This window comes from Poecilia mexicana, unplaced genomic scaffold (genome assembly GCF_051168715.1).
Source record: "Poecilia mexicana isolate PSO_F unplaced genomic scaffold, ASM5116871v1 scaffold_21, whole genome shotgun sequence".
NCBI classification, from domain to species: Eukaryota; Metazoa; Chordata; class Actinopteri; order Cyprinodontiformes; family Poeciliidae; genus Poecilia; species Poecilia mexicana.
In genome coordinates, this window is record NW_028263390.1 from 346,250 (window position 1) to 409,556 (window position 63,307).

At 45.3% G+C, this 63,307-nt stretch overlaps 7 protein-coding genes and 1 long non-coding RNA gene across 10 annotated transcripts in view; 4 read left to right on the forward strand and 4 right to left on the reverse strand.

Annotated features, from left to right (window-relative positions):
* LOC106907912 (connector enhancer of kinase suppressor of ras 3-like) overlaps positions 1-2,260 on the forward strand; it is a 10,386-nt gene extending 8,126 nt beyond the window's left edge. For both annotated transcript variants that reach the window (XM_014973817.2, XM_088001947.1), the window contains 4 exons: positions 488-612; positions 688-827; positions 1,092-1,178; positions 1,265-2,260. In XM_014973817.2, the coding sequence (XP_014829303.2) occupies positions 488-612; positions 688-827; positions 1,092-1,178; positions 1,265-1,554 (642 nt within the window). In that variant the 3' untranslated portion in view covers positions 1,555-2,260. The remainder of the gene's footprint in view (positions 1-487; positions 613-687; positions 828-1,091; positions 1,179-1,264) is intronic.
* A 532-nt stretch (positions 2,261-2,792) lies between these two features.
* LOC148152877 (uncharacterized) lies at positions 2,793-5,797 on the reverse strand. Its single transcript, XR_015761779.1, has 3 exons — positions 4,684-5,797; positions 3,392-3,623; positions 2,793-2,992 (listed from the first exon to the last, which is right to left on the reverse strand). It is a non-coding gene; the product is annotated as an uncharacterized LOC148152877 (long non-coding RNA).
* A 1-nt stretch (position 5,798) lies between these two features.
* cebpz (CCAAT enhancer binding protein zeta) lies at positions 5,799-12,080 on the forward strand. Of its 2 annotated transcripts, XM_014973814.2 has the most exons (17): positions 5,799-5,934; positions 6,932-8,397; positions 8,682-8,913; positions 9,018-9,180; positions 9,277-9,365; positions 9,434-9,487; positions 9,554-9,656; positions 9,735-9,794; positions 9,866-9,932; positions 10,013-10,119; positions 10,203-10,257; positions 10,576-10,733; positions 10,803-10,844; positions 10,920-11,006; positions 11,085-11,143; positions 11,259-11,340; positions 11,751-12,080. In XM_014973814.2, exons 1-17 carry the CDS (start codon positions 5,818-5,820, stop codon positions 11,888-11,890), a joined length of 3,081 nt encoding a protein of 1,026 aa, XP_014829300.2. In that variant the 5' UTR covers positions 5,799-5,817; the 3' UTR covers positions 11,891-12,080. The 2 variants fall into 2 exon arrangements, with proteins under 2 accessions (XP_014829300.2, XP_014829297.2); XM_014973811.2 differs by having other exon boundaries at positions 9,554-9,794.
* Positions 11,411-15,379, reverse strand: LOC106907911 (protein CEBPZOS-like). Its single transcript, XM_014973815.2, has 4 exons — positions 15,222-15,379; positions 12,428-12,545; positions 12,303-12,347; positions 11,411-11,974 (listed from the first exon to the last, which is right to left on the reverse strand). Exons 2-4 carry the CDS (start codon positions 12,543-12,545, stop codon positions 11,892-11,894), a joined length of 246 nt encoding a protein of 81 aa, XP_014829301.2. The 5' UTR covers positions 15,222-15,379; the 3' UTR covers positions 11,411-11,891.
* A 3,041-nt stretch (positions 15,380-18,420) lies between these two features.
* nkx2.2b (NK2 homeobox 2b) lies at positions 18,421-20,044 on the forward strand. The gene is made up of 2 exons (XM_014973810.2): positions 18,421-19,265; positions 19,462-20,044. Exons 1-2 carry the CDS (start codon positions 19,094-19,096, stop codon positions 19,914-19,916), a joined length of 627 nt encoding a protein of 208 aa, XP_014829296.1. The 5' UTR covers positions 18,421-19,093; the 3' UTR covers positions 19,917-20,044.
* Positions 20,045-29,024: 8,980 nt separating this feature from the next.
* nkx2.4b (NK2 homeobox 4b) lies at positions 29,025-30,697 on the forward strand. Its single transcript, XM_088001853.1, has 2 exons — positions 29,025-29,489; positions 30,078-30,697. Exons 1-2 carry the CDS (start codon positions 29,135-29,137, stop codon positions 30,695-30,697), a joined length of 975 nt encoding a protein of 324 aa, XP_087857979.1. The 5' UTR covers positions 29,025-29,134.
* Positions 30,698-31,092: 395 nt separating this feature from the next.
* Positions 31,093-48,623, reverse strand: xrn2 (5'-3' exoribonuclease 2). The gene is made up of 31 exons (XM_088001851.1): positions 48,408-48,623; positions 47,905-48,032; positions 47,696-47,807; positions 47,513-47,624; positions 46,932-46,990; positions 46,778-46,867; positions 46,634-46,706; positions 46,066-46,116; positions 45,835-45,992; positions 45,448-45,522; positions 45,134-45,267; positions 43,572-43,629; positions 43,392-43,499; positions 43,277-43,321; positions 43,063-43,206; positions 42,257-42,301; positions 41,874-41,965; positions 41,304-41,439; positions 38,077-38,184; positions 37,907-37,996; positions 37,770-37,842; positions 37,580-37,663; positions 36,903-37,000; positions 36,750-36,829; positions 36,613-36,669; positions 36,205-36,273; positions 35,908-36,036; positions 35,132-35,253; positions 33,423-33,489; positions 31,908-32,085; positions 31,093-31,293 (listed from the first exon to the last, which is right to left on the reverse strand). Exons 1-31 carry the CDS (start codon positions 48,480-48,482, stop codon positions 31,240-31,242), a joined length of 2,904 nt encoding a protein of 967 aa, XP_087857977.1. The 5' UTR covers positions 48,483-48,623; the 3' UTR covers positions 31,093-31,239.
* An 8,264-nt stretch (positions 48,624-56,887) lies between these two features.
* On the reverse strand, positions 56,888-60,730 carry LOC106905893 (uncharacterized). The gene is made up of 3 exons (XM_014970935.2): positions 60,680-60,730; positions 57,524-57,706; positions 56,888-57,421 (listed from the first exon to the last, which is right to left on the reverse strand). The coding sequence occupies exons 1-3, from the start codon at positions 60,680-60,682 to the stop codon at positions 57,161-57,163; spliced, it is 447 nt and encodes a 148-aa protein (XP_014826421.1). The 5' UTR covers positions 60,683-60,730; the 3' UTR covers positions 56,888-57,160.
* Positions 60,731-63,307: the final 2,577 nt, after the last annotated feature.

The following is a 63,307-nucleotide window of genomic DNA, read 5'->3' on the forward strand; positions in this document are numbered from 1 at the left end:
TGAGCCAGACCTGAGATCAGCTGCAGTTAGACCTGAAGATGCTCCAGCTCCTTCAGTCTGTTTGTGTTTGCAGAACAATGGAGTCGTTTTTTCTGCTCTTCCCTGAAAGTATCGGAGCAGGAAAAGCTCCGGACTCCTAGCAGGAAGACTCCCAGCGGGCCGGGCCGGGCCAAACAGGATGTGACTGTTCAGAGGAGAAACTTTCTCACAGGTCAGGGTTCAGTTCTGACTCAGCGACCCGCTCCAGAACCTCAGCCTGTGTTCCTGTTATCAAACCCTGGTTCTGGCTTATCTGGGCCACATGGTGGCACCCATGGGCTAACAGGAAGTCACAGAAGAGCAGGACTTTCAAAATAAAACAGAACACTAAAGCATGGTTGACCTGTGGAGCTCCACCAGAAGCCGGAGCAGCTTCTCTGTTCGGGAACGTTTGAACGTCCAGGCAGACATCAGCAGTAAGCTGTGGGTTCGGTTGCGTCTCTTGCAGACGTCTCGGGGCGCTCCGGATGTCTACGGATCTCCTCAACCCTCCTACGCTGCAGGCAGGAGAGGGAAGACCTCCATCCTGGATCTGTACATCCCTCCACCTCCAGCAGCTCCGTACGCTCCTCTGTGAGTTGCTGTCCTCCGTTGGTTTTCCTCCTGCCTTTCCATCTGTGACTCTGACCCTCGTCCTCCTTCCTGCAGGGAGCTCAGCGTCTCCTCACATCCCACGTCTCCAAACTCGTCTCTGGACGCAGACGTCCGCCAGCGCCTCGCCGATGATCCTCCTCCTGAATTCAAGCAGCTGGTCCCGATCCGCCTGAGACAGCGATCCGCTTCCCGTGGTGCGTGAAACCGGAGCCTTAGTGCTTTTGGAGCAGCAGACGGTCTCTGGATCCAACTGGACCATTAACCTGGTTCTGGTGGTCCAGCTGGGTCCTCGTTTGCGCTAGATGTTTATCCAGTTTGTTTGCCAAAGTTCTGACCTGGTCCACTAAGATCTGAACTGAAAACATCCTCCCCACATGGTTCAGTAAGAACCGGATCAGAACAGTGTTCTGAGCGGTTCTGGTCTGGTTCTAAAGGATTCCGTTTGCCAACCTGTTCAGGTAAACCCCGACCCGTCTCCATGCCAGTCGACTCTGTCCTGGGCGTCTCCGGGTCTTCGTCCAAACGCAAAACTCAGGGAAGGAAAGGTAAGTCCGCCCGTCCTGTTGGTTCTGGTCGGCCCAGACCGCCTGAGAACATCCATTCACTGCTTCTTGCTCTCCATTCTGAACAGGTCGAGATGAGCTGCACCGGTACCTGAGCAACGAGCGGATCAGCGCCATCGCCGAGGAGGAGCCGGCCTTCGGTATGTCGTCCCGCGGATCGCCGTCGGTCCGCGGCGTCGACCACATCAGAGGCAGCCGCTGTCTGGTCGGCGCCGACCTGCACAGCAGCGCCACCATGCCGTACCAGGAGGCCGCCGCCACCAAGAAGCTTCCTGCTGCCGCACAGACCAGAGCCAAGACCGGGTCAACGTCTGTCCTGGGCGGCTGGCTGGCCCGGCTCAGACTGCTCAGTCACTGAGGAGGAACGTCAGGAACGCCGGGAGGTTCCTGCTGAAAGACCCGCTTCTTTCAGCGACACTAACACAGAGACTCGTCTGAACGTTGAGCTCTTAACGGGGTCAGAAGACGTCATGTTCCTCTGGTCCAGGTTCCTACGGAAACGCAGAGGTTGGATCCGCTCGTCATGCTGAAGATGTGATGCACTCCGGTCCTTCAGAGGCCTGATCCAGTAACTGGTCATGGACCAGAACCTGCTTCATCCATGACCCAGCCAGAGGATTCTGAACAGCCTCCGTTCTGCTGAAGAGGAGCAGAGACATGAAGAAGATCATTGGCGATGTCCTGAACTTTGACATTGTTTCTGTTCCTTCTGGATCTGCTGCAAGTTAAGCTTCAGGCCCAACCAGAACCAGGGTTCTACTGACTGACTTCAGATTCCTGGAGCTCCAAGTCAGGAGCCCTGCAGAACCCTCTGGGTGTTCCTCAGGGAAGTGTGTTTTTGTTTGTTTGGGAAGAACAGATGTTTAACTCACAGGAAGTTTATTTTTATAAATCTGGATCCTGTTGGACTCTCAGGAGTCTCGACCTGCTGGTGAACGGACAGCTTTTCCTCCGATGTTTCAGGAAGCTGCTGATCTGCTCAGGTCACATGATTACATTTAACCGTTTCTACTTCATGCTGTCTGACTGGTCCATCAGCTCAATAAAGTGGAATTTAATAAATATTCCTGCTTTGCTCTTTGTCCTGGTTTTACTTTCATGTTTCATCACTGACAGGGTTAACTCATGAACCAGGTCGCGTTCTGAATGTTAAACCTGTTCTGGAGGAGAATCCTGCTTTTGTAACCGTCTGACAGAAGTTGCTGAGGAAACGCTGCCCCCTGCGGGGCGGCTGCAGGAACTGCATGTTTCCTGCAGGGTGGAGTCCTATTGTAGCTCTGAGTCTTCACCCAAACATAAGCGGTTTATTATCACTGATGTACAGCCTGCTAATGAAGTTCAACATTAGCAGGATGTTAAACTACTAAACAGTTAAATCTGGTGGTAAAAATGAAGTCAGGCTCCATCAGCGGAGGATCAGGAGCCAGGAGGAACACCGGCTGGTCCAGATCCTCCCCACCATCTACATCAGGGGGTCCAAAGTGAGCCACATGGTTGATGAGCTCTGATAAACCTGTTTGTAAATTTCTTATTGTATTAGTTCCTTCAACTGAGAGTGATTCTGATGTATGGTTTGAGCTAAGGAACGTAAAATAATTCCAACAGAGTAAATTATTTTTATTTCATTACATAAGCTACATTAATACACTAATACTTCAGATTGAGATATTTAAAAATACACAAAAAGTGAAAGAATAAAACATTTATTTATTATACTGGGAACACTGGTCACAGGCTTCAGTCTGCTGGTCTCACTGGGAGAACTCAATGACTTCTGAGACGTCCTGGTTCTCAGGCTGAAGCCGAGGATAAAAGAGAAATTATCAAAAAGTGAAAATACATATATGTTTCCTTGACATTCATAACAAGCCATTTTCAGCATGTTGGGCTCTGACTCGTAGCATCTTTATAGCTAAATACCGACATGGAGAAGCTGAGCTGGAAACAGACTGAAGAGCAGCAGCTCCAGCTCTGATCCTGACTGATCTTTCCTCACTAAATCCTCTGGTTTCTAATGAACTTCTCCTCTAACAGCGGTTTCTCATCAGCTCTCATTAGAACACAGTATGAAAACGTTAGCTGCTATGCTAACAATCAGCGGTTATTTCGGGCCAATTTAGCTACATAGGAAATATTTCTCGGTTGTTTAGAAGCGAGTTTCTGGCTGCAAAGTAATTCTGATCTTTCATCCTTACCTGTGGAAGGTAAAGCCAATGAATCCAGTTTGTTTCGTAAAACGGTTGAAACACAGAACAGGACTGAAGGAGCTCCGATCCTCTGCTGCCACATACAAGATGGCGGACGCAGTTCCGTACGGCTCAGCGCTCCATGAGGGGTCTACGTATTGATGTCTATGGCTGCAGCGAGGTCCTTCTCGTTCTTCCAGCCATATCAGGCACAGCCGATAGTGACACCGTGTGGCATTATCTGAAATGACACCAGTCAAACTTTACAACTACTGGGGTAAAGTTAACATTCCTGTGTTTACTCTGTAGACTTCAGTACAGAATGGACCATTATGCGTCATCAAAATGGTGAAAAAATGGTGACCTCCATGGGTGAAAAATATAACAAAAGACGTACATTTTTGAAGTAATTATGAGTTTTCGTGTATCAAAGACAGCATTTTTTTAAGTAATAGGAAAATTGCAATATATTTAGGCCAACATGTTCAGCTAGTCGTGGATCCTTTTAATGACCAATTCAAATTCTTTTTGAGAATTTGAATTGGTAATTAAGAAATTACTGTCGAGTAATCAATAAAAAATACTCAACCATTACTGTCGAGTTTATCAAATTAATATTTTTAATCATCTATGTAGATATGATGATTTGTATTTATGTATGATGTAAGCATAGTTCCATATGATGAGAGTAGCTGTATTAAAATATATAGACTCCAATGTAACAGAACCTGCTAATGAAACTTTGCTAATTTGAATAGAAGTTTTCCAACTGAGAAAGAACAATGCAACAAAAAAAATGGGGTTTCAGTTGATCACCTTATTTTAACAAATGATCTTTATAATATTCCACATGGAATTTTGATTTTTTTAGAACTCAATTAAATTAATTTTAAATATTTGATTAAAGACAATAAATGTCAAAACATTTAAACCTCGCTCAGCGAAAGAATTTGAGAAGATTTCTTTACTGCATGTGCCTTATTTTTCCAATGAAAATTTAAGAAATGTATCTAAATCAGAACAAAAGCGCTTTACTGACATCTAGTAATGAAAAAAGATATGTCAGTCAACAGCGTTAGCATCCTGAGCATCGTTAGCATCCCGAGCATCGTTAGCATCCCGAGCATCGTTAGCATCCTGAGCATCGTTAGCATCCCGAGCATCGTTAGCATCCCGAGCATCGTTAGCATCCCGAGCATCGTTAGCATCCCGAGCATCGTTAGCATCCTGAGCATCGTCCCTTGAGACGTCTTCTCGCTCCACCACTCCTGATGGATTATAACCGGAGTTTCTTTGCCTACCTTAATGAGTCCAGCAGATCCTCACTTGATTGTAGTGATTCCTCTTAATGTCCATCCTCGATCTGCTGCTGATTCCTGTCGCCATTTTTGTTTCTCAGATGTTTTAGGAGTCCAGCAGCCAAACAAAACGTCGCTGAGTTCGAAGTCAGGCGGTTTCTTATCTGCCGCGCTGCTTAATACGAAAAATGATTTCAATAACTTTGTCAGAAAAACAATAAATAACTTAGAATAGTGTTTCCGAATTATAATTTACCTGAAAAGAATCGCAGCAATCTCAAACCATGACATTAGACCAAACATCCTGCGGGCTGATCTTCCAGCAGGTGGATTAAAGCGCGAAATTACTTTGTTTTAATGGCGGTTGGCAAATAACTGTAGAAAGCATTCCTGCCCCAGGAGCACTGGAGAGGGGACAGGAAATTAACGGGGAAAGGACTAAAATAACTCAGATAAATTACTAATGATGCATAAGTAAACTAATAGTAGTAATAGAAATTCTCCCTATTAGATTTATATTTTTCAAAAATAGCATAATTTAACATTTTATTTTACTTGCATCACTTCCAAAAATATTTTCAACAGTAAATTTGTTGCTCATTAATCTAAATTGGTTCTTTGAATTGTCTCCTTTCTGATTCATTTGCAGTGCATTCGATAAACGCATACCGTAGCGTTTCGGGCAGACTGCAATCACCATATAGTGTTGTCGCACTTCAGCAATTACTTTAAATTATTTATTTAAGCCCTAGTCTGATATGTATAAATATTTATTCCAAGTTTTCCACTTTCTTCCTGTTTTTCTTTTATCTCCGATATTTTTCTGAATGTTATATAAATGCGTCTTCCTGTATCATTTGTGCCGTTTTCATGAATAAATACTATTTTTTTAAAAAGCTTAAGTGATGATAAAAGTATCAATAATAGAACTGACATGTCTGCTTTAAGGACGGCTATGGTTTCTACAGATAATTTTGTCATTTCTTACTTTAGAATAACATTTACGAAAGAAATCATTTCTGTCTGCAGTGTGCAGTCTGGGATGCAGTTCCCCCTCCGACCTATGGTGGCGCTGGCGCTCTCTCGCTGCCTCTCTCTGTACCCATCCGGCGCTGCTCTCCACGCCGCAGAGACAGCATGGCGGACAGCAGGAGCTCCGATGAGTCCCAGCAGGAGGAGAACAGCGAGGAGGAGGAGACTCCAGGCGGAGAGGAGCTCAACCTGGAGGAGGTGCTGCGGCTCGGAGGGACCCAGGTCAGTCGGGGTTCGGTTCGCGATGACGGGACTTCCGTTACAAAAGAACCCTGGGTGTGAGTTGAGGTCCAGATGTTTCCCACCAGTGGAACTCCTGGTCCGGTTCGACACATGTTGAAACGGGTCCTAAATATCAGCGAGACCCAGCGAACAGACCCATGGTTCGGTTCGGAAGCTTCAGCAGTTCGGGCTTACTAACAGAACCCTGTTGGAGTTCTGACCCGATGAAACTGAACGGAACCAGTGGGGAATGGTCAGGTCCGCTCTTTAGGATGAGATGACGTCACAGAAGTGATTTGTGTCAACAGCTGCGATTAATCATGTTTAGATTTTTATTGAGTCCTTGAAAAACAGGAGAAAAATCTATTATTCAGATAAATATCTGAACATTCTGCAGATTTGCCATTTACCCACTTAAGCTGCTTTTATACAATATTAGAAATACAACATAAATGCAAATAATTCAATTTTTAAATAAGAAAAAGATTTTCTTGCCTTAAATGTAATAACAGGGAAAAAAATCCTTCTAGCATCACCATGTGAAAAGCTTGGTTCTTTCTGCTGGACTGAACAACGATACAGTTTAGGGATTAAATTGGATTAAAGGATAATCGGACAGCAAAATATGATTAAGACATTTACTCACAGAATGTGAAGCTAAAAACTGAAGAGAGGTGAAGGGTACAACAGTTTTTTCATTTTTAATGCAATATGTTTAAAGTTTTGGTTTAATTCCTGTTCTGAGGATGTTCTTTCAGCAAATTCCCTTTTTCAAACTCACCATGATCCCTAAAGATCTGGATCCTCTGGGTGTAGTACCTCCACCCTGCCAACAGGTGGTGGTAACAGCCCGAGCTTCATCTGCATGGTGTTGGTTTATGACATAAAAATGTTGTTTTGGACTGGAGGTGCAGTTTAACTGAAATGTTAACTTTGTAAAACATTACAAGTGAAACCAGACCGTGTGGGATCTCTGGTCCCTGCTCTCCGTCTGCAGGCGGACTACATCCTGCTGGCGGCCATCAATGACTCCACCGAGCTCGTTGATGGAGGGATGAAGGGAGCCATCGACGACCTGGAGGAGGGAGAGCTGGAGGGATTCATATCCAAACTGGGGATCCGGGCCCACACCGGGTCCCAAAGCGTACCGGACCAGCCGGAGGGCGGCGCCGCTGCAGACCACAGGAAGGGAAAAAAGGCTGTGGAAGCATCGGCTGCGGATCAAGTGTCCAGCTCTCAGAGTAAAAAACAGAAGAAGAAGGAAGTTGTTCCGGTTCCACCTGGGAAAAAGCCGAAGCAGAACCCGGCCCAGTTTGAGTTCCAGCCGCGGCAGGTTCTGCTCATCAAGCCGGGCAGGAAGTGGTTCGAGCTCGAGTACGCCTCGGAAGGGTCGGATACGCCACAGGACGCGGCGGTGGTGTCCCGCTACAAGGCGCTGGCGCAGCGGCTGTTTGAGTCCGAGGTGGAGCTGTACCGCACCAAGAAGAACCTGCAGAGAGGAGCCAACTCCGCCTGGATGAAGACGGTGGTCTCCTCAGGCGCGCTGGCCGACCGGATGGCCGCCATGACGCTGTTGGTGCAGGACGCGCCGGTGCACATGCTGGAGCATGTGGAGACGCTGGTTTCCATGGTGAAGAGGAAGGGCAGCCGACGGATGGGCCTGATGGCGCTGGACACAATGCGGGAGCTGCTGCTGTCCGACCTGCTGCCCGAGCACCGGAAGCTCCGCCCCTTCGCCCAGCGCCCCTTCGACCAGCTGGAGGAGCGGGCGAGCGGCAACCGCGACGCCCGCGACCGCCGCCTCATCCTCTGGTACTTCGAGCACCAGCTGAAGCAGCAGGTGGCCGAGTTCGTGGCGGCGCTGGACGAGGTGGGCCACGATACGGTGGCGGCCACCAAGGCTAAGGCGCTGGCCGCCGCCCACGAGCTGCTGAGCGGCCGGCCCGAGCAGGAGAGGGCGCTGCTGGTCCAGGTGGTCAACAAGCTGGGCGACCCCGACTACAAGATGGCGGCCAAGGCAGCGCACCTGCTGGAGACGCTGCTGCACAACCACCCTAACATGAAGGCGGTGGTGTGCTGTGAGGTGGAGCGCCTCATGTTCCGGCCCAACGTCGGCGCCAAGGCGCAGTACTATGCCGTGTGCTTCCTGAGCCAGGTGATGCTGAGCCACGACGAGGCGCCGCTGGCCGCCAAGCTCATCGCCGTCTACTTCTCCTTCTTCGGCGCCTGCGTCAAGAAGAAGGACGTGGAGTCCAAGATGCTGAGCGCTTTGCTGACCGGCGTCAACCGGGCGTATCCCTACGCCGACGCCGGAGACGAGAAGGTGCGCGAGCAGCTGGACACGCTGTTCCGGGTCGTCCACCTGGCCAAGTTCAACACGGCGGTGCAGGCGCTGATGCTGCTGTTCCAGGTCCTGGACGCGCAGCAGAGCGTGTCTGACCGCTTCTACGTGGCCCTGTACAGGTAAGAGACCCGGAAATGGACCGGACCCACCCAACCGACCAGCTGGAGAAAACCCAGTGTGCACTGGCAGGGTTAACCCTTACTTTGGGAACGACTGATTAACTAGTAACTTAGTTAGTTCACTGATTCGAAAGTAATTAAGTTACTAATTACGTTATGAGTTTCATTCATTCCGTCACTGACTTTACTGGCTGAACATTTTCATCTAACGCATTACTAACAAGTAATCTGAGTAACTTGCTGAGTAACCCAGAGCCATGCTGGCGTCCTGCCTGGTGCTACAGGAAGCTGCTGGACCCGGGGCTGGCGGCGGCGCCGCGGCAGAACCTGTTCCTCAACCTGCTGTTCAAGGCGCTGAAGGCGGACGTGGCGCCGCGGCGCGTCAAGGCCTTCGCCAAGCGGCTGCTGCAGGTCGCCGCGCAGCAGGGCGCCTGCTTCGCCGCCGGGGCGCTCTTCCTCGTCTCCGAGCTGATGAAGGCCAAGCCGGGCCTGCGGATGCTGCTGCAGCAGGGGGAGGTGAGAGAACCGGGCCTTGGGGCGGTACCGCTGGGATCGAGTTTAAATTGGACCGGTTTTCACCTCGTATTAACTCCTGTTGATGTTCTGATTGGTTCTGACAGGACGGGGCGGAGGAAGACGAGGAGTTTAAAGATGTCTGTGAGGAGAGGCGCCATGATGAAGAAGAGGAAGAGGAGGAGTCTCTGGCTGACAAACCGGAGGGAGGCGTGGCGGAACCAGAGACCCGGCCCACGGCATCATGGGTCCACCACCAGAACCTGGAAGGTACCTGGTCCCTTCTTGGTTCTGATTTGGATTAGAACAGGTGTGGTCAAGGCGGTTCTGATCCGACCCGGTTCTAACATCTGAATGTTCTGACAGGAGGGCGGAGCTCCCAGAACTACGACCCGGTCCACAGGAACCCGCTGTTCTGCGGTGCCGACCGCTCCCCGCTGTGGGAATTGCACCGGGTAAGGAACCGACCCAAACTACCCGGTTCTGGGTTCTGTTCTGACCCGGTTCTGTTCCTTCTCTGCAGCTGTCTCTGCACTTCCACCCATCGGTGTCCCTGTTTGCCAGAACCGTCCTGCAGGTAACACCAGAACCCGTCCGGGTCCTCCAGAACCCGGCCTGGGTTTCACACGTTTCCTGTCCGCAGGGAGAACCGGTCCAGTACACTGGGGATCCGCTCCAGGACTTCACACTGATCCGGTTCCTGGATCGCTTCGTCTTCAGGAATCCAAAGCAGCTCAGAGGAAAACGTGAGAATCCCGGATCCGCTCTCCAGCTCCTTCCCGACCCGGGATCGGTTCTGATCCAATTTCCTGTCTGTTTGTCAGAAAACACAGATTCTGCGGCATTGAGGCCCAAGCAGCGGTTCCCGGTCGGCTCGTTGCCAGGTGAGTTTTCCCTGCCGGTCCTTCTGGTTCTGAACGTTTCCGGGTCCAGTTCTCACTCTGGGTTCTTCCAGTGAACGGCGTCGAGTTCCTGTCCAGAGACGAGAGCCAGATCCCCGTCGACCAGGTCTTCTTCCACCGGTGAGTCCCGCCGCTCCGCCCGGCTCACCCAGAATCCGGTTCCGACCCGGCTGACCCAAAGTGTGATTCTATTTCTGCAGCTTCTTCAAGAAACGGCAGCAGGAGAAGCAGAGCCGGCGGCCGCGACCCGACGGAGACGACGAGAGCGTGGAGAGCGTGGACGACGACGAGTTCGAGGAGGCACTCAGTACTAACGAGCTTTTCCTAACGAGTCGTTAACGAGGATGTTTGAAACATTCTCATGAACCAGACTGGGTCTGATCCCAACAGATTCCTTGGAGACCGACTTCACCAACGTTCCGGACGGCGACCTGGACTTTGCAGGGTGAGTTTTCCAGAATCCATGAAAAGAAATCAAAGCTGGAAATCTAGAAAACGTCTGTAAGTTTCCAGCCTTGACTGTTCAGAAACATTTAATCATTTCATTTAGAACGCACTGGGGGCGGGGCTAACTGGCCTGAGTAGAGGGGACAGGTGTGAAGTTGACCAATCAGAAGAGAGAATCACAGGAAGCATTAATTACTCGCCCCCTGGTGGACAGATCATGTAACACCATCTGTGAATTGAGGATCAATCAGCTCAGTCAACTGACGGCCCAGTTGGTTCTGGTTGGTTCCAGTTCTGACGTTCCTGTGTTTCCCAGGAACGTCCGCAGTAAGAAAGGGAGGGACTCGGAGGACTCGGACTTGGAGGATGACCTGGACGATGAGGAGGTGTCTCTGGGCAGCATGGATGAGGAAGACTTTGGAGAGGACGAAGGCGGGACCTTCCTGGACCCTGATGAGGATGATGGTGATGATGGTAGGGAGCGTTCTTCGGGACGGTCCAGTTGGCTTCCTCCTGGTTTATCCCGGTTTGTCCCTCCTGCAGGTCCAGAGCTGGAGGATGGCGAGGATGAAGATGTTCCTGAAGGTCGGTTCTGCTCCTCCTCTTCCTCCCTGATGATCTGCTGGGATCCCAACAGGAAGTGTGTTTTCCTTCCTGCAGGTTCAGGCGAAGAGGCGGAGCTTCCTGCTATTCCTCAGACCAGGAAGAGGAAGTCCTCCAAGGAGCCGGATTTCTCCGGACCTTTAGGTTTGTGTCCTTTTTGACTCTCCAGGAAGTTCTGCAGCACCTGGAATCACTTCCTGTTTCACTTCCTGGTTCTTCCAGAGCCGGACAAGGAGAAGAAACGAAGGAAAGACAGAGGTGTGTTTGCTTCAGCAGAGGAGGTGAGTTATTTTCCTGCAGAACCGGGTCGGCTCTATTTTGGCCGCAGATCGGATGGTCCAGTTTCAGCCAGTGGGGGGCGCTGCAGGCGATTCTCATCCTCCTGTTTTCCTCCAGTTTGGATCGCTGCTGGACGAAAACACCGACTGCAAGTTGGACAACATCGGCCTGAACGCCATGGCCAACAGCGACAGAGCAGGTAGGACCAGAACCGGACCAGAACCGGCCGGAACCGGTTGGGAAAACATTTAGAAGCATTTGTCCATGAATCAGGAGACGAACTGTTTTATTTTAGTTTACTGGATTCTAGCAGGTCAGAACATTCAGAGTCCAGTTGGTCCAACAGAACCAGTTCTGCTCCTTAAAGGGACAGTTTGCTTTTATGACTGTTGGGCTGGTTCCGGTCCGGTTCTGGAGGGAACCAGATGATCCTTTCTCTGATATTATGGGATGGATGGAGGGAAGTGGTAGGCTCCACCCCTTTGGTTCCAGGATGGCTCCTGATTGGCTGGTTCAGATTCTCCTGCTTTTAAAGCCAAACTGTCCCTTTAAGATGCGAACCTGGTTGGTTCTGACCTCTGCTCTTCCTCCTCCTCTTCCTCCCTTTAGGCCTGAAGCAGCTGAAGTGGGAATCGCAGCGGGACGACTGGATCCACGGCCGGGACTCCCAGACGCTGCGCCGCAGGAAGAGCTCCTTCATCAGGAGGAAGACGAGGGGCCGCGGGGCCTTCAGGAGGAACAGGAAGTAGCTCAGTCCCGTTTGGCTGCCCAGGCTTCCTGGTCCCGCTCCCGGATTCCATAGATCCCGGCCCACTCGTTGGACTGGTAGTAAACTGAGAGCACAGGAGAGACTGTCAAAGACTGCTTCATTGTTAAAGTAATTTCATTTATTAAAGCTTCACACGAACATTTTCTTTTGTTAATAAACTGTGGAATGTTTTTCTGATCCTGATTGGTTATTGTTTGAAACTGGATCCGGTTCTGGTTCTGATATTCAGTGTTAGCGCCACTCTGCCCCCTGCTGGCCGCTTTACACATCCTAGCTCCTTTCCCAGATCTTCAGAACTGGACTTGCTCGGTTAAGGTGGAATCAGCAGATCGGCGTCTTCAGGCTCACCAGAACCTGAGCAGAACCGGCCCAGAGAGCAGAGCTGAACTCACCTTCCAGCACTGAAGGGAAGCGGCTGTTCATGGAGCTCCTGAACTCTGCAGCAGGAAGAGAAGAGAGCAGATGTTCCTGCAGATGTTTTCCCTGAGCAACATGGCCGACAGGTCGCATGTCCTACCCTGACTGTTGTTCATCCTGTGGAACAGGAAGTAGGCCCCGAACACGCCCAGCAGCTCCACCATGACCACGCCCTTCATCAGCCGCCTGGCCAGGGGCTCCAGGGGCCGCGGGGACATCTGGAGGGACAGAGGGGGACACAGAGGACAGGATGGGACAGGACAGAGGGGGACACAGGAATTCATCCCAACTTTAATCTCAGAATCCAACCTTTTCTTAAAAAGTCTGAACATTTTTGCTCCCAGTGGCCCTGAGCCCCACAACTCTGGAGTCCAGAGGGACACATAACATTTGGCAGCCCAGATTTGGCCCTCAGTCCCTGGGTTTGACACGGTAAAGAACTGATATCAGTGTATTATCAGCCTGGCGCCCACCAGGCTTTACCTGCCCCCATTGGATAAGTGTTGCTTATTTTTGCTTTTAGAACACAAAAAAGAAAAACTTTTTTTTGAAATAAGTCATACTCCAAGCATCTCTGTTGCTCTGAGCGTTTCACTGGTGGAGCAAATTTATTCCTAAAAGATGGTTTATAGTTGATGCACTGAAAGCGGGCAGAGCGGACCAATCACACTGGAGCAGCTGGATGTCTGAAGTTTAACTCGGCACAGATCGCCTCCTTTCACTCAAACTGGACACAGACTGACCAGATATTTACGTCAGTGAGGGATTATGATTCTTTAGAGAACTCCACATCAAGGTACGAGTTTAAACCCGCTGCGTTAGCTCTGGTTGAGCAGCTCTATGTGAACCGCAGGAATAACTTGTAGTCGCTTTCAGAGGAGCGTTGAGAATGATTTATATTTGGGAACAAAACATTATGTGCAGCGTTTACATCTCAACTCGCTGTCCACCGTGTGGCGCTGTGTCTGTGCTGATAAGGTTTGTGTCTGTGTCCCGGTTGGCCGCAGCGTTAGCGGTTTAACTTGTGGAGTTTTCGCGCTGACCTCGTAGTCACGCATCACAGTGGTTTTATTTTGTTTTATCATTATTTTTCCGGCTACACGATGCGTCAAACCGTACCAAATGCTTTGTCCACTTAGCTAGAGTTAATGAGCGAGGAGATCAGGAAACCTCGTCCCATAAACTTGAGCAACCAAAACAGTTTCTGTGATTCTTATTAAAACTCAACTGACAGAAATGTTAGAGCTGCTAGAGCCACATAAATTAAATCTCCTGTTTGTCCCTCTGTATTCAGCAGAGATGAGCAGTGCAGTAGATTAACTCATCCTGCAGGGCCGGTCCAAGGCTGCATGACGCCTGGGGCAGAATCTGACTGAGGGGCCCCATCAGCACCTCTAACAGCTTCTGAGTTGGATTTAATCTGGGAGAGGAGGAGGAGTTTAACTGGCCAACCGAAAAACAGTCAGTTATAATCCAGATTACTAATTTATATTTAGGAACAAACAGCTCAAACTCAAAGATTTAACTCACAGCATCAGAGTGTTGCTATGGTAACAAAGCAGTCCAGAAGATAAACACGCCGGCTCCTTAAAATCTTAAATTTAAATGTTAAACAATTTAAAATCTGTTAATTTATGTATGCTGGAACAATTAAATCAAATTTAGCACCAATGATAATCTCAATAAGCAAAATTTGAGTTAAACGGAGATGCAAATAATTTATATCTATTTTTTCGTTTGTTTTTAGTACTTTATATTTGTGGGTTTAAATATCGTTTCACTGGTGATGATCGACCGCCGGGCTGACAGGTTTACTGGGGAAACCCTCACAGTAAGTAATGCAAACAGCTAATGCTAACCGTTTGACAGCTAGCCATTTGATAGAAAGCCAAATAACACGTAGCGCACTTAGCTATCTAGCGTTAGCCTTCAAGACAACCAGACATTTAAGCAAATCTTGAGGCTATTTTATGAAACCTAGAGGCATGAAACAAAGGAAAAGACAAACACTCCCTGAAGAAGATTAAACGAGCCGCTCACTGTGGTTGTTTTATAGCACGCGCCTTAAACACCTTAAAATTACATAACACATAAGATGTTCATCCGGGTACCACACATACTGTGAACAGCATTCCAATGGAAAACAAGAAGGGCTAGCAGTTGTTGGGAACAGTAAGAAACACTTGCAATATCTCGTCGTCATTAGCTTTTAGGCTAGCCGTTTGGTCCAGGTGAGCTAGCTTAGGGCTATTGGCCCTTGTAAATCTCATCTCAGCTCTATTTATATAACATTAACAAAGCTACGCGTGGTTAGCATGGCTCGAAAGTTGGTGCTTAGCACTGACCAAGTCCCCTTATATAAACTTCCATGACGTCATAGAGTTTCCTTTGAAACTCCTTCCTCTTCCTGCAGGACTTAATGCGGTGCATTGTGGGATTAATAGCCCTTCCATGGCTGGTGTCCAACAGTGTCATAAAGCTCTTCCACTGTTATGAGAAACATGAAGCCTATTTAAAAATAATATTGTATTGAATCTATTTTTGGTAATTTGGTATCTTTCATACAGTTCTCATTTTAAAATATTGCGGGTAATTATTGTTTCTTCGTTTGGTTTTTTATTAAACTGTTTAATAAACTCCATGTACTTTCTGTCATTTTCAAGGTGTTATTCGTATAAAATATTTTACAAGTTGTCATTATATTTATCCGCTTATTTTTTATATGTTTCTGTTTCTTACATTTTGTTTTAAAAGTTTTTTAACTGTAAAAAAAATAACATTTAATAAAAACAAGTAGAAAAGGTCATTTATTAAATATAAAAAAATCAACAGTTCTGCTTCGTAAGACGCCACGTTTGAGCTAAACATTTGTCTTTATATCTAATTTCACTCACCTTCCTTCTGCTAGGCGGGTCAGAAAGCAGCAGCAGCGATCCAAAAGAACCGAACCGAGTCAGAAAAAGGTTAAACAGAACAAAATAACCAGGAGACCACAACAGGACGTCTAGATCCACTGAACGGAAGCCGAGAAGCGCCAAAAACCCTCTTCAAGCCTCATTACTGCCACCAGCTGGCCATGGTCGGGTTACAGGTAAACTAAATAATAAAGACAAAAACATTTTTAAATGTTACACCAAAATAACACTGCGGCCCTGGCAGCTGCTCGCTGATCGGCAGGAAGTTCCGCTCAGACGGAACCGGTTCGGATGGACGGGCCAGGGCCTGCGGATTGGAGCGGCGGTTTGTCCGACTTAGTGACCGAGGTTAGAGGCTCCACTGCGGCCGGAGCAGAGCGGAGGGTCCGGGGAGGGAATCCTGCCGGAACAACAACAACAATAATAATAATAATAATAATAATAATAATAATAACAATAATAATAATAATAATAATAACAGTTTTTATTATCAGAGTCTTCATAAAGGCTGCAAACAACAAACCGATCCAAAGATCAGATCTTTTAATAAATAAGTAAAAACGAAACTAAATACAATATTCAAACATTATATTGTTTGATAAAAAATTTGCTCTAAAATAAATAGTTATAAAATATCAAGTTTTTCAAACGTAAAAACTATTGTGACTTCAAGAATTTTATCAAAATTCTGACTGACGCTGTGGTGGCCTGTCAAAAGGCCACTAGAGCCACAAAACCTAAAAAAAAATTTCTGACTGATAGAAACAAATAAAATATAAGCAATAAAAAACGAAGAAATAAAATAGACACAGAAATAATTTCCTGTGACATTTATATGGCAGCTATAAATGAATGAATATGACTAACGTTACAAACTGCAGGAGTTAATGAGACTCATAAACGAATTAATGTCCATTTAATTACTTCAATAAACTTTGGGATTTCTGCAAAGCCCGACTTTATTTTGTTTATGATTTATTCTAATAAAACCTCTTTATGTGTGAAGCTGCTGCTGGTTCTGTCACTCCTGGACCAGAACCAGAACCTTCAGAGTCCAAACAGGATTTATTCCCAGTTCTCCGGTTTCCCAGTTTGAAACTCAGAACTTTTCATTTCAGAGAAAAAAACATTTATTTATTTTTTACCTTTTTTTTCAGCTTCCTGTAAAATTAACACCGGAATATAATAAAGTATTATAAAAAATTTAATATCATAAAGTCAAATCTTCCCAGTCCGGCTGAGTTTATCCATTCAAGAAATAATTAACTTGTTCAATAAAATTCATTAATGTGACACTTTCAATAAATTGTAATGAATACAAAATATAAGAAACATTAATTAAAAGTTTCAGTCATTAATGAAAAGGTAAAATCATAAATAATGAAATCATCTGATTGGTTAACCTACACAAATGTTTTACAGGTAAAACAAAAACAGTTTTGTCTCATTCACTCCGTTTTTTCTTGCTCCTTTTGTCTTAATTGATCTGGGGGGTTCAGGGTTATTTGGGTAATTTGTTTTTCTCATATTCCAGCAGTAGATCCTCTGTGATCCCACTGATCCTTCAGACCAACCGGGATTCAAACCCACAACCCTCAGGTGTCCAGGCTGAAGGTTTAGTTTATCATGTAATAATAATAATAATAATAATAATAATAATAAGAAGAAGAAGAATAAGAATAAGAATAATATGAATATGAATATGAATATGAATGAACCGAGCTAGCTGCAGTTCTTCCTACAGACAGCAGGGGGCGCTGTGCGCTAACAGATGACCGGCAGAGACTGAGAGAACCAGAATAAATCAATCAATAAATAATTTAATAATTTAATCCAGACCGACAGAAGATGATCGATGATTTATCAAACACTAAGTTCTCTCTGACCTTTGACCCCCAGCAGGATGCCCCCCGAACCTCCAATTGACCCCCAGTGACCTCACTTTAAGGTCCGACCGCAATTCAGGAAAGACGCGAATCTGATGCAGTTTGAAGAATTTTTATTTCTAATTAGAGTAAAAGTAAAACAAACTGAATCAAATCTTATAATTATCTTCAGCTGCAGTTTTATAACTGTTTTATTTTATTTTATTCATTTCATAATAAATGGGACCAAATTCAGATATCGACCTAAATCCTCCTGGTGTTTTTGTCTTTTCGCAAACAGAAAAACTGGAGCAAACACACACACACCTACACACACACACACCTACACACACACCTATACACACACACCTACACACACACCTACACACACACACACACACACCTACACACACACACACACCTACACACACACACACCTACACACACACACATACACATACACACACCTACACACACACACATACACACACACATACACCTACACACACCTACACACACCTACACACACACACACACACCTACACACACACACACCTACACACACACACACACCTACACACACACACACACACACACCTACACACACGCACACACACACACCTACACACACACACACCTACACACACACACACCTACACACACACACACACCTACACACACACACACCTACACACACACACATACACATACACACACCTACACACACACACATACACACACACATACACCTACACACACCTACACACACCTACACACACACACACACACCTACACACACACACACCTACACACACACACACACCTACACACACACACACCTACACACACACACATACACATACACACACCTACACACACACACATACACACACACATACACCTACACACACCTACACACACCTACACACACACACACACACCTACACACACACACACCTACACACACACACACACCTACACACACACACACACACACACCTACACACACGCACACACACACACACCTACACACACACACACACACCTACACACACACACACCTACACACACACACACACACACACATACACACACACACACACCTACACACACACACACACACACACACCTACACACACACACACCCTAACACACATCCTGAAAACTTTATAACTTAAATTATAACAAAGAAACGACGAGATTCAAATCTCATCAAGAAGATTTATAATAATAATAATAATAATAATAATAATAATAATAATAATATTTAGACCTTCAGAACCAATCGGACCGTGTTGTGACGTCAGCAGCACTCACTGGAACGGAACCTCTAAAAAGTATTCACACCCTTTGAAGTTTTCATCAGACCGGAAGTGGATCAGAACCAGGAAGTGGTTTCCATCATTTTCACAGGTAAAATCTGAAAAGTACGGAGTGTTTTTTTTTTTTAAATAAGAATCAGAACTCTGCAGAACTTGGTCTGCGTTCTGATTACCTCAGCTCTAGACTTTGACTAGGCCACCAACTCTGATCTCGTTCTGTCCTCCTGCTGGAAGCTGAACTTTGACCCCAGGTTCGGCTCCCCCAGCATGATGCTGTCACCACCAGGCGTGACAGGTTGAACTGTACCGTCTCTCTGAACGGTTCTGATCCGGTTCTGCACGGCTTCCTGTTGCTCTGACCCTAAATATTCATCAGAACCGAACCGAACATTCCTCCCGGTTCCCCCGGTCCAGATAAGAAGCGGACCGGTTCGGCCTCCAGCCTGACATGATGATGATGATGATGATGATGATGATGATGATGTGACCTTCCTCCTCCTCCTCTTCCTCCCTCTTAAAGCGCCGCGGCGCCGCAGCGACTCAGTCCGACCCGAACGCCGATCCCTTCATGGACCGAACCGCGCGGAGGTCCGCTGCTCTCTAACGACCCGAACTGGACCCGAACCTGAACCGAACTCGGACCAGTTCCTTCTGCGCCTGCGCCATGCCGTCCGGCTCCAGAGGGAGAACCGGATTCTCAGTGCGGGATCTTCTGGACCTTCCGAACCCCGCTGGAGGATCCGGGTCCGGAACCGAGGAGGAGAGCTCCAGGGAGGAGCCGGAACCGGAACCGGACCCAGAACCGAAGTGTTGGAGCAGGTGGAGCCGAGCAGCAGGTCAGAACTCTTTCATCTTCATCAGGAGCGGAACCAGAACCTGTTCTGAGTTCGGTTCAGGTCTTCATGGTTTTAGCCCAACCGGAACCTGATCCAAACTTTTATCGGTAACTTTTATGGTTCTGGTGTGATTCCGGTCCGGACTGCTGAACCGGGTCTCTGACAGTAATAAAAGTTATTTTCCTTCCTGCTTCAGAGTCCGGAACCGGCCGACCCGGTGAGCATCCCGGCGCTGCGGCTCTCCTCGGTTCGGCCCAGAAGAACCGGAAGAGGCGGGTTCTGTTCTCCAAGGCGCAGACCTCGGAGCTGGAGCGCCGGTTCCGACAGCAGCGGTACCTGTCGGTTCCGGAGCGGGAGCACCTGGCGGGCCGGATCCAGCTCACCCCGAACCAGGTCAAGATCTGGTTCCAGAACCACCGATACAAGATGAAGCGCGCACACGCAGAGCGCGGCCATGAGGCGCTGCCGCTGCTTCCGGCGCGCCGCATCGCGATCCCGCTGCTGGTTCGGGACGGGAAGCCGTCCGTACCGCTGGAGGTTCGGTCCGGGTTCGCCCTGCCGCTGTGCGCCTTCTCCCCGCTGCTGCGCGCCGCCTGTGGGCCGGACCGGACGGGACCGACGCCGCTCCTCTACCCCTGGAGCTGGACCTGAGCCCAACCGGACCGAACTTTCCGCTCTGACTGTTTGGGTCCGCTCTGGGGCCCGGTTCGGTTTGTTCGCTTTCCGTTTTCAGTTTATTTATTGTTTGTGGTTCTGAATAAATGTGAGGAAGATTCTGACTCGGTTCTGGTTCTTCTGAAACACAAACGGTTCGGTCCAGTTCAGAGCGGAAAAACTAAAACATGATCCAGAAAAAACTGCTGTTCGGTTCCGACCCAGATGAGCCTTTCGGTTCTGGTGACGGAACCGGAGGAGAAGTTCGGATCCAGAAACCAGGAGACTTCCTGCTGCAGGTCCAGTTCGGTACCAGAACCGGTCTGCTTCAACTCGAACTGCGGTGTCACCTGAACTCTTCCAGAACCGGTCCAATCGGAACCGACACCTCGCTCAGGAAGGGCGGGAAGCGGCAGGATCCAGAACCTTCCCGCCCGGCAGCCGGTCCAGTTGTTCCGATCCGGTTCTGGTTCCGGACTGTTTGTGTTTTTCCGCTCAGAGTCTTTCTGGTTCCCGCGGGTCAAAGGTCAGACCCAAGCGGCGGGCTTTGATCTGACCCGCTTCTGACGATATTAATAATAATCATAATTATTGATTATTAAACATTCAGGAGGCCTAGTTAAAGGACGGAAGCAGGAAATACATCCTGAGTGAAACAATAAATTCTGTTTTATTTTTCGGCAGATTAAATTTTTTCTGGTTTAGTCCAAAATAATTCAGTTTTATATTTGAAAATTATTTCAAAAATTGTATTCATTTAAAGAAACAAATTTTAAAAATCTCCAACCAGTGAAAATTAATTAATTAATTAATTAATTAATTTCTACTTTTTTGCTGATAAAATATTCAGATTTAATTTTAGGGGAAATTCTCAAATTTCCTGATTTTTATTTGAAATGTTTTAATTTTACTCTGGTGTCGTTTTCAGCGAAGCCAGCAGGGGGCAGCAGCGGCCTGCTGCAGCCGTTTTAGGTCTCCGATAATCGACGATCTTCAATCAATGGTGGAAACTTTCAGATTCCCAGTAAATCTGGGAATATTTTACCTCCCCGGATTATAATCCGGAGCAAAAAGGATTTAAGAATCGCAACGATTCATCCAGCCAACAATTTATTAACAAATATTCAGATTAAACAGATTAAATTAAATCATACAAGATTATATTAAATTACAAGAGAATCAAAAACATGAAGATTTAAATTAATGTAAATAATGTAATAATTACACAAATGAAGTGAAAAACACAAAATGCTGAATAAACAAAAAAAAAGAACAGAAATGGATATTAAAAACAAATTAAAACTGTTTATAAATTATATTTATTTTGTTTTTTGAGTTTCTCTGCAGATTCAACTGGAATTTCCTGGAGATGTTTTAGAAATATTTGATTTTTTTGATTTCAATAATCAGTTTCACCAAATGAAAATATTACTTTTATTCTTTTAAACAAACTTTTGTCTCTTAATTATTTTTAAACCTCAGAAGCAATTTAATAAATATTAATTAGATGGATGAAAATAATCTCATGTATTTATTATTATTATTATTTCACGTGAAATGTGTAGTTTATGTTGGTTTTGTAAGACTTTTCCCTCTGAATAGGGAAATATTAATCACAAGTAAAACATGTAAAGTCAGTTTTTTATTCAGAAAATATTTAATTTTATTTAATGTTACAATAATTTTTGACATTTTAGCTTTTCATGGATAATATGAAAAGCTAAAATTTCCAGTGCAATTCAGTCACTTTTGTTTCAATATTCTTTATGAGTTTAACTTCTTTTTTTATTCGCTTGTTGCTACAAATTTAGTTTTGACATAATTTAATGATCATTTATGTTTCTTTAATACTTTAATATTTAAAAGCTGCTCCGTTGCCAGGTGGACTTCCTTCCTCTCCTCACATTTAGATCATAACATCTTCAGTCATCACATATTTTCCATTAACCTCTTGGATTTCAAGATGGCCGCCATCTTTGAATCTTTTAAGCCAGTTATTTTTATAAAATGTTACCCATTTTATGACTTGGATGAACTTTATGCTACATCCGGTGTTTTTGACTTTGGTCATCGTGTTTATTCCAGTGGTGGAGAAAGTACTCAAACAAATGTACTTAAGTAAAAGTAAAAAAGTACTGGCTTTTAAAAATACTTAAGTATTAAAAGTAAAAGTACTTGCTGAATGCATTACCTAATCCCTAATATAATATCATTAAGTGAACTGATCATATTTAATTTTAATACATCAGTAATGTCCCATTTAATGAACAATGCCACAGATAAAGCATGTATTTATTATGTTTACTCTGTAACATAGTTTAGACTTAGACATGTGATTCTATGCATCATAATTTCAGGGATGGAAACATCTTGTTTCCTGTCCTAACATAACATGAACGTCACTTTTTTTGGCACTAGTGGCTTTTATTTTGAAAGAAATCCAAAAGAAAGGGGATGGAAAGAAGGTGGGTGGGGGAGGACATGGAACCAGGAGCCAGTAGCAGAGTTGTAGTCAAGACCACCGAACCCCAGACCAAGTCAAGACCAAGACCAGCACCCCGTGCTACATGACGCAATATGATTAAGTGCACCTATCAAAATTGCTTCTCAAATTGATCTGAAAGATCCACATTCCCATAAAGCAACTAGATATTAAATACTTAGAGCTGAAATAAATTTAACCAATATCAATTTAAACTCTTCATTCTGTTTTGCTTCCATCTCTGTGCTACAATCCGCAGAGGTCTCCTGCCATCCCTAAAAAGATAACACCCTGGGTGGTTGCCCATATTGCCCATGTCAGAAACCTCAACTGTCTGCACCATTAAACATAGTAATTAACTGTAAACAACACTCAACTATGAACACTGACCTTGCAATAAGCAAGAACTAACCAAGCAGAAGGAGCACCGTGACTGTTCTCATCCTCCCTTCATGTCTGCCACCATGACAGGTGACGAAAACAAAGAGCAATGAGCATGCTCTGCATTCTTACGTTCTTGTTTTATTTATTAAATAGTGATACGTTAAATTAATAACGTATCACTATATAAATATAGATTTTTTTTTTATTAAAAAATATCTATATACTTTTTAATGAAATAAAAATAATAATAGCTACTTTAGTGTATGCAGAGCATCACAAGAACAAAGAACGGCTCTCAGTGAGGTTTTCCTCTCCACTGTCGCCACATGCATGCTGGGTAGCTACAGACATGAAGCTGGATAGGATTTAACTTATTTATTCCACTGAATTATGAAATCAAATGAAACATAGTAAATAAACACGTCGAACAAAAAATAAAAAAATAAATGTGTTAAAATGAAATACAAGAGTAAAACATAGATATGAAATAAAACATAAAAGCTGTGTCCGAATTCAGGGTCTGCATCCTTCGAGGGAGTGGAATAAACTAAGACCGGAAGAAAATACCTGTGGATTCGGACAGGTGTAGCTTCACCAACTGTCCCCGCCCCCACCTCAGCGTAACTCATGTTGCCTAGCAACCGTGACAGCGCGAAGCAGAGAGGAGAAAAAAAAACAACGGAGCCGAAGTTTTTTTTCAGTCATGTATTACTGATTTCTATATTATTCTTCACCTTTTATAGTAAAGGATGTTCCATAGTAAAAAGGAAATCTCTTAGTTTGATTCTAAAATGGTCAAATGTGTACTGCACTTTTCCACAAGGAATACAAATTATTCATTTACAAATATAAATAAACCTATTATGTTTGAAGGCTTAACTTTAATTAATAAATCAAACCGATGTGCTCTGCTTTGAATTACTTTGTAAACCAAACATTTTCAACCAGACCTGTCTGAATAATATCGGTGTTTAACTCCCACTCATTGGGGAAAGCTAGCGGGAGTTTTTATAACAATATGCCAGGAGTTAGGCGTTTTCTCTCGGTGTACCGAACCTGGAGCGCCTGGCCGGCTGACAGCTGAGCTGGCTGTTAACGCAGCGGGAGCAGACAGGTCCGAAAATGTCAGAGCAATATTGCAATTAGGTGATGTATTGATGAACCGAGCAGATATTTAAGATTTACACACTTACATTCTCGCCTAAAAACGTTGAACCAAATCACGTTGTGTCATTTAAAGTGTTATGAAGCTAAATAATTTGTCGCTATTCACCGCCATTATCGTTCTGCCTGAACGCCCAGTTGGAACCCGCAATGAATTATGGGATGTACCACCGACAAATAACTGAAGTGGCTGATATCAGGAAATCCTACCAATGGCTGGAGAAAGCTGGACTCAAGGACAGCACAGAGGCCCTCATCCTGGCCGCCCAGGAACAGGCACTAAACACCAGAGCAATAGAGGCTCAGATCTACCACACCAGACAAGACCCAAGGTGTAGGTTGTGCAAGGAGGCCTCTGAGACAGTCCAGCACATAACAGCAGGGTGCAAGATGCTGGCAGGGAAAGCGTACATGGAACGACATAACCAAGTGGCGGGCATAGTGTACAGGAACATCTGTGCCGAATATGGACTGGAAGCCCCGAGGTCAAAGTGGGGAACACCCCCAAAGGTGGTGGAGAATGACCGAGCTAAGATCCTGTGGGACTTCCAGATCCAGACAGACAAGATGGTAATGGAGAACCAACCGGACATTGTGGTGGTGGATAAAGAACAGAGGAAAGCCGTTGTGGTGGATGTAGCAATACCAAGTGACCACAACATCAGACATCTCAGTCCAGAAATGTGCAGTTCTAGGCACAGCCAAGATACTGGAGGAGAACCTGAAGCTCCCAGGCCTCTGGTAGAGAGAGAGAGAGAGAGAGAGAGAGAGAGAGAGAGAGAGAGACCACCCGCGGAGGGTGAGAAGGGAATTTTTTTTTTTATGTTTATGTTTTTCAGCCGACGAGTCTTAATTATTAATGTAGTATTAATGTCATTAATTGACATTAATACATTAAGTATTAATGTCTATGTCTACTCTTATATTATGTCTATGTTTTGAAATCGGACAGGCCTTGTCGCAACGCTATGACGTAATCGGCCTACAAATCCGTCCTTCGAAGGATGCAGACCCTGAATTCAGACACACCCAGTATCTGACTATAAACACACACACACACACACACACACACACACACACACACACACACACACAACGTGATGCTGCAGGTCAGCAGCTGATTGGTTCACCAGAGCGCATGCGCGTCGTTCATGACAAAAGTTCAGAATCGATCAGTTCCGATTTAAAAAGTAACTTTGAAAAATAAAAATCTAAACTGAAATTAGAGTAAATCTATTTTTAATTTACTTCACGGTAAAAGACATAAATCCAGAAAATCTGATAAAGTGAATAAAAAGCTTTTTGTTTTGATCAGCTGTTTTTATTTTAATTATGTGAAGCACTTTGAAATGCCTTATTGCTGCTGAAATGTGCTATACAAATAAAATTTGATGGATTGATTGATTGAAAAATGACCACTAGGTGGCGGAATGGTTCGCTGGCCGGAAAAATAGCCAGGCAAACCCAGAAGAGACGGAGCGTCCCGGTGGTCTGTCCTCTGAAGTAAGTAGGAGCTAAACCTGCAGGCTTTGCCCTCCGATTATAATGAGAAATGGAGTAATTATAAATGATTTCAGGTTATGTTTTATATGTCTGGTATTTTATACTCTGCCCTCCTCATATGTTTCTGTTAGCGGGAGCTAATGTTTATGTCAGCTATGCTACTTTAGCTGTTGGGAGCTAAGCGTGGATTTTTACTGTCACACAGTTTGATCGTCTGTCTTCAGTCTCAACTTTAACCAGGTTGATTAAGTTTCATGATGCTGAAGTCGACAAGCATCTTCAGGAGATTATGGCAGTTATAGATGTTGGTCATTATCACTGAAACTGTATTTTGTTGTTTCAGCAGTAATGAAGGTAAACCTGCTCCTACAGGAACATCGTCTGCAGCTAGACTTTATTCACCATAACAAACTGAAAGGTTCATTTATGTTGACTTTTCAACATTTAGTCTAATGTTCACACATAGGCCTGTCAGAATAATCAATAAATCAATTAATCGGATGATAAATTAAAACAAACTCAATCATTTCCATTGGCATGATTTATCATTTCTGGGTATTTTTCTCTTTCTACCAAAAACTGGATAATAAAAGTTTTCAGTTTGGTACTTTGGTCTCGATTAGACCTTATTTTGAAAAGCAATTTTGTTTAAAAAGACTTCAAAATTCATTAGTTTTATTTATTCTGGATATTAAAAATGTCTTCCAGTTCCAGTGTTAAATGTTCATTAGAATTTAAAGTTTAATGACCTTTGATAATGTATTCTTGCATTATTACTTCATCATTACATTACTTTAAAAAATGGTCTCAAAAGAACTATATTATCGTTTGTTGAGAACTTTGGTACAACTTATCATACAGTAATTGTTTTCATGGTAACAGACCTATTCATACATCCTCCAGAATCTTCAGATTAAACTGTGTTTGTGTCTGGACCCCATTTCATCGGCCCTTAAATATATCCCTCGTCTGCAAACCAGGACAAACCTGCTCTTCCTGTTCATCTTCATTTCAAGTTGATTAATGTAGATGGTAAAATGTATTCAGATGGTTTCGATTTTCACAAGCAGTAAATTTCTTAATTGATAATTTGACACAATTAACAGCTAATAAACACATACTTAGGAAAATAATTATTTTATGCATTTATTTAAAGCACCACTGCAAAAATAGCCTCCACAGCAAAACATTTAATCAACATAAAAAGAAAAATTTCTACATACACTGTGATGATTCAAGTAATTTTCAGGTTCACTAATGTTCTGTCACAGTCAGGTCTGTCGGTGCATTAGCTGTTCAGGAAAATCAACATAATTTTTTCTAACACTAACTGTTTATTTGTACTTTTCTCTGCATCTTTAGACAATCTGCAGCAGCTCAGATTCTGGGAGGTTCAACACCAAAACCTGAAGCTTCAAACTGAGCCGTCAACTGAACCAAGACGCCTTTCAGACTACAGTAGTTAACCTGCTCTGTTTGTAGATGTTATGGTGTCTCCTCAATCTGTACAGACTGACCTTGGTCGTATTTGAATACACAGCTTTATGGTGTTTTCTTTTGTTAATTGATTATAGTCAATATTTGAACATTCATGTAAGTTTGAAGACATTTCATTGTTAACTTTAGGTAGCTGTGAATTCACCCATGTTAATCTGAACCTATTTTGTTAAAGATTCAACAGATTTGTTGCAATCTTAAATATTTAATCTGTCCTTTGTGTGCAGTGAAATGAACATTAAAGTTAATTCAGGAAACACTTGTCATCTTTTTTCTACAGTATAAATCGAATGATGCCTCTATTAAAATCATATGTTTGTGACATCAAACTTTTTTTCTGTCATAAAGCAGTGATCAAACTATGGCTAAATGTTTGTAATTTACTTTCAACAAATGGAAACCAAAATGGTTTTAAAGTAAAGACACTATGTAAACTCATCTACCTCAACACAGGTAAAATTTCCACTGTACGCAAATAAATGTAATTACGATTGGGTGACAATTGTAGAGCAGGGCTTTAACTCCAGTTCATAAGGGTCGGTGTCCTCCAATCTTTAGATGTCCATTCTTTAACACACCTGAGTCACATCCTGAGGTCAGAGGTCATTAGCATGACTCTGGAGGACTTGACTGTCCTAAGCAGCCGTTTGATTCAGGTGTGCTGGACCAGGACATATCTAAATGTTGCAGGACACCAGACATCGATGCCTGGATCTGAGGATCCTGTTAGAGGATCAGTGTGTTCCTGCAGCAGCTCCATCGGATCAGAAGGTAGATGAGATCTGAAAGATCCTGATCATCCAGAAAGTGAAATAACACCAGACCGGATCCATCAGTCAGCCGTTTCATCCTGTGTAGAGATAAATATAAAATGATATTTATACACAGAAAGACAATAAACTAGAATCGAAAGACAATTTATTTCACTTAATTATATTCACTTAGTGAATAAAGTAAAAGGTAAATCAGAATATATCACAAACTTTAGATACAAATATCAGTCAGCAACTTGACTTAGAAATGTGACTGGAAACTTTTGGGCAAAACAGAAACTGTAAGAACCACACAGATCATTTTTATGGATTAAATATTCAAACTGTGCAGAATGAGACAATAAAATACACGGACTCCCAACAGCTAAAGTAGCATAGCTGACATAAACATTAGCTCCCGCTAACAGAAACATATGAGGAGGGCAGAGTATAAAATACCAGACATATAAAACATAACCTGAAATCATTTATAATTACTCCATTTCTCATTATAATCGGAGGGCAAAGCCTGCAGGTTTAGCTCCTACTTACTTCAGAGGACAGACCACCGGGACGCTCCGTCTCTTCTGGGTTTGCCTGGCTATTTTTCCGGCCAGCGAACCATTCCGCCACCTAGTGGTCGTTTTTCAGACCACTTAGTCTCCTGTACCGTTGAAAAATGCACAATATGTCTATAAATAATAATTTTAGGGTATTATAAGGAATACTTATAATAACTGCTGAGATATACAGTTTTCCACGAACTAACATATTTGCCACTTCGGCACAGTGAGAAACGTCAGAGGATAAAAACACTAGACTCAGAGCAAAGCTCAGATGTCCCAGCTTTTACTAGCATGTAAACGCATCATCTACACAAATCTGGGAGCTTCCGGAAGCGTGAAATGAGTCTCAAAATAGTTGTGCACTCGGAACCGGATCTGTGTGTAAATGCAGTTTTTTGTGTGTGTGTACCAGGTGATTTGTGTGTACTTTTTCAACATGTATAGGCGTAGGAGAAGGTTTGTTTTATTTTTAAGGTTTACAAATCCAGTATTACACACGCACAGGTACTTTTACACACACAGATATTTTGAGACTATTTTCACTCCATAGAAAATCCGCTGCATGCGGCAGAACCCGCTGGTTCCGAGCATCTGCACCTGTGTTCCCTGCAACAGGTGGACACGTCATGTGGTTTTCCACATGAACGCTCCTCGTGCACTCGCTTCTTCACGCGCCCCGCATCGCTGAAACCTGAACAGGTGAAAGCTGCACGCGCTGCGCGGTTTCCTGCTGTAGATCTGAGAAAGTTCTGAAGAGCCGAACCGAACCTCTCCGTCACTCCGCCCCCACCGGGACGGGGCCCGCGAGAGGGAGGCGGACCAGCATCCAGCACAGAGCCGATCCGAACCGGACCGCGCAGCTTGTCCATGAGCCCGAAGCTGTCCACGCCGTACTCAGTCACAGACATCCTGAGCCCGATGGAGGAGGCGTACCGCCGATTCGGAGGGATGGAGCCCGGCCCGCTGGGGGCCTACCGGCAGCCTGGGACCCAGATCCAGAACCAGAACCACCTGTACCACCACCACCATCATCACCACCTGCCCACTCCCTCTTCTTCCTCAGCTCTGGGCCCCGGACCCGCCTACCACACTCCCCCCGGGGTGCCGCAGTTCTCCGGGGCCGCGGCGGGGTTCGGCGGTGGCGGGGAGCTGCTCCAGGAGCCGGGGCGGAGCGGAGGGCCCGCCGCCTGGTACGGCGGCCCGGAGTCCCGCTACCAGAGCAGTGAGTCCGGCCCGAACCGCTCCTTGATTTATTTAAAGTGCGAACTGGTTCTATGTCCAGAAGAGTCAGTCTGCTGAGATTTAAACTTTTTATTCTACTTTGAATAATTAGTTTTATAGCTGGGAACATTTTGGATATTTGGATGATTAAATCGAAATTATTGTATTTTTGTAAAAACCTTGAAACATTTGTTGTGAATTGCAGCTATAGAATTAAACTGAATTTAATAGTTCGGGTTTGTTTAATCCCCCGTAGAGTGGATAAAGTTTATTAAAATAAGTCTGATTTTTATGAATTGAGCTAAAAATAATTTAATGTAAAGAAAATGAATCTTTACTTTAAACTTGAGTTTTAGTCGAATTGCAGATAAAAGTCTAAATTACTTTTTAATCTGCTTAAAGGACAGAATTTCGTTGCAATTTTGTTCATTTTCCTTCAATACATTTTTTTAAACATTTAAATGCGTTTTAAATTTTTCATTATTTAGAGAATAAAGAAACTAGAATAAAAAGTAAAATTAACTATAAATAATTTTTATTTATGACTGGCGGATTTTTCCAGGTTAGTTTTTAACTCAGTCTCTCCCAGTCTCCAGGCTGATGGGCGCCCCGAGCGCGGTGAGCCTCCCCGGGATGGTGGGCGGCCTGGCCGGGATGGAGCCCGGCTCCAAGCCGGTGCTGTCGCTCCACGCCGCGCCGCGCCGCAAGCGGCGGGTCCTTTTCTCCCAGGCGCAGGTGTTCGAGCTGGAGCGGCGCTTCAAGCAGCAGAAGTACCTGTCCGCCCCGGAGCGGGAACACCTGGCCGGCCTCATACACCTCAGCCCGAACCAGGTCAAGATCTGGTTCCAGAACCACCGCTACAAGCTGAAGCGGCAGGCCAAGGACAAGGCCGCCCAGCAGCAGCAGGAGGCCGGCGGCCAGAGCGCGGCCTCCCGCCGCTCCTCCGCCGGATCCCCGCTCTTCTTCAAGGCAGATAGGAGCCGCCGGGGCGAACCGAGCCACACCGGGACCCGCCAGGCCGGCTCTGCTGACGCGGTAGCCAACCAGAACCAGAGCCAGCGGTCCTCCCCGGAGCAGCCGGCGGATCTGTGCCCCAGCCCGCCGCTCGGCCTGCAGCCGCACATCAACCTGACGCAGACGGACGCGGCGCTCATCGAGTACACCAGCAGCATGCTCGGATCCAATTTACTGTACGGCCGAACCTGGTAGAACCGGGAAAACTGGAGAACATTCCCGACACAGGACCGCAAGAGGGAAAATGATCCAGTTTTTATTTCGGCGTGTAAAACCTCGGTTCCTTTATGCAGAGACTCGACTTCCAGCGGGATGGAGGAGAAATAAAACCGAACCGGACCAGAACCAGAACTTCCTCCTGGATTTAAGGGAATATTCCTCAGAGTTCCGGTTCACTAGTCCAGTCTGCTGATAACGCTGGTTCCAGAACTGAAGTGGAAATGAAAGCCGGTTCTGTTCAGGCATGACTGTTTCCTTTTAAAAACGGAATATTTCATGTAAAAAATGGATTTTTATTCTATTTAAAATTATTTCCTTTGTCTCAATGAACTGAATCTAAATAAAATGAGAAAAAAAATAATACGAAGACATTTAATCCCAGCAACATTTGTTTTATTCCACAATTTTCTCTCAGAAACAAAACGTCAACATCACGTTTTACAAGCTGGTTTTAAAAAGATGAAAATATTGTACAGAGAAAATTAAAATATTTAAAAAATTTTCCCATCCTGGAAAATTCAGTTATTCCAGTGGATATGTCTGGATGGAGGAGGAAGAGGGAATCCTCTGGCCTGGAAAACAAAGAAGCTGCTTTCATTCCGACTGGAAAAAAAAATTACATCTTCATTTAAAACACGACAGAAAACAACAAAGTGTTTAAATCATTTTAAACAGATTTCATAATTTCAACGTGTAAATAACATTTTCATTCCAAAAGGGGGATTATTTTAAATTTGATTAGTTGAGGAAAAAACTTCCCAAATATATTTTGTCCGATGGGAAAATCTGGATAATAAAAGCAGGAAAACAGATTGATGATTAACTTGGTTCTAATGTCACCGGATAAAACCCAGACGGGTTCCGGATTCGGTTCTGATCAACTGGACTTCCTTAGTCAAACTAGGATTCTGCCAGTTTAAACTGGAGCACCGGTAAATTAAAACCACTCAGCTCGGATCGGACTGCAGGGAGATTAAAAATGCAAAAATCTGAAGTCAAAATTAAAGTTCTGACTAATTTTAGTCTGAACTTTAAGTTTCACATTGATTTTTCCGTTTTGTTTTTTTAAGATGAAAATCTAGAAAAATCAAAGTGGTTCTGATCTGACTGGCCCGTCAGGATGTGATGAGCAGAACTGGGTCAGAACCAGAGTTAAACTGGGATCCATCTGATCCCAGATGTTTACCTGCTGCTGGCCCCGGTTGTCTCGGCGATCGCCCCAGTCTTCCCGGCGCTGGTCGTAGCGCTGCTGGTAGCCGCCCGGTCCCACCCCGCCGCGGTTCAGGTTCTGCTGGTACGCAGATTGCTGAGCCTGGAGGGCCCGGTCCCAGCCGTGGCCCCCGCCGCGGTACGGCTGCTGCTGCCTGCACACACCAACGTTCAGCCGGTTATCTTCGGCTAGTTCCGGTTAACTCCTGATAGCTTCGGCTAGTTCCGGTTAACTCCTGATAGCTTCGGCTAGCTCCGGTTAACTCCTGATAGCTTCGGCTAGCTCCGGTTAACTCCTGATAGCTTCGGCTAGCTACAGAACTTCGGCTAACTCACTCGTTAGCTCCGGTCATGTCCGGTAAGTGGACTTGTTCTGGTCGAACAGAACCGGATCCTACAGCAGGGAGCACTGCAGTTTAGATCTCGTCACTCTGCAGGTCAGAGGTCAACATCTCATTACCGGCCGGTGTGTCACATTGTAAGGAAATCCAGAGTAACGGGAACAACTTAACGTTAATATGTCAACTGAATCAGGAATAAATAATCTGCTTTTATTTCACTTAAAAGGAAAACCTGGATTTCTCTGGAGGCGGTTTAGTTTCACTGCAAAAACAACATTTTACCAAATATTTCTGCAGTTTCAGTGAAAGGCCAATGAAGGCAGGAGCTAGCGTAGCTAAATTATTCACTGATGTTGATAAAACGCTCTAGTTCCACTGGCAGAACGCTTCAGTTACAACATGGAAAAATGTTTTCTCAGTGAAATAATCCGTCTTTTTAAAACGATATAAATGATCAAATCAGCTCCTCTGTCTGCAGAAACGAGTTCAGAAACCACAAAATTGGTTCGTTGTTTTTGCAACGAATTTATTGATTCTGAAGGAAACTTTTCCAGCTTCCTTCCTGAAACCAAAGTTTTCCAATCCTGAATATGGAGAGTTTTTATAAAAACATTCCTGAATCTGGGAATTTCAATGAAACGCAGAGCAGCTGAACTTCCTGTTTGGTTCTGGAGTTCTGGCTCAGATCGGCGCAGCTTCCACAGCGTCCGGCCGGATAATGAAGACGCTCCCATCCCTCATTACTGAACCATGTCACACTCAGAGCGGCGTTCCGATCGGAGCGCCGCTCCCTAATCCCCACTCAGAGTTCCTGAGAGGCTTAAGGAAACCGCTCAGCCTCCGGGAATAAGGAGCGACCCGGATCAACCCGGGGCGACGGGAAGCTGCGTCCAGGAGCCGGATCAGGACTGGAGAGCTGCTGCAGCATTAGTCATGAAGCTGCACACCTGTAGGCAGGAATACTGACGGGAATGCCGGGAATGCCAGAGTTTTACAGGAAAAACAAAAATACCTGGAAAATTATTCAGTTTTAACAGTTAAACTGAAACATTCCCTGGAAAAACAAACGGCTCCCATCACTCAGGACAGTAAAACAGTTTGCTGGGTTGAAGTGATTCGGATCAGAACCAGGACCGGAGTGTTGGACTCACCTGGGGAACGGCGGTGGAACGCTGCTGAAGGATGGCGGCGGACGCTGCGGCGCATTCTGCCTGGAATCTGCAGGGAACAGAACAGAATCAGGACCGGTTCTGGTTCTGGAACCAGAATCAGGACCGGTTCCAGGAATATTTGGGTTTTATTGTAAGAACATTCCCAACATTCAGTTTGACTGTAGAAACATTTGGAACCGTCGGCCGCTGGGTTTTCAGAGTGGCTCGGGTCGGGCCGGGTCGGGTCGGGTTGGGTCCGGTGGGGGGTTGGGTCCGGAACGCTGCATTAACATTCTCCAGTTGGGAAAACGAGGGACGCATTCAGCAGGCGGCATTGTGGACGCCTCAAGTACCTGGGCTTCGTCGCTGCAGCGATTCACAAAGAACCGGTTGCCACGGCGACAACCAGCTGCAGCAGGCCCGTTTGTTAACAGGAGAGGGGGGGACAAGGGGGGCCAGGGTCGAGTGGCTGGGGGGGCGGGGGGTTAAGCGGGTCAGAGGGACCAGGAGCTGCTCATTGAAGGTCCAGACCTGAACACTGTTAGAACCTTCCAGAACCAGGGAACCCGAGCTTCACACAGAACCAGAACTCTGAGGCTCGGTCTTTCCTGGTGGGATCAGAACCATCAACCTGCAGCTCAGGAATCATCGCTCCATGACAATCCAGATTAATCAAGCTCCTGCTAGCATGCTAACATCTACTGATCAGTGTTAGCACGCTAACTCAGAGTGATGGGTGCTAGCATGCTTGATCAGCTGAACTCTTCCATGTTGGCCAGGCCTCCCATCTGAGCTGTGGATCTCTGTAGATCCTCCAGAGATCAAGCTGTGATGTCATCACAGCTTTCTACCAATCAGGCAGCCAAGTTTGAAGTGAAGTAAAGTGGGAGCAAGCCGCACATTTCAGATTTTATTAATAAAAGTTGCTGAATCCATGAATCGTTTCCAACGTTCTGGAATCGGTTGGTCAGTTTATCAGGCTGATGGGTGTGTGTTGGTGTGTGTGTTGGTGTGTGTGTGGGGTCAAGCAGCAGCCCTTTCCCTCTCTCTGGTTGATCTCCAGCAGCAGAGCTGAAGTGGACCACCCACCCGCCCAGTCAGTCAGTCCAATTATGAGGCCGTTCTATGAGGACTGCTGTCCGTCTCCCTAATTAGCATCCGCCCTCAGCAGCTGCAGCCTGCTAATGGCGGCTAGCGGGCCGCTGCAGAGGTTCTGCTGAGTGGATGAAGCCTTCAGTATCTAACCTGTGGTCTGGAGCGTCTGGAGGCAAACGGAGCCTCCAGACGGCTCCAGCGCTGGAGCCACTGGAGGAGCTGCTCCAGCGGCTCCTCCAGCGTTTCCATCAGTTATTGATCAACTGATTGATAACTGGATGCCAACAGATTATTTTCCAGAATGTGAACCAGCTGAAGCTCAGATTAGAGGAGTTCTGCTAGAATTGACAGGCCAAGAAGTTTTATCCTTATTGGAAAATATTTAATTATTGTTCAGTTTGTCTTCATTCCCACTCAGTGGTTTGCACTTTCAGAAAACGGCCTATACAAAGTCTCTGTAAATGCTGTGTCACTTCCTGTCTCATCACATTCCCATCAGCTTCCCGAGGAAGGTGCTGCCCCCTAGTGGAGCGCAGTGGTAACAGCCCGGCAGACGGAGGTTGGGTCTGGTGCGTCAGAGGTCAGAGGTCGGGTCAGAGGCGGCGGGGTCTTACGCTGGAAGTGCTGCTGGCCGCTGCTGTGGGCGTGGCGGCTGTAGCTCCCCTGGTGGTAGCTGCTGGGCGGTGCAGCGTTGCTGTACTGACCTCTGAACTGCTGGGCTCTGGGCAGGCTGTGGCTGCAGGGGACAAACCAGTAAAACCAGTAAACCACTGAGCTCTACTCACTCTCCAACTGGACTCTACTGGTTCTCCCCCCCGTCCCCCTAATTGCTGACTAATTATCTCCCAAACAGAAACGTCCAGATGTTCAATTATTCCCATTTCCCTGATGATAATTCCAGCCTGCTGCAGCCTGCAATCACAGCTGGCTGATGGGGGCCGCGCCCCGCCAGCCGGGGGGGCAGCGGCGCATCAGGCACGCTGATGCGCAGCACAGCTGATGCAGGTTCTGCTGGTTTTCATTTCATCTGTAACTCAGAAATTGAAGCTGCAGAATTTAACTTTCATAAATTATTTTTACACATTTGTTCAAATGATCACCAGATCATCACATCGAAGTATTATCCCAGTCCTCCCAGTTCCAACCACAGAAACACACCAGTCAATCAACCAATCAGAGCCAGGAGGAGGGTCTTAGCGCTGTCAATCACATCCATGTACCTGCTGCTACACTACAGCTAGTTCGCCACGGAGCCTGTATGAATGCTAATGCTGGTTAGCATAGCTAGTTTTCCTGTAACCATTAGCACATTTAGCAGCTCGTCCATGAGGATGATTGTCAGCACTAAGTCCCTCCTCTGTCCCACTGCTCTGAGTGTTGCCATGGTTACCCCAACGCCCGGAAGCCGGCCTGGTCCAGGTGGGCCTGCTGCCTGTTGGGGTTGAACCCCAGCTGGGGCCTCCAGGGGCCCCGGGCCCCCCGCTCATAGTCCTCTGGTTTCAGCACCTTGCTGGGCATCCTGGAACAGATAAACTGGTTAAACTGGTGCCGTCTGCCTTCATTTCTACAAAATCCCACAAGGATCTGAATGAAATGTGAAACGTCTGTTTCCAGATAATCCTGGAGCTTCCAGTAAAACCAGCAGCAGAAAGAAGAACCACTGGTTCCTGGAGGGAAACGTTCTCACTTGGCTCCCGGCAGCAGAACCGCTTTGAACACGAAGCCTTCAGCAAACTGGGGATCCCTGAACTTCACACTGGCAGGAAGAGAAACAAGAGTTCTCAGGACTTCTGCTACGAATGAATGAATGAATGAATGAATGGATGAAGGCAGACGCAGACAACAGGAAAATCAACGGTTCAGTTTAACAGAAAAATGATCCAATTGGTCTGAAGGAGCCAAACCAGCAGAGCTTCAACGGTGGCCCCCCGGGGCCAAACACGCTGCAGATTTAGTGAAAAATAAATAAAACCTTAGATTTTAATTTGTTCATAAAATCTAATTGATTACCTTATTAATTTGTATTTGTTAGTATTTAACTTATTAAAAAGTTTAGTTAAATACAAGAACAATAATTTTTTTAACACAGACTCACTTGATGGCGCTGTTGACTGAAATGTCTCTGAGCAGAGGAACGGGCGACTTCACCGTCCTGAGGAGCACAAACAGAACCAGCTCGTTTCTGGGTCCGGTTCCAGCAGAACTCGGGGAAAAGCCCGCTAAGGTTCTTACTCGTCTGGAAGGATGGGGTCTTCGTCCAGGTTCAGCGTTCCCTGGATGCCGTGGCAGAGCTCCGCTGGAACCAGCGCCTCCTGGAAGAAACGCAGAGCTGCTGTACCACCAGAAACCCCAGAACAACGGAGGTTCTGGTTCTGGTTCTGGTACCTCCCGGGTCTCTGAGCGGTACAGCTCATGGATGAAGTCGAACAGTGGGTGGGATCTGCCCAGGAACAAGATGTCGCTGCCCAGACTGTTCCTCCGCACTGCAACACAAAGAGAGGCAGGTTCTGGACGGGTCTGAGGCAGCAGAACCCGGACTTTTTGAACAAAGTTGCTGTATTTGCAGCTCGTTGCGTTTCCAGGTTGCAAGACGTCCTGAAAGTTGCAGCTTTACGCTTTCAGGAAATGTTTGTTCACTGCATCCCATAATGCAACACAGTCTGCTGCAGGAGACCGTTTGGGTCCAGCTGGAGCAGGTGCATCATTTCCCACCACTAGAGGTCGCCTTAACTCCACTAAACACCGAGACAACCCGAGGCAAGCCCTTCCCCTCCAGGCGAGCCCTTCCCCCCCAGGCGAGCCCTTCCCCCCCAGGTGAGCCCTTCCCCTCCAGGCGAGCCCTTCCCCCTCAGGCGAGCCCTTCCCCCCCAGGTGAGCCCTTCCCCTCCAGGCGAGCCCTTCCCCCCCAGGTGAGCCCTTCCCCTCCAGGCGAGCCCTTCCCCTCCAGGTGAGCCCTTCCCCTCCAGGCGAGCCCTTCCCCTCCAGGTGAGCCCTTCCCCTCCAGGTGAGCCCTTCCCCCCCAGGTGAGTCCTTCCTCTCCCGGTACGGTGACCTGGTCTCACCTTCGTCGGGTGTCAGGTCGGGGTAAACGTCGGCCAGAGCCACCCTCAGTCGGCGCTCATCCACAAATGGCAGCAGGGCCACACCTGGAAGCAGGAACAAGACGGATGGGAGGAAAAAATACCATCTGCTGAAAGTTGTGCTATGATGTCATAATGATGTCATCAGCATGCTGACAGGAAGTGGTCTCACCCTGCCAGGCATACTTCTTCCCATTCAGGTCGATGGCAAAGTCGTCAGGGTAAAAGTCAATGATGGAAGAATCCTGCAGCACAGCAGCGGGTCAAACAGGTAACTTCCTGCGCATCACTTCCTGCTGGCCAACTCACCGCGCTCATCATCAAGTTCCTCCATGTGGGCGGCAGGAAATTCCCACTGGCGGCAGGAAACACTCCCATCAGCTGCTCCAGAGGCTTGAACTGAACAGAACAGCAGAGCGGGTCAGAACCAGACCGGCGGACGGTTCCGACCCAACCTGATAAACTCAGATCCTCCTCACCGGTTTGGTGTCCTTCTCGAACTCCGAGAACATTTTCTGGATGTCTCTGAAGTCGGAGGCGAACGGAGCGTAGTGGAATGGGAAGAACCACTTCCAGGAGGCGCAGCCCTGCAGGAGGGAACGGGTCAGAACCAGAACCAGGCCTGGCACTGGTTCTGAACCAGGACCAGCACCGGTTTAAGAAAACCAAATAAATTTCCCGGAAGCATAAAAGGAAGGAATAATCAGGAAGGAATAAACAATAATCTGGATTAAATTATTTTAGAAAGTAATCAGGAAACTGATAAGAATGTCGAATCAACAGAACCCAGATCAACCAATCAGAAGCTGCGTTGATGAAAGGCTTTTTGACTTCCATTTATTCCCAGGAATAATCCCAGTAATCCCAGCCGGTCTTCATTAGCGGTGCCGTCGCTTTAAGAACCCGACCCGATCTCCATCTGAACAAATCAACCTCAGCAAAACGGCCGCCTTCGCATCAAAGTGACCCAATAGAACCAACCAGAACCAGAATCAATGAATGAGTTTCATCCATAGATCTGATCACTCTATAAATCAGATCCATAAATAAACAAATTTTATTCATAACTAATTAAAACATAATTTCAAGTTAAAATGTGATGGAAATGTTTTAATTAATTTAGAATAATCGTTCTAAAAATTTAAATATTAGATCAGTGGTTCTTAACCTGGGTCCGATCGAACCCCAGGGGTTCGGCGGAGCCTCTGCCGCGGAGGTAAAGACACACTGTGTAAAGTCGTGATGACGCGCCGCTTTGCTGCAGAGGATCACGTTACATTGCTGAGCCAATCAGAGCTGAGGAGGAGCCCTGATTGGAGGAGCTTCACTCTCAGCAGGGATTTGAACTTGTGTCTTTAATTACTTCAGCAAAACTCAGTTTTTACCAAATTCTATAGCTTCTAAATCTGCTCCTTAGTCGCATCTTTTCGGGGTTGGTACTGCCTCTAGTGGCGTGGGGTGGTAACACAGCTAATATAATTACATTACTAAATCAGAATACCGCAAAGTTGTGTGTGTGTGTGTGTGTGTGGGGGGGGGGGGGTTCGGTACCTCAAAAAAGGTTAAGAACCACTGTATCAGAGTAACTAGTAAAAAGATGAAAAGATCTATAAATATCAGTAAAAATGTTTAAACTATCAAACATCTTTCACGTCATCAGATTTTAAATAAAAACTTGAGAAAAAATTTAAAACTTAAAAAAAAATATTGCTAAAAAAAATGAAGATTAAACGAATTGGCCAGTTATGGAGCCGTTTCCATGGCAACCAGCCGGAGGATTTAAACGCCTCAGAGCGGTTCTGACCCAGAGCCCAGGTTTGGTTCTGATTCGTTTCAGTCTCCTTGCTCAGACGGTTCTGCTGCCGGCGCCGCCGGGTCCTCTGAGGTTTGGGTTGGCCGAGTTGTGTCTGATCATAATCTGCAGCAGTAGAGGACAGGCACGTCCCCGTCCACCGGGGGGCGCCGGACCCTTCAGAACCGACCCCTGGGACCGCAGGCAGGCAGAGAGCAGAACCGGGCCGGGTCGATCCGTCCAGGATGAACCTCAGAGGGCCGGCGCTGCAGCGTTAGCACCACTCCTGCTCCCACTCACATTCAGAAAGAGCAGAACCGGACCGGACCAGGCCGGGTCAACACAGGAGTTCATCAGATGCATCAGAGATTAAGAAGGAGCTCTGGAGTCAAAGGTCACACTCCAACCAGGGCCAGGTCACTGCAGCCCGTCCCATCTGGATGGGCTCTGTTGGGAGGAACCAACCGGAAAACCAGCGCTCCCAGTTTGGACCAGCAGGATCCTGTTGTTTCATCTGGGTGCTTCAACATCTACAAGGAGAACCGGGCCAGAACTGGAGCGGTCCAGACAGAACTTCCGCCGATCTGGGAGTTTTAGTGATTTATTTGGAACATTTGGGTTTCGGATCAGCTATCCTGAATAATCCTGTTTCTTTGATTGCATCAGAGCTAAGAATTCCCACCATTTCTAGTCTTAAACGCTACAGCATTAATCACAAAGACTAGCTATGCTAACGCTACAGCATTAATCACAAAGGCTAGCTATGCTAACGCTACAGCATTAATCACAAAGACTAGCTACGCTAACGCTACAGCATTAATCACAAAGACTAGCTATGCTAACGCTACAGCATTAATCACAAAGACTAGCTATGCTAACGCTACAGCATTAATCACAAAGACTAGCTACGCTAACGCTACAGCATTAATCACAAAGACTAGCTACGCTAACGCTACAGCATTAATCACAAAGACTAGCTACGCTAACGCTACAGCATTAATCACAAAGACTAGCTACGCTAACGCTACAGCAGTAATCACAAACACTAGCTACGCTAACACTACAGCATTAATCACAAAGACTAGCTACGCTAACGCTACAGCAGTAATCACAAAGACTAGCTACGCTAACACTACAGCATTAATCACAAAGACTAGCTACGCTAACGCTACAGCAGTAATCACAAAGACTAGCTACGCTAACACTACAGCATTAATCACAAAGACTAGCTATGCTAACGCTACAGCAGTAATCACAGAGACTAGCTACGCTAACACTACAGCATTAATCACAAAGACTAGCTACGCTAACGCTACAGCAGTAATCACAAAGACTAGCTACGCTAACGCTACAGCAGTAATCACAGAGACTAGCTACGCTAACGCTACAGCAGTAATCACAAAGACTAGCTACGCTAACGCTACAGCATTAATCACAAAGACTAGCTATGCTAACGCTACAGCAGTAATCACAGAGACTAGCTACGCTAACACTACAGCATTAATCACAAAGACTAGCTACGCTAACGCTACAGCATTAATCACAAAGACTAGCTACGCTAACGCATTAATCAAAGACTAGCTACGCTAACGCTACAGCATTAATCACAAAGACTACCTATGCTAATGCTATAGCATTAATCACAAAGACTAGCTACGCTAACGCTAAACCATTAATCACAAAAATCTACACCAACGCTAAAGCGCTACAACAACATGGTATGTAGAGGAAGCTAATGCTAAAGCGCTATGCTAACATTGGGCTTGGTGGAAGCTAATGATGAAACACTACACTAACATGATATTTAGTGGAAGTTAATGCTGAAGTTCTGCTACAGCACAGGCAGAACCGGCCAGTGATGGGTCCCGGTTCTGGTTCCGGTTCAGCCAGAACCGGCCAGCGCATCCTGATTACCTGGTAGTAGTAGCGCAGCACCCAGCACAGCCCCTCCACATAGGAGCGCACCACCTTCTTCCTGAAGCCGTCGTCAGACACGTCCACGTCGAACTTGGTCTTATAGTACCTCTGCTTCCAGCCGTCCTCCCACAGCCTGCAGCAACACACACACGGACACACACATGGTCACACACACGGTCACACACACGGATACACACACGGTCACACACACGGATACACACAAGGGGGTAAGTGTGTGTAAGTGGTGGGGGGGCATCATGAATACCAATTTAGCTCGGTGGATTTAGGAGCTTTGACGAGAGCATCACTGAGGAATTTACTGCCACGTTCCTGATTTCCATATTAATCAGGCTGTGAGGGAAGCAGAGCACTGGGAGCACTGGGAGCACTGGGGAGGGCTCAGTGCCTGCAGCTGATCTGATTCAGGAGAGGAATCAGTTCTGATGTTTTCAAGGCAGATATTCAGGAGTTGTGACTGAAGCAGTGTCAGTGTCCGGTTCTGACCCGGTTCGTGGTTCTGACCCGGTTCCGGCTTGCAGTCAAACAGAGTGATGGTAATCGCCTGACCTGACGTTGTCTTCAGGCTCCGGCTCGCTGTCGCTGTCCTCATTTTTCCTTTTGACTCCTCGGTCTGCGCCGTCGCTCACGCCTGCAGACGACTGAGCAGGGCAACAAAACCCACAAACAGCTGCAGTCAGTCGGTTATGGCAGAAATATAAATGATTGATTACTTATTTACTGAGGCCTGTGGGCAGATCTGCTCCGGAACCAGCTGTTCTAGAAACTACTGAGCGTTCCGGAATAGAAAATAATAAATAAAATATACAGTCTGCACTGTCAGTACCTTCAAGTTTCCCTTTGAGTTTAAATGTTTAAAAAATATTCTAAATATGTAAAAAGAAAGAGTGTGTGGGTGAGAGAGAGAGAGAGAGAGAAGTGAGTGAACACACCCTGCCTCCGTTCCTCATCATGGACTTCAGGGACTGAGCTGCATCCTGCAGGAGAAACCAGACAGAAACAAACGATTGGAGAAAACGAGGATTTAAACTCTGCATTCAGGCTGAACTCGCCTCCAGAATCCGTCCCTGCACACTGATGGGATTCCACACATAACCTCAAATCTTTTCTGCTTCAGACATTTCTATGGTTCACCATCTTCATTTATCATACTGGGAAAATTAATAAAAACAAGAACACCTGCAGAGTGGGCGGAGCCTTCTGACCACAGAGACAACGCTACCCGATTACTACCTGACTGCTAAATGAGTGCTACCTGAACGTTGGCTGAACATTAGCTGATTGCTAGATGAATGTTAGCTGAACGCTAGCTGATTGCTAGCTGATTGCTAGCTGAATGTTAGCTGAACGCTAGCTGAACGCTAGCTGATTGCTAGCTGAATGTTAGCTGAACATTAGCTGATCGCTAGCTGATTGCTAGCTGAATGTTAGCTGAACATTAACTGATTGCTAGCTGAATGTTAGCTGAACATTAGCTGATTGCTAGCTGAATGTTAGCTGAATGTTAGCTGAACGTTAGCTGATCGCTAGCTGAATGTTAGCTGAATGTTAGCTGATCGCTAGCTGATTGCTAGCTGAATGTTAGCTGATCATTAGCTGATTGCTAGCTGATTGCTAGCTGATTGCTAGCTGATTGCTAGCTGAATGTTAGCTGAACATTAGCTGATTGCTAGCTGATTGCTAGCTGAATGTTAGCTGAATGTTAGCTGATCGCTAGCTGAATGTTAGCTGATGCTACCTTGTTGTGCTGCTCGACCGACTGCATCCTCATGTCGTAGGCCTGGTAGCGGGCGTTGTGGACCGGCTCAGGACGGTCCCTCCTGCCCAGGGCCTGGGGGGCGAACTGACCTGAGGTCATGAAGGCCGGACCCTGCTGCTCGGCCTGTGGGAGGAGAAAACGCATGACGCACCCAGAGAACCGGTCAGAGGTCGGGACCAGCAGCTGGACTCACCTTCATCCTCTTCCGTTTCTCCTTGTTTCTCCTCTTGAAGTTCTCCTGCAGGAAGAAAGAGGAAGTTTAGAGGAGCAGCGACAGAACGCGGTTCCTCCGTCCTCCAGCGTCTCACATCGTCCTCTTTGCGCTTCTTGAAGATGTTATCCTCGGCCACGCCCACCGCCTGCATGATCATCTCCACCCGCTCCAGGTTCACGAACCCATTCTGTGTCAGGTAGCCCTGCAGAAGAACGCCGGAGGTCAGAGACAGACCAACCGGACCGGGTCTGACCGGACCGGGTCGGATACTCACTCCGGTCTTGTGCACCACGTCCTTGTAGATGTTGACCAGCCGGTCGATGGCGCCCTCTCTGTGGGGACGACAGGGCATGAAGATTTATTAACCGGATCTGAGACTCCAGGCTGGTTCTGCTCCAGTAAATAATTGTATTTGTTGGAGCATTCTTTGAGTCCAGAAGCTGATTTTTACATAATTTATTTCTGATCATCTGGAAACCTCAGATCAGCTGCTTGACTGGACCAGAACCAGCAGTTTTCTTATTGGTCCGATTCATTCAGATTTTGAACTGTTCAAGTTCATGCTCTTATTCTGAAGTCCATTTAGGTAGCAGTTCTGTTTCCTCTTATGTTCTCCACCTGTGATTTGCTGCAGCAGTTGGCGTTTATTCTGTACCCAGAATGCATCACTGTGTGGAGATCTGCTGATGTCCTGTCCTGTGGTGAGCTAGGCTAAATCAGTAGCAGAGATAGCAAAACTAAACCATGAAAGGTTTGTTCTAAAGAATCATTTCCTGAGGATCAAACCTACAGGAATGTGTAATGACAAATACAGCCCTGCAGGGGGTGATGTACCATGTTAGCACATGTGTTAGCATGGAAACAGTTTTAGCATTAGCTTCCACTAAATACAGTGCTGGTATAATTCTTTAACATTTAGCTTTTGCTACATACTGTGATAGCATAGCACTTTAGCATTAGCCTCTGCTGAGTATCATGTTGATATAGAGCTTTAGCGTTAGCCAAACTAAAGCTTATGATTACTGCTTTAGGGGCAGCACAGCTAACAGTTTAGCCAGTGATGCCATAGTTTTCCAGACTTTTCAACTTCATGTAGAAATCCGGTCCGGTCCGTGTTTCTGCTTCAGATCATTTCAGTTTTATTGGATTCAACAGAAAACCTCCAGAGAGGAACGTCAAACGTGTTTAAAATGTTTCCATCCGACAATCACAGAGTCTCATTTCTGAACCTTTTTAGCTCAAAGCCTCTGCAGCAGCAGAACGGCAGCCTGAGCAGAGAGGAGCAGAACCAAGGCGCCGATTTAAAATGCTAATTATGGATCCTGATTAAAATGCCAGGCTCATTCAGAGGATCAGCCAGGATTAGGTGATTACTGGAATCTGATCTGCACCGAGAAACGCCTCAACCTGAAACACCGAACCAGACGGGGCGCCGCTGCCATCAGAACCGCTGCCATCAGAACCGCTGCGATCAGAACCTCTGACGATCAGAACCTCTGACGATCAGCTGCTTCTCACTCCAACTAGAGGCCGTCTGCTGTCCTCACAGACTCATGTTAAGGTTTTTATTCAAATTTAGAAAAGCTAAACTTGAACTAGTTAAACCATCTGATAAATCACCACAAACAGCCAAAGATAAAAACTGAGAAATGATTAAAATAAATAAACTCAAGCTGCTGAATGTTAAATCATTTTTTGCTCATTTCTACAGTTTTATAGAAAAGTTTGCCTCGTCAGCAGGGATTAAATGATCCAGATGAACATTTACATCATCATTAAATAATTATTCCAATTATTGTCCGATGAGGAAAGTAGTTCATCTTCCTGCAGACTCACCTGATCTCCAGGGAAGGAAGGTGAGGCAGGAAGTCGTTTCCCACAAAGAAACACATGAAGACCCAGTCGTCCACGCTCCTCTCAAAGTCGAAGGGGAACGGCAGGCTGGCCATGGTCAGCTCTCTGGACAGGTACTGACCACACACACAACACACACCCAGCACTCAGCTGCAGGTCCATGGTTCAATTCCACATACAATCAATAAATGTTTGGTTTGGATCCTCCATGTTTATCTGACACCAACTACAGAACCTGAACTGGATCCTGACTAAAACTGGACCGGAGTGATGAAGAGTGATGAAGAGTGACGGACCTCCCTCAGGACGCAGAGCCTGATGAAGATGAACTCCTGCTCGGCTGCAGGCATGGCGCCAGCGAACTCATCATGCTGAAAGAGAGAGGGATTTATTTTAACTATTATTTAAAGACAAAAAAAACAAAAAAATAAATGCAAAGAATAAACATTTAAATTAAAAATAAATATAATGATGAAAAAATGCTAAATACAAAAAATGTAAACATAAAATACAAGGAAAAATACAAAAATATAATAAAAAGAAAAAAATACCAAAAAGGAATAATACAGAATAAAAAAAAAGAAAAAAATAACTTTAAAGAAAGCCCCAACAAAGACAAGGAGACTCCCAGCAAAAGTGAATACAGTGCAACACAGTGAAGTGCGCGGCGGGTGCAGGCGGACCTCTCCCTGCTTCTGGCGCGCCACGCCCTGGCAGTCCTTGATCTCATGGCCCGTCTGGTTGCACAGCGAACACGGCCGCGGCTTGTTGGGCTTGAACTCCTCCCTGATGATGGTGAAGTTTGGCTCATGGGTGGCCAGGCCCAGCATGATGAGGTCAGCTAGGGAACAGAGCAGAACCGCAGTAGAACCAGGACCAGGACCGGAACCAGGTCCAACAGAGAGAGGTCTTACCGTCGGCGCCGCACAGGCAGTGGTGTGTGTTTGGGTCGTGGTTGGGCTGAGCTGTAGAGGAGACGCCTTGTTAGTCTGTCTGTGTGTGTGTGTGTGTGTGTGTGTGTGTGTGTGTGTGTGTGTGTGTGTGTGTGTGTGTGTGTGTGTGTGTGTGAGAAAATCTCTCCCGATATCAACTTCCATGTTTTTCACATTTCTGTTACTAAATATAAAAACTACATTAGATCCTTTAATGAGATAAAAAAGATTTTTATGTTTTTGCTCGGCTGCAGGTTTTCTGCCAGGATTTTATTGTTTAGTTCACCGTCTTTTAAAACATCAGTTTATACTTGCTTCCATAATAAAGCTCTTAAAATTTGAATTTATTTTGCATTTTTATTATTTCATTTTCTTTTAAATTATGTATTTTAGGTGGTTGGTATGCTTTTTGTGTCTCATGTCATTTATGATGTTTTTATGTAAATCACTGTCACATTAGTTTAAAAAGGTTCTATACAAATAAATGATTGTTATTCTATGTTTATGGTGCCACGGCTGAGCGGGTCTGTGCAGAAGTCTCGGAGTGTACCTCTCTGTCTCCTGATGAAATCCATGATCTTGTGTTCTCCTTCCCCTGGAACGCTGGCGTCAGACAGGAAAACCTGGACAGGAACAAACGGATCGGAGTGAAATGCATCGTGTCCGGAGCGCGGTTCTGTCAGAAGAAACTCACCGCCACATTCTTCCATCCCGGGTCATTGCTGAGCCGCTCCGCCACGTAGTAACGCAGACACTGAGCCAGGTTATCCATGAACTCTGTGCCCTGCAGAAACATGTGACCTTTAACCCCGCAGACACCAACCAATCACAGCCAGCGCAGCACTTACAGGAGTGATGCAGTTGCTGTCGAATCGCTCCTTGATCTCCTCTGGTGGAAGAAATCCTCCTGTCAACAAGCAGAAGCAGAGTGGGCGGAGCTTCACCTCACAGGTGATTCCTCTCATTTTCTAATTGTTCACGTCATCATTCTGACGAAAACACTTCCTACTCTCCTGCATGTATCAATATAAGGCATTTGATTACAACAACTATAAAAAAAATCTGTTAGATTATTTAACGACATGATATCTATTGATCGGCATTTAGATTGTTATACATATTTCTCATTCATCACAGATCAGATTTCTGGTTCTATGATGTAAAACAGATGATTCCTGCTAACAATTCATGAATCGGTTCATGTGAAACATAACTATGTGCAGAAAGAAGAACATGAGAAGCAACGAGTTCAACTAGTCGCCATCGTTGATCCATTTCTGCAGACGAATGAAAATAGTCACAGTGGTTCCCTGTTTCTCTGGAACAAAGAGGAACAGTGAAGCCATGATGGCTGACTGCTGCTCCACCACATGGCCCGGACCTGGAGCTGATTCTGGACCCCATAAGGCAGGTTAAACATGTCACACACCTCTCTGGATGATCTCCTCCCTCATGCGGTTCTTCTCCTCTGTCAGCTCCGCCCCCTCCTTGGAGGCTCTGAACCGCCGGGAGCGCTGCTGGTTCATTTTGGCCCGAGGAGCCTGAGGAGTGGCCAGGAGAAGGCCCGTGAACCGCGGTTCTCAGAGGTTTGATTCAGACATGAGGGACTCACCACTCCGTCAATGGCCATGTAGAGAACCCGCCTGGGGCGCACGATGTTGAACAGGCGGTCGATGTACTCGAATATCGCCACCATCATCTCATCCTCATTCTTTGGAGCAGGCCTGGAAAAAAAAAACACATCTTTACTTTTTCATTCTGAAGCCAAAAAGTTTCTATTTCTAACTACATGAGAGCCGAGCTGCAGAATCAGGTTCCTACTTGTCCTCAGGGTGGGTGCACGGGTGGATGATCCCGTTCATGTCCAGGTACAGGTTATCAAACTCCACCTCGTTGGGGTTCGGCTTGGTCGTGTCCACCGGGATGCGAACGCCGTTACACTCCTTCCCCTGTGGAAAAAACCAACTGGTTTCACTGGGATACGAGATAAAACCATGAGAAGGCAGCTGATCGTCCTGAAACAACCAGAACGTGTTTCTGATGAGGAGCAGATGCTCCAGAAAACCCGCCTGTTCCACGGGAACCTGATCACGTTGATACGTAAACACAGCTACTACAACTGCCGCTTTACTCCACAAACAGTTTAATGTTTCCAGACTGAAACTGGAGGATAACCCGGGATATTTCTCTTAACATGTCTCCTTCTCCTGGTTTAAACAGGTTTAAACGGGTCCATGAACGGTGAAAGCTGTTTAATTATGTCTCTCCAGGCTGGTACATGAAGCCAACCCGGGTTGTTTTCCGTGCTAACGATGCTAGCTCACCTTTTCCTCCACACAGTGGACGATTATAGACGGGTACTTCCGGCTCAGCCAGCGGAAAAAAGCCGGAACTCCCATATCTGCAGACTTTTTTGTGTCGGTTTATAAAATCCTAAAAGGTTAAAAAGGACCACGGGTGAACTTCGGATCCGGTTCTGGGCTCTGCTGCGCTCCAAAGCTGCGGCTACATGCTGTTACAGAAGCAGCTTTGCGAACTTTCTCCGGGTCAAATCCACCACTTCCGGTTTGGAGCGACAGCTCCTGCAGCGCCCCCAGTGGACGGAAGTCTCAACAATAGTAATTATTGGATAGAAAAGGATAATAATGGGCATTATTGTTTTACCGTCATCATCACCACTGGATTTACCACAATATCATTATTAATATATTTCTTAAAATAAGTTCAATAATCTGCATATTTTGAAATTTCCACACAAGCTTAGAACTTCAAACTTTAACAGAAATTTTGAAGGTTTCCGTTTCATAAAGTCCCAGTAAAAACCCTGTAGGTTGAAGCTGAACTTCTCAGAAAGGTTCTGTTAACCCGAACACATGGAAAGCACCGAACAATACAAACTGTTCATGTAATTAGTCAGATTTAAATTACAAAAATACTAAATATTATACAAAGTGGATGCGTGATAATCAATAATGTCTGTGGATTTCTCTGAGCATCAGTTAAATTTAACTGAACAACCTGACTTCAGCCCAAAGTCTTTGTAGCTCTTTATGTTCTTATGTAGCTTCAGGTGAAACTAATTTGGATCAAACTGATACAGACGGAGATTTAACTGAGTTATTGTGAAAAGCTTGGCAAACATGACAAACATTAAACTTTTAAATGTGAAACAGACTTAAATGTCCTCCAGCGGGTTTTCTGATCATGGAGGGAGACGAAGCCACCAGCCTCTCCTTTTCATGATTATTGCAGCACAAAGCTGCTGACGGAAACGCTCGGTCTGTTCTGACGAGACTTTCCATAAACCGTTACCGTGGTTACCGTGGAGCTGCAGGTGATTGGCTGAAAGCAGAGAACAGAAGAAGAGCTGGACTCTGAACCATCAACACAGAAAACCGGACAGAATTCAGCAGGTTTCTGACGGAGGGAGAGCGCCCCCATGCGGAAGGTTTCCGCCAGAAAGAGACTTTCACCGCAGATCAGGACAGGAAAGATCCAGAAGCTCCTCTGGATTCAGCAGATCAACTGAGAACAAATTCATGAAGAGGAAAAAGCTCCTGATGTGGAGAGAAACTGGTTTCAATGTTTTTATAAGCAAAAAGCAAAACGCTTCAAAACTGGAGCGAGTCGGACGTTAATTTATCAAGTTCTGCTGATTAAAGTTTTTCAAAACAATTTGAAAGAATGAAGTCTGAAAAATATATCAAACTGCACAAATTATAAAAAGCAAAAATGGGAAATGGAAATTGAATGAGGAAGAGGATTGGAGTGGACTATTAGGACAGTCACAAACCATGTTGATTTCTACAAACCATACAGACTCAATTTAATATATTCCATAGGACATATTACACTCCGTATAGACTGAATAAGATGGACAACAAAATTCCTCCCAAATGTCAGAGATGCAGGTGACCGATGGGAACCTTCTGCATGCTTTGGTATTGTCCAATAATAGGAAACTTTTTGAAACACATGATTGAGATCACATCAAGAGTTGTGGGACATCAGACTGAATAAGAACCCAAGGTGTGGATTTTAGGAGATTTAACAACTATTAGAATAAATTATTATAAGAAATACTTTATTCTTCTTGCAAGCACAGCAGCAAAAAAATGTATTTTGAAAAATTGGAAATCTGAAAAATCGCCATCAATAAGACAATAGATTGATGAGTTGGTGTCTTACTGTAAACCGGAAAAGATTCTTTATAATGTGAGAGGAAAACAAGCAGCATTTGGGGCCATATGGGGCCCCTTCATGGAAATGTTATCATCTATGGACGTGACTGACCGGGATGCGGAATGACTCAAACATGATCTGGCAGAACTATGGCTGTGTAATCATATTACCTGTACTATCCTGTAAGTGAGAGACGTAGGGGGGGGGGGAGAAAAAATACATAATCTCTGATTTATTGACACTTTAATAGGCACGACCAGTTGTGTTGAATAGTTCTCAGGTTATTTTGAGGTTTTGCTATTGTGTTTGTTTTTCACCCAGTTTCTTGACAATGTACCAAATATGAGTTTGTCATGCATTTGAAAATGAACAGAAATAAAGCTGTTTAAAAAAATGTACAAATTAAAGTTCCACTATTGCATACAGATTATAAATTCTATTCAAAGTTTCACTTCTGAAATTATTATTTTTCAAATATTGAAACATTTATAATATTGAAACCAATTTGTCTCCATCCTGCCCCATCATGCCCCATCCTGCTCCACCCTGCCCCATCCTGCCCCATCCTGCTCCACCCTGCCCCATCCTGCCCCATCCTGCCCCATCCTGCCCCATCCTGCCCCATCCTGCTCTTTTCACGTTCTGGATGTTCCTGTTTGGTTCTGATGTTTTCTGCAGCTTCGTTCTGAAACATCAAAAGAACGATGATTTGCTTCAGGTAAGAGATTCAGGATTTCTGCTCATTTCAGCAGATTTTTGTTTTGGTCCAGTCAAAGTAACGAAGCTCTTAAGTGAAGTTTATCATGTCTTCACGTCTTTTATCCCACATACAGAACACAAACAGGAGACTAGGAATCAGATAAATAAAGTTGACTTTGAGCAAAGGTGAAAATGTGAGATGTGTGGTTCTTGTCCTGTGGGGGAAGCCGGGTCGCTGGGTTGCCGGGTCGCCGGGTTGCCGGGTCACCGGGTCGCTGAGGGTAGCTGGAGAGAAAAGGAAAGGTCATGGTAAACTGCTTGGATTCTGAGAAATGGAGTGGTTGTACTTGGTTGGCCACCAGGGGAAGTAGAACTGATTTGGTCTCTGTGATGGAGGGAGGAGGAACGAAGAACTGTCAGAATCTTCAGCCGGGTAGGAGATGGACTCGGGCAACCAGCGGGTAAAACCCAGGGCGCTACAAAGAAACACCTGAGAGAAGAGCAACAGGTAAACGATACTTGAGAGAAAACTGGAGCCCAGGCTCAGAGGGGCAGAGCAGCAGACCACACTCCAAGATGACGAGGTAGATTGAGCACACCTGTGACCGACCCAGACCAGGTAGGATCAGCCTCTTGGCGCCATCTAGTGGATGATGAAGGAAGCAGCAGACAAAAGAAACTCCCCACAAACAACAAAGTTGGTATTTCTTGTGTGTTTGCAGTGATTTCTCAGCGGTTCTGCTCATTAACCAGAACCAGAACCAAAGAGCCTTTTCCCTCTTCTCAGCAGGGTGTCATTATGGAGCCGAGAAGGTTCAGTTCGGTTCTGGTTCTGCTGTGCCCAAGACAAAGAGACACTTTACTGACCAGAACCTCCAGAACCTCCAGATTCCGGGAACCAAAAACCTGTTTAGCCCGAGTCTGACATCCGCTGAGTTCTCTGACAGAGAGGTGAACTCTGTCCGGTTCTGCAGCATCACAGATTTGAAGAAGAACTCCGGTTCGGTTCTGGAGCTCCACCCGGACCTAAAGCAGAACCTTCTGGTTCCGACCCACAGCAGCCACATGAAGCTGCTCATCCAGTCACCTGCTGCCCCCTGGTGGAAAACAGCAGCAGCTGCAGCCAGAGGCCTCAGATCTGTTCCCAACAAAAACATCGATTTTATTCAAGTAGAATTTAATGGATATTGTTAATAAATACGATCATAAATATATTTTATTCTGCGGAAGGAATTAAAATATTGTGGATGATATCAGATATTTTCTATTTCGATTTTTTATTTAATCTTTCATAACAAAACCTTTATGATATTAACGCAGTAATTTATCTCCTAAACGAGAGAATTCATTTAGGAAGTGGAGTATGAAACATGTTGATGGAGATTAATTCATCAGATCAACCAGAATTAATGTTTTCTGGAAAACATTCAAACTAAATCCTTCAGATAAATGTGACAATTTTCTAAAAAGAACATTTATTACATTTAATCAATACACTCGAATTAATTTCTGCTGTTAGAGACATTTGATTTTTTTTTCATATTTTGATTCAGATTAAAAAAACCATTAACAATAAAAATGAACCGGTTTATTAGAATATTATTTTTTAAAACGTTTTAAATGTTTTTGAAACAATTTAAATACCGATTAATATTTATATTTATTGTTTGTGAATTTATTAAAAGCAGCAGGACTGCTGAAATTAAGAAACATCAATTAATACAAAAGTAAATCAATAAAAACAAACTAAAATGTTTTTATTTCATTTACAGCTGAAGATCATGATGAAGGTCATTATTACAGTAGAAATGAAATGAAACACGGAGGCTGCTGGTTCTGCTCCGCTTCCACCTGAAGGGAGCAGAACCGCAGCCGAACCGTAGCTTCCTCCTCCTCCTCCTCCTCCTCCTCCTCCTCCTCCTCCTCCTCCTCCTCCTTCTCCTCCTCCTCCTCCTCCTCCTCAGCAGGTTTCATCTGAGCTTGTCTGGAGGAAAACTTTCCTAATTGTGCTCATTGTTGTGTGAATCTGTGAAGCTCCGGCTCTGATGTTTGATCGGTGTGTGAGATCGGCTTCCCGCTGAGAGCTGCACAGAGCCGGCCGTCATTAGCCGGATCAGCCGGACAAACGACCTGGGCTGGCCGTCAGAAGTGAGGCGGAGAGGGGGCGGCGGGGCCGCTGCATCCCGCTGCATCCCGCTCATTATTCACCGATAACAGGAGCAGGGAGGCAGCTGGGAGGAGAAGCTGCAAATGAGAGGAAGGACGGAAGAATTAGCAGTTCCTCTGATCCATCACTTCTTTATTTCTAGCAGCGCTAACATTTCCTTTAGCGCTCTTAGCTTCTTCTTCTCAGGATGCACTCTGAGTGCTAATTTCCTTGGCTGTTTTGTAAAGTTTTAGTTGAAGTTTTGGTTATAAACTGTTCAGAAATCTTCTGACGTTTAAATATATGCTCTTATTTTGAAGTGGTTTTAATTCAGGTTTTGTCTTTTTGTCTAATAATTTGATTTCAACAAGACACAAAGTTCTTGGTTTTCACTTCTCTTATTTGTTTTCTTTTTCTTTTTCTTTAAACTTGTAGGACATGAATTATAACATCAACAGTAAATTGGTGCTCAATGGTCAGCGGCTGCCACCTTCGTCCGACTCTCATGGTGGGACGGCCGCTGCAGCGATAGACTTTATTTTATGGCTGTTTTTACAAAGTGACCCATAGAGCCACCGTTCATACATAGAGGTCGGTTAGTTCCCTAAAACTGAACCCCAACCAGAGTAGCAGACTTTAAAAACATTTAATTAAGCAAGTGTAAAAAGTATCTGGTAAACCACTGAGTAACTGATCATAACACCTGACTGAATATTCAAAATGTGTCCTCAGACAACGAAGAGCATAAAAGTTATGTGAACATTCTGATATTTTACAGAATATCACCAAAATATTTCGATAAATAAGGAGTTGGATTTGGAAGCTGGTTCTGGACCAGATTTATCAGGATAGTTGGTGTTTTTCATGGCAACACTTGAAAAAGAAAGAAACAAAAAAAAATCAGAGCAATATTTCATCATTTGATATAATAAATGAGCCAAAGAGCCACTTGTGTCTCCAGGCTGCAGATGAAAGTCTGATCCTACACAGCAGCTAAAGGTGCAGCACTAGAACATTTAATTCATTGTTAAAGTAAAACTGTGAAGGTTTTAAAAAAGTGATCCACCACTGAGTATTAATATAAGACATTTATTTAGTAACTTCTTTGGTTCCCTGTTGTTCCCCGTCCAGAACCGCCCAAGACTGCAGGTCTGGGTCTGGTGCATTAATAATAATGATAATAATCATGATTTGTTCTTTAAATTATCATTTGTATTATTTTGGCTTATATTATTATACATTAAATAAGCAAATAATCAAACCAATATAGTCGACTAAAAGCACAATAAGAAACATAATCAGAGCAAAATGTTACCAGGTCTGCAGTTCCTCTCCTGATTTATTCTGTCTGGTATCTCACTGCGCCACGATGGACACTTTTTTTTAATTGCCTGTTTTCATCCTCACTGACATGTTCAGCCTGGGATTTGCGTTTTCCTTCTACGTCCGCATCTTTACGAGAGGTTTTACTTCTAAGGAGGTGGAGAATCTGGTCAGGATGTTTTAAAAAGATCCGGGTTGACAGCAGCTCACCGCGGCTGCGTAGTGTCCGATAGGCAGCCGTGACAGCAGAGTTCAGAGGTCCTTCAGCTCCCTCCACCACAGACATGAATATAGACATGAATACTAGACCCTCACTGAGCGCTGAGATCTACGTTACGTCGCCGCCATCTTGTATGTGGCAGCAGGGATCGGAGCTCCTGTTCTGTGTTTCAACCGTTTTACGAAACAAACTGGATTCATTGGCTTTACCTTCCACAGGTAAGGATGAAAGATCAGAATTACTTGACTTTGCTGATGAGAAACCGCTGTTAGAGGAGAAGTTCATTAAAACCAGAGGATTTAGTGAGGAAAGATCAGTCAGGATCAGAGCTGGAGCTGCTGCTCTTCAGTCTGTTTCCAGCTCAGCTTCTCCATGTCGGTATTTAGCTATAAAGATGCTACGAGTCAGAGCCCAACATGCTGAAAATGGCTTTTTATGAATGTCAAGGAAACATATATGTAGTTTCACTTTTGGATCATTTCTCTTTTATCCTCGGCTTCAGCCTGAGAACCAGGACGTCTCAGAAGTCATTGAGTTCTCCCAGTGAGACCAGCAGACTGAAGCCTGTGACCAGTGTTCCCAGTATAATAAATAAATGTTTTATTCTTTCACTTTTTGTGTATTTTTTAAATATCTCAATCTGAAGTATTAGTGTATTAATACAGCTTATGTAATGAAATAAGAATAATTTATTCTGTTAGAATTATTTTCACTCTTTGCTGTCAATAGCAGAGTTGACGTATAATAAATATTTTTTCTCTGGAAAAAAGTAAGAAAAATATGTAGTTTAATGTTTGACAATGACTGATTTATAGATCAAAAGTCATTTCTCAATAATGTATAAAAAATAAATACAAGAAAATAATTTGTTGCCTTGAAACGTTAAATGTAGATTAAATTATGGAATTATGTAAATATGTCCTTTAAACACTGTAAAAATGTCTGTTCATCAATGTTAATATAAAAATGATCAGAATAATTTCTACCAAATAAAACATTGAGCTCTTTATCAGAAATGCCCCAAAACATTAAATAATCACATCAAAAGTTAGAAACTGTCTTTAGTCATTTCTCTGATTACCAAATATATTAATGTGTGAGAAAATGTGTCAATGACAGGAATTAATTTAAAATACTTTGTAGAACGGCACTTTGTGAAGTTCGGTCCATTTACCTGTATTAGCTTACTGGGAGAGATGCCACATTCAATATGGCGGACGCTGTGACGTATTGCAGCAACGGGCCGACCCGCTCCATGACCTCTGACCCGCTCCATGACCTCTGACCCGCTCCATGACCTCTGACCCGTTCCATGACCTCTGACCCGCTCCATGACCTCTGACCCGCTCCATGAGGCGTCTACGTGTTCATGTCTTTGTCCGCAACGAGAATTTAGCTGATCTAAATATTTCCTGTTTTATTTTGGTCATTATTGTTACACTTAGTAACAATGTGAGTCTATCGGACATTTATAATACGGGACATTGCATATTTTAACGGACAGGTAGCAACCCTAGTTAGCGCTATAGCATTAGCTTCAGCTAAATACCATGTAGCATAGCGCATCAGCAGAGCTAATGTTTATGACTAGTGCTGTAGGGTTAGCAGCTACTGGTCACCACTGGTATCTAATAATCTAAAATTAAATCTGCCTAGCAACACATGATGCATCATATTCTAGTTTTAGCCTGTCTGAGAGGAAACGTCTCCTCACAGAGGCAACTGTTGTTCATCAACCTGAGAGGGGTCAAGGGTCATCTCCAAACCAGACAGGAAAGCCTCCCAGTGAAGCTCAGAGACAGACTTAGTTAGCAGGTCAAAGGTCATGAAGAGAGTTACTGTGTGGAGTCAGAGTTCAGAGCAGCAGATCTGCTGAAGGTTAAAGCGGATCATTAAGGATCAATAACACTGATCTCTGAGGCGGTGAGCCAACATGTCCGCTGCTCTTATTATGTGAAATGAGGCTGAAACAGCTCAGAGCAGTAATCGCCGTGACAACGGCCCGCCTGATCAGAGCCTCAGATCAGGAAGACGGGCCCTGGGGGGCCGCAGACCACCAACGCCTCCAAACAGTGCTTTGTAGCTCCGCTTTAATGGCGCGCGGCGCCGCGTGGGGGGCGGGGGAAGGAGGCATGCTGGGAGATTTAGGATTATCTTAGCGAGAGACAACAAAGCAAAGCGGCCATTTAAAGTTTCCACACAAATCTGGAAACTTTTCATCCATGAAAATCAGCTTCAAAACAAACCAACAGGCTTTTATTTCATCAGTTTCCATAGCAACCGCTCACAGCTCAGCAGGAACAGAGAGGCTGGGGTCAAAGGTCAATCATTTCACAGAAACGCTGTTTACAAACGATCGGTTCTGATTTGGTTCTGATGTGCTGGCTACAGGTTCTGGGTCGGCTACAGAAAGCTGACAGTGATTTAATCAGGGACGTTTTTATCAGACAGAACCGGGTCCCGGACCGGAACTGGGACTGGGATCGGGTCCAGGTCCAGAACCCTCTTCAGGCTGCTCTCTCCACCTCTGATCGGGTCAGAACCACAAGCTCGGGGAAGCCCGTCCTCGGATCGGGCTCCCTGCTGAACTGCAGGTCGACGGCGTCGCCCACGACGACCTCGGCAGTGGTGAAGACCTCCAGGTCGCCCAGAACATGGCCGCCCACTGTGGCGCCCTGGGCGTCTGCCAGGCTGATGTGGAGGTGGGCGTCGCTGTTGAGCGTCCCGACCAGAGAGACGATCTCATAGCGACCGCTGAGCTGCAGAACCTGGGAGCAGAACCGGGTCAGAACCTGACTGGACTGAACTGTTCACACGTCAAACAAATCACTGAACATGAACCAGTTCACCTGAACAGTTCCTTCTCGTACCTCGTTAGTATTTGTTGCCGTGGCGTTTGCCAGCCTTAGCGTTGCCCTGGTAACGCTGCCCACACAGGTGATGATGAAGGGCGCTCTGAGTCTTCGCTCCTCCACGAACGCCTGCAGCGACCCGAACAGTTCCTGACCCGGACCGAACCGGACCGCATGGACCCGCAGCGCCGACCCGGCCGCCTGCAGGAGGAACATTGTTCTCATTTAAACAGTTCAGAATTTTTCTAAAAATTCGGTCTGATGTAAAATAATATTACAAAGCTTCTGACATGTAATCAAAATTACTGCAAATAATCTGCATAAAAATAAAGGGAAGCATTAATTTAAAGACATAAATTAAAATACAAAGTTAAAAAAAATGAATGATCTGCATATTATTCTTATCTGAGATAAAAATGCAAAAAAATAAAATTAAACCCAAATGTAATGACGAAAATATGATCAAATACTTTATCTAATTAAAAAATGCTTTTGAAAAACTGGATTATTATTATTATTATTATTATTATTATTATTATTCATTATTATTATTATTCATTATTATTATTATTATTATTATTCATTATTATTATTATTATTTATTTTATATAATAAGAAAATGACATTCTCTCTGTGTTTTGGGTTTGTTTTTATCTGGTTCCGTGTTTCTGTCCCGCAGCGCGTCGAGGCTCATTTGGACCCGACAACCAGAACCAAACAAAAGAACCCAGAAGAAGAAAACGTTTCAGAAATGTTAAAAATTCTGACAGATTTTGTTCTGGTTCTGACCCGGTTCTGAGGATCCAGAAGTCGCTGAATGGTGCAGCTGGTTCTGTTCTGCGTGTGGCCCGTTCAGGTCTGTAACCGGATCAGCGCCTAAGTAAACAGCAGGCTGACCTCTGACCCCGGGGGACGGAGGGCGGGTCGTTAATGCTGCAGGAGGCGGAGCTGAACCGGGTCTGAACCAGAACCAGAGTGTTTTTTTCTCTTCCGGTTCTGATCTCATCCCAGCTGGTTCTGTTGGGTTTATCTGGTTCTGAAGGAATAAAGTCACTTCATTCATTCGTAGATCAGTTTTTAATTTAAATTTTAATAATAATTTCATATTTTATTCATTTTAATTTTATCCATAAATTAAATGAATAAAATTTTAAATCCATGGCTTTTATGTTGCTATTTCTATAAATGTCTTATTTCATTTATTCATATATTTATTTTGAAATGGATCATTTTTCTTTGCATTATTTTAAAAGACATCTTTTAATTGATCAACTTGATTTATATAATTTAACAATTTATTAATTTTTTTTCTCCAATCATGTTATATAAGTTACAAATTTAATAAATTGCTTATTGAAAAATAACCTCATCTTTAAATGAGTCATGTTATTTTTATTTATGTATTTTAAAGTTTGATATTTAAATATTCATTAACTTGATGAACAGATCTGACTGGATGTTCAGATAATGAGTCAAATAAAAATTAAAAATTAAAAAACAGAAAATGGCTCCACTGTTCTTCACAAAATAGACAAACAAAATTTTAAATTCTTAACTTGCAACTAAAACTTGTAAATAACCCAAAACTATCAAATAAACTAACAACAAATTAAATTCAATAATAAAAAGAAAGAATAAGTAACTCCTACAATTATGATTTATATTTATATAATTAATTAAATCATTGTCTTCATTCTTCAGTTCATTAATTATGAATTCTGGTTGGATTTACATTTTATCCATCCATCTTCTTCCTCTTATCCGGGCTCAGCAGGAGGCTCAGACTTCCCTCCGCCAGATTCCAGGAATCCCACAGCATTCCCAGCAGAGGAACGCCGTCCCTGCAGCCTGTCCGGGTCGTCCCTGGGCCCCTGAGTGTCCGGGTCGTCCCCTGGGCCCCTGAGTGTCCGGGTCGTCCCCTGGGCCCCTGAGTGTCCGGGTCGTCCCCTGGGCCCCTGAGGTTCCGGGTGGAGTGTCCGGGTCGTCCCCTGGGCCCTGAGTGTCCGGGTCGTCCCCTGGGCCCCTGAGTGTCCGGGTCGTCCCCTGGGCCCCTGAGGTTCCGGGTGGAGTGTCCGGGTCGTCCCCTGGGCCCCTGAGTGTCCGGGTCGTCCCCTGGGCCCCTGAGTGTCCGGGTCGTCCCCTGGGCCCCTGAGGTTCCGGGTGGAGTGTCCGTGTCGTCCCCTGGGCCCTGAGTGTCCGGGTCGTCCCCTGGGCCCTGAGTGTCCGGGTCGTCCCCTGGGCCCTGAGTGTCCGGGTCGTCCCCTGGGCCCCTGAGTGTCCGGGTCGTCCCCTGGGCCCCTGAGGTTCCGGGTGGAGTGTCCGTGTCGTCCCCTGGGCCCTGAGTGTCCGGGTCGTCCCCTGGGCCCTGAGTGTCCGGGTCGTCCCCTGGGCCCTGAGTGTCCGGGTCGTCCCCTGGGCCCCTGAGTGTCCGGGTCGTCCCCTGGGCCCCTGAGGTTCCGGGTGGAGTGTCCGGGTCGTCCCCTGGGCCCCTGAGGTTCCGGGTGGAGTGTCCGGGTCGTCCCCTGGGCCCCTGAGGTTCCGGGTGGAGTGTCCGGGTCGTCCCCTGGGCCCCTGAGTGTCCGGGTCGTCCCCTGGGCCCCTGAGTGTCCGGGTCGTCCCCTGGGCCCCTGAGGTTCCGGGTGGAGTGTCCGTGTCGTCCCCTGGGCCCTGAGTGTCCGGGTCGTCCCCTGGGCCCTGAGTGTCCGGGTCGTCCCCTGGGCCCTGAGTGTCCGGGTCGTCCCCTGGGCCCCTGAGTGTCCGGGTCGTCCCCTGGGCCCCCCGGTGGGCTCCGTCCTGACCAGATGTCCGTCAGCCGGACCAGCGGCTCTACTCTGTGCTTTGTACCGTTTTATTTATTTGATTATTTACCATTTTAACTGAATTTGTTCCATCTGATGCTGATTCTGAACATGAATTTATTTCAACACGTTCGGATCATTTAACGAGTCCAAAAACCCAGAACCAGAATTCTAGACAGTCATCTGCAGCTGAAGCAGAAAATTAATCATTTCCAGAAAACGCTGATGACACTTTGGGTCAAAGTTGAACTTTTTCCTGTTCTGTCCAACAGGAAACAGGAAACTGACCCTTCATCTGTTTATTCTGCTGGAACCCAAAGAAAAGTTTGGCTTCAGATCAGAACCAGAACCAGAACATAAAAAAGGCCCAACTCACCATCCTGCAGCAGATCAAAGATCAAACTCCACAGAAACGAACTGCGCATGCGCACAACACTCACCTTCCCACATTTTTCTTTCCTCCTAAAACTTTATTAACAACCCAGAGCAGCAACAAGTGACAGCGAAGTATGAACCAAATTATCCATTATTTATTAAAAAACTGCAGGAAACTCACTGAATTACTTGTACAGATTTTTGTTTTGCAATAAATTTAGTTGTTAATTTACAACTTTTGTTAAATAAAAAAACTCCATTATTTCATTTGATAAATATTAAATCTGACAAACATTTACGTGAATAACAATCATATTTAATCTGAATATTGATGTTGGAATATAATTTAAATCTCGGAGAAATTCTGGCTTAAAGCTCATCAACTTCATAAAATCTGAAAGTTGTTATGTTCCGGTTTTACCGCTGAATGTTTTCCTTCCGGTGTTTGACTGCCACCTGCTGGCCGAGCTGGAGCTCTGCAACAAGCACAGAGACCGAATCTGGACATTTAGATTTTAGGTCCGATAAATCAGTTTATTCATAAAATGAAAACAAAACATTAATCAACATAAAAGATAAATTATTATTTATTTATACTCCTGAATAAAATGTAAAATCCTTCCAGAGTCTTAGTGAAAAAATGCCTTTATGAATATTTACAATGTGAAATGTTTTAATAAAAAAAAAACGGACATTTTTACATAAAAACCAATTATTTTATTATAAGTAAATAAAGTAAAGACGAAAAATGACAAAGGAATACAAGAAAATGCAAAGATGAAATTATATTCATTTTGGAACTCAGTAAAAATGAAATTAAATAATAATTTCTTAAGTAAAAACTCAGATCCAAAGGAAATGATCTCAAACCTGATCCTGCAAGGATCCGACCATCTGCAGAAACTCAACATTCCTCAAACTGACCTGCAAAATAAAATAAAATAAAATAAAATAAAATAAAATAAAATAAAATAAAATAAAAGTTTCCAGATGAAATCCTTATTCCTGCAGTTACGTTTTGGTTCATAAAGGGCAGGGTAACTTCAGAGGCTGAGCTGGTTTCCATAGAAACCTGGTAGATTAACAGGTATGTTTTTAAACCGTGAGAAGAACCGGAACCATCGGAGAGTTCGGGACGGATCCAGACGGCTTCTAGAACTTCACAGAACCTGAAACACAAAACTCTGAGAAAATCCGGGTAAAGTGACATCTTCATCTTCATCTTCCTCAGACCTAATGACTGGATTCAATAGGATTCTTCGAGAAAAGAACGTTCTTTATTTTGAACCAGAACCCGCAGGTCCGGACTGGTTCTGTGTTGACCACGTTCAGCCTCCAGATGGCGCTGCAGGTCAGAGAACGGACCAGCAGGTTTTACCAAACGGGCGAATTTAGAATTCATTCACTTAGAAATGAAAAAATATATTTAAGTTATTTTTAAGCTTTAATACAATAAAATAAAGCTGGTTCTGGTCCTGGTTCTGGTTCTGGTTCTGGTTCTGGTCCTGGTCCAGGTTCTGGTTCTGGTCCTGGTTCTGGTCCTGGTTCTGGTCCTGGTCCAGGTTCTGGTTCTGGTCCTGGTCCTGGTTCTGGTCCTGGTCCAGGTTCTGGTCCTGGTTCTGGTCCTGGTCCAGGTTCTGGTCCTGGTTCTGGTTCTGGTCCTGTTCTGGTTCTGGTCCTGGTTTCCAGCTAATGAACAGGAGGAAACTGAACATGTGGTCAAAGGTCATCCAGCACAATTAGCCTTCAAAATAAAAGCATGACGTCCAACAATCCTTAATGATGCTGAATCCCTTCAGGGTCATCAGTGTTTCTGGCAGCGACTCGTCTGCCTTGTGATGTTCCCTCCGGGGTGGGGGGGCGAGGAAGGTCAGGTCACCATGGTAACGATGTCAGAGCAGGAAGCAACTAGTGAACAAGAGCCCGACTTCACCAGAGGAAGAAGGAGCATCAAGAGCTGAACTACTACTGAATGAATGAGTGAATGATTTACCAGTCATTAATTCATGTCCTGTTCTTCCTGTAGTATTTTCTATCTTTCTGGAATCAAACTGTTTCTGTTCGATGTTCATGTTGCTGCTGTTCTTCTTTTTGGATAAATGAGTCTCCTCTAAGAATATAATTTGTCTTTTTTCCTTTTCAGATTTATCATCACTCTTTCTATTTTACCCAGAGGATTCATCCATTCATCCATTCATCCATTCAGCAACATCATCATCTTCTATCAGTCATCACTATGATTGGAGAGATTTGGAACCAAATATCCAAAAGGCTTTAAATAGAGTATCAGTCTGGATCAGTCCTCCTCACCTCCTCCTCCTCACCTCCTCCTCCTCACCTCCACCTCCTCCTCCTCACCTCCTCCTCCTCACCTCCTCCTCCTCACCTCCACCTCCTCCTCCTCACCTCCTCCTCCTCACCTCCTCCTCCTCACCTCCTCCTCCTCCCTCCTCCTCCTCCTCACCTCCTCCTCCTCACCTCCTCCTCCTCCTCACCTCCTCCTCCTCACCTCCACCTCCTCCTCCTCACCTCCTCCTCCTCACCTCCTCCTCTTCCTCCTCACCTCCTCCTCCTCCTCCTCCTCCTCCTCCTCACCTCCTCCTCTTCCTCCTCACCTCCTCCTCCTCAC

Bases quoted from the DNA above. Each gene is read 5' to 3' on its own strand.
- cebpz (XM_014973811.2), top strand. From the start codon at position 5,818: ATGGCGGACAGCAGGAGCTCCGATGAGTCCCAGCAGGAGGAGAACAGC. The intron at 5,935-6,931 runs GTCAGTCGGGGT...CTCCGTCTGCAG, and splicing joins TGCGGCTCGGAGGGACCCAG to GCGGACTACATCCTGCTGGC. The intron at 9,366-9,433 runs GTAAGGAACCGA...CCTTCTCTGCAG, and splicing joins CGCTGTGGGAATTGCACCGG to CTGTCTCTGCACTTCCACCC.
- LOC106907911 (XM_014973815.2), bottom strand. From the start codon at position 12,545: ATGTCCCCGCGGCCCCTGGAGCCCCTGGCCAGGCGGCTGATGAAGGGC. The intron at 12,348-12,427 runs GTAGGACATGCG...TTCCTGCTGCAG, and splicing joins CAGGATGAACAACAGTCAGG to AGTTCAGGAGCTCCATGAAC. The intron at 11,975-12,302 runs GTGAGTTCAGCT...CTGTGCTCTCAG, and splicing joins CTTCCCTTCAGTGCTGGAAG to TTTACTACCAGTCCAACGAG.
- nkx2.2b (XM_014973810.2), top strand. From the start codon at position 19,094: ATGCCGTCCGGCTCCAGAGGGAGAACCGGATTCTCAGTGCGGGATCTT. The intron at 19,266-19,461 runs GTCAGAACTCTT...TTCCTGCTTCAG, and splicing joins CAGGTGGAGCCGAGCAGCAG to AGTCCGGAACCGGCCGACCC.
- nkx2.4b (XM_088001853.1), top strand. From the start codon at position 29,135: ATGAGCCCGAAGCTGTCCACGCCGTACTCAGTCACAGACATCCTGAGC. The intron at 29,490-30,077 runs GTGAGTCCGGCC...AGTCTCTCCCAG, and splicing joins GGAGTCCCGCTACCAGAGCA to TCTCCAGGCTGATGGGCGCC.
- xrn2 (XM_088001851.1), bottom strand. From the start codon at position 48,482: ATGGGAGTTCCGGCTTTTTTCCGCTGGCTGAGCCGGAAGTACCCGTCT. The intron at 47,625-47,695 runs GTGAGTCCCTCA...GCCACTCCTCAG, and splicing joins ACATGGCCATTGACGGAGTG to GCTCCTCGGGCCAAAATGAA. The intron at 37,997-38,076 runs GTGAGGAGGATC...TGTTCTGTTCAG, and splicing joins TCGAGAAGGACACCAAACCG to TTCAAGCCTCTGGAGCAGCT.
- LOC106905893 (XM_014970935.2), bottom strand. The intron at 57,422-57,523 runs GTACGAGAAGGA...TTCTGCTCCCAG, and splicing joins CGGCAACAAATACTAACGAG to GTTCTGCAGCTCAGCGGTCG.